This window comes from Staurois parvus, unplaced genomic scaffold (genome assembly GCF_062004578.1).
Source record: "Staurois parvus isolate SC_StPar_1 unplaced genomic scaffold, SC_StPar_1.0 ptg001731l, whole genome shotgun sequence".
NCBI classification, from domain to species: domain Eukaryota; kingdom Metazoa; phylum Chordata; class Amphibia; order Anura; family Ranidae; genus Staurois; species Staurois parvus.
The window spans coordinates 1-60,713 of record NW_028319527.1 but is presented as its reverse complement, the minus strand read 5'-3'; the positions used below and the strand labels follow the sequence as shown (position 1 = coordinate 60,713).

Sequence of the window (60,713 nt, the reverse complement as noted above, 5' to 3'; positions counted from 1 at the left end):
CTCCGCCGTCATTCTTGCTTTTAGGCAAGGATGGCTGGCTGTATAGCAAGAAGTTTTCCTGTCCCTTTAATAAATAAGGACAAGCTAGGCGAATGAATACATGAACATGACACCAGGGGCGTATTTACCACAAGGAAAACAAGGCACTTGCCTAGGGCGGCAGTTTTCAGGGGGGGCTGCACCCCCAGAAGAAGGGAAGAAAGAAGGGACGCATGCTATGGGAACCGGGTGGGATCCGAGAGAGGATGCAAGCTGCTTGATGGTGTATGTAGAGCTTGACTCTCATTCCTGGGGATGTCCGGAGCTGTAAAGATGAGTGCCTTTTTCTCTATCGCTGGGAGGGGGGGGGGGGTAGTGGAACGTTCTCCTGGGTGGGGGGCAGGGGTGTTGTTGGTCAGTGTCAGAAATGTCAGGCTCTCTCTGCGGAAGGGGGGGGTGGTGTTGGCCGGTGTCCATGGGGGCAGACGATTTTTGTGTTGCCTAGGGCAGCACATAACCTAAATACATTACTACATGACACCACCACATTGTGATTTATGTATGGCTGGCTTAACCACTTCCTGTCCGGGCGCTGTATATAAACGGCAAGACGGTGGCAGTGCAGGGGCAGGTTGCCATTCAAAAACGGCGCCCGTCATTTTGGATTGTGCGCCGGACACAGAGGAACACCGATCACTGTACGGGACCTCTGTGTGAGGTCCCGATCATGTGATCACTGATTGGCCAATCAGTGATCACATGCAGAGTAGTAAGCAAGATGTCACTTCTGACATCATTGCTTACCACATGTGAAATCTGTGAATGATCACAGAGATCAAAATGGTACAGGGCTATTCATAACAGACTTGTACCATGTGACAAGCTGTGACCAATCACAGCTCACACAGTATTTCTCAATGGCTGCAAGAATGCAGCCAGAGAGAAGGAGAGATGATTGCTTTTACAGCCTTTATGGGTGTAAAAGCAATCAGTGTAAAAAAAAAATCTTCATCACCCCCCACAAGTAGTACAGTGTCACTATGGCGACACTGTACTGCTAGGGTGACAGTATGTTAAAAAAAAGCATAAATAATAATATATAAAAAAAATAAAAATTTTAAAAAATGTAAAAAATTTTAATTTTTGGTTATAAACTAATTTTTTTTTTTTCTACTAAAAAGATAACTGAATAAATTTTGGCCAAGATTTATGAAGAAAGATTATTTATTTGCAAAATTTTATAAAAAAAACACTTTTTTTCAAAATTTGTGGACTTTTTCATTTATATAGCAAAAAAAAAAAAAATCCCAGCGGTGAATAAATACCACCGAAATAAAGTTTTATCTGTCTCGAAAAAATGCTAAAAAATTAATATGGGCGCAATTGTCATTCAAAGTGCGACAGCACTGAAAGCTGAAAAGTGTCCGGACATGAAGTGGTTAAAGGACTCTCTGGTTCCAATCTAGAATTGGGCTTTAATGGTGGGAGGTGGAGCAGCCTACTGCTCATGTGATTGCTGTGCTTGGTTTCTCTGCTGGCACCTGATCACTGCTCTGGGAAGAGGCTAAATAATATGTAAACCCAATATTTCATATTCCTGATCTGTGCCTGTTGTACTATATATTGTATGATAAAAGTATCCTGTTCTCTTTGTATTGATTCCTTTGTGTGAAATCTCTCATGTTCACTCTGCTTTCCTATTAAAAACTGACCACACCAGGCATGAGAGCACAGCGTGGTCAGTTTTCTGGCTGTGCCTGCTCTCCTCGAACGATTAGACTTGTCCTGACATGCCCCACTGCACAGCCATTCACAGGGAAGATCAGTTTGCTGTTCTTTCTCCTCCCCCACTTCTCTATGCAGCTGAGAACAGAAGGTATGCGTTTACTTAAAAAAAGGGGTGGGGGGAGTATTTATGATGTTTTTACATCTATACACAAATGTTTTGCCTTTCACTTCTATTTCAAATTGTATGGTGAGGGTTCATGTAAACTTGATATTCTGTTGAGCAACACAATGCAAGGACATAGCAAATGCTATTATTGACCGCAGGGGCGGACTGACAACTCATGTGGTCCCCGGGCAATAGGGGATCATGGGGCCCCTGTGTCCTTGCCCAAACTCAAAAAAGCCTATGAAAAAGGTACCAGGGGAATCTCATGGGGCCCCCCCCTGACCCCGGGCCCTCGGGCAGTGGCCGAATTTCCAAACAGTCAGTCTGCCCCTGGTTGGCCGTGAGCAGGGGCGGACTGACAACTCATGGGGTTCCCAGGCAATAGGGGATCATGGGGCCCCTGTGTCCTTGCCCAAACTCAAAAAAGCCTATGAAAAAGGTACCAGGGGCATCTCATGGGGCCCCCCTTTTTTTTTTTTGTCCGCAAACGTGCAAACTACAACGAAAAACCCGTAAGTGTTTCACAAAAAAGTGCAAGTGCAAAACACCACCAAAAAGTGCACTTAGGGGTGTGCTTTGTCCTACCCCCGAAGGGGTTGGACCACTATCCTGATCCCCCTGGATCCTGACGGAGACAAGGTTCCCATTTGGTCCTCCTGGCCAAAAGGCCTGGTGGACCACCGTTCCTTGTGTCCAGCCGAAGCCGGACACCCAGTACTTGGTCAGGGGGCTCTCCCGAAGAGAAAACCCCCAGGGATCAGGGGAGGAAGGAACCAAAAGGCCACACATCCTCCCCCTAGACTTCAGGGCAGGCCCGAGGACCCACACCCTCCATCCTGTGAGAAAAACACACACATAAGTAAAAAGTGACAAACGTGGGAGTGAAAAAAATAAATTAAATAAATAAATATATATATACAAAAATAAAAAAGTGGTCGTGCCAAATTGTGCACTGACCAGGCCCTGAGACCTGTAACAAAAATTGCCCAGAACTTAGCCAAAAGGCCCGGTCCTAGAGGCGCAGTGCAAAAAGTGTTTAAACTCAGTGACCATGTGCTCTTTTGCAACGTGGAGTCCCACACCCAAGTGCTACTCAGAGCACCCCTGAGGCGACTACTCAGGGGGCACTGTGTTTGCGGACTCTCTGCCTTCCCAGCCCCTGGCCAGAGAAGGTAGATCCGTCCAAATCAGGAGGTACTGGGTCCTTCAGATGTTCCAAAGGGGAATTACTCCCAGGCCCCAGCTTAACTTGTGGGCTCCCGGTTTCTGTTCCCCCCGTAATAGCCATCCAGACCCCCATCATACCAGTGAGGGTACTATAAAACAGACATCCCCGCAAAGCTAGAATGGCAGGGAGCACCCCCACTGGACACTGATAAGAACAGATACTACACTTGATCTTAGCCAAAAGGCCGAGAAGCGAGATCTCATGGGGCCCCCTTTTTTTAAGTCCGCAAACGTGCAGCTATAACGAAAAAACCCGTAAGTGTTCACAAAAAAGTGCAAGTGCAAAACACCACACAAAAAGTGCACTTAAGGGTGTGCTTTTGTCCTACCCCCGAAGGGGTTGAACCGTTACCCTGATCCCCCGGGGCACGAAGCTCCTGACAGGGACAAGGTTCCCATTTGGTCCTCCTGGCCAAAAGGCCTGGTGGACCACCGTTCCTTATGTCCAGCCGAAGCCGGACATCCAGTACTAGGTCAGGGGGTTCTCCCGAAGAGAAAACCCCCTAGGGACAGGGGAGGAAGGAACCGTATGGCCACACATCCTCCCCCTAGACGTCAGGGTAGGCCCGAGGACCCACACCCTCCATCCTGTGAGAAAAAACACACACAAAAGTAAAAGGTGACAAACGTGGGGTGAGGAAAAATAAATAAATAAATAATTAAATAAATCTATAAAAATAATAAAAAGTGTCGTGCCCAAATTGTGCACTGACCAGACCCTGAGGCCTGTAGCAAAAAAATTGCCCAGAACTTGACCAAAAGGCCCGGTCCTAGAGGCGCAGTGCAAAAAGTGTTTAAACTCGGTGACCATGTGCTCATTCACAACATGGGGTCCCACACCCAAGTGTTACTCAGTGCACCCCTGAGGCGACTACTCAGGGGGCACCTAGTTTGCGGACTCTCTGCCTTCCCAGCCCCAGGCCAGACCAAGGTAGACCGTCCAAATCAGGAGGCAACTGGGTCCTTCAGACGTTCCAAAGGAGAATTACTCCCGAGGCCCCAGAACGAATCATGGCGCTCCCCGGTTTCTGTCCTCCCCGTAATAGCCATCCAGACCCCCATCATTCCAGTGAGGGTACTGTACAACAACCATCCCCGTAAACTAGAATGGTCGGTAGCACTTTTATTGCAGAAGCATCAAAAACAACATGTTACGTGTAATCGGGGTACATCTCACCCTGTACTGCGACGCAGCGCACCACATAGCAATACAGTTCCAAACATACGATAAATACATTCAGGCAAATAAATACATTCGCTCAGCGGTATGATGCCTGACGTGATGTGCACAGAGGATGAATCCCCCGGATCACCACGTCATGCATGACGCCGCTTACCCCAAAAACTGTAGCATCCTAATACGATATACATTTCCTAGTCACTATGTCATGCACGAAAACGATAACTGAAAAAAAAAACACTATCAACAATAGGCATCGGGTGTGTGGGGGGGGGGGAAGGGGAGGGAAGGGGGGAAACACAGGCCCGAAGCTTTATTGAAGGGACATAGACACGCAAGGGGGAGTAGGGGGAAGGGGGAAATCTTCAGACGTCCTCTTCCTCCTTAAAGTCCAACAAGGAATAGTCTCTGAGCAGACTGAGGATCAGTCTGCGGCAGTCCTCAATGGACATCCTCTCCCGCTGGTGGATGAGGCGCTTTCTGGCGCACCATAAAGCGTCCTTAAAACAGCACAGCACCCGCCAGGCGCCGTCAATGTCCTCCAAAGAAAAAGTTCCACAGAACAGTCCATTCAACACCCCAAAGTGAGTGATGGCTGTCTGTGGCACAAAGTCCTTGAGTTCAGGTTCCAGGGCCCCCAACAGGGCCTGAGCAAATGAGCACTCCCAGAAAACGTGGTAAGACGTTTCCTCATGGATGATGCAGAAGGGGCAGTGTCTGTATCTGCTCAGGTTCCTGGCATGCATAAATGTCCTGAGAGGCAGTCCCCCCTGGATAGCCATCCATGCCAGGTCTTTGTGCCTGTTGGTGAGGATGTTGGAAGAAACATTCCTCCAGACCACCTTGCAGGTGTCTGAAGGCAGGCCTGGAACCGACTCCAAAATGTCGCTGGCTCGGATGAGCTTGTAGATCGTCTTTGGCTTCCACAAGTCCGGCTTGACTCCCTGCAGCCCTTGCTCCCTGATGAACTTGAAGGTATCCAAGTAGAACCAAGGAGTGTCCCAGTTGTAGGGGATGGAACTATCCCAAGTGTCCCACCCCAGGGACCTCCAGAGAGGCAACAGGAAGAAGCGAGACATTGCGTTCCCGCCAGAGTCCGTAGTCCGTCTTGGCAAAGTTCTGCGGACGCAGTTGCAAGCGAAGAACACCCTCAGCTGGGTGGCGATGTCGGGCACGCCCTTACCGCCCTTGAGGGGTTCCTTGAACATGACTGCCCGCTTCACTCTGTCCATCTTGGAGCCCCAGATGAAGTGAAACACCGCCCTGGTGATGGCCTTACAGGTGTTGACCCGAGGGGGCCAGGCCTGGGCGAGGTACTGCAACACAGGGAGAATCTCGCTGCGGAGTACCAGTGTCTTCCCTTCGATGGTGAGGTCTCTGAGGCTCCAGAGTCCAAACTTTTGGCGCATCTTGGCCAGTCTCTCCTCCCAAGACTTCAGGGCTGCGCCCTCGGCACCAAACCAAACTCCCAAAATCTTCATGAAGTCTGTCTTGATGCCAAAGGGCATGGATGCAGAAGAAGGCAGGAACCACTTTCCGAAGAGCATGACTTCCGACTTCCCGCAGTTGACCTTTGCCCCCGAAGCTTGGCCGAAGTCCTCGCAGGTCTGGACGAGCAGGTCGATGGAGCGCTGGTTGGCACAGAACACCGTCACGTCGTCCATGTAGAGCGAGCACTTCACTTCCCGTCTGTCTGGTCCCGGTGCGGTGATTCCCCCGATCTCTGGATTCCGTCTGATGCATTCGGCGAAGAGCTCTATACAGCAAACAAAAAGCAGAGGTGAGAGAGGACAGCCTTGTCTGACCCCGGAGAGAACCGGGAAGGGGTCAGTCTTCCAGCCGTTCACCTGCACGGAACTACAGATGTCATTATACATGATGTCAACATATGAACAAAACATTTCCCCGAGACCAAACCTGCGCAGGGCTCTGCACATAAACCCATGGGAGACACGGTCAAAGGCCTTCTCCTGATCAAGACTGACCAGGGCCGCGTGCACACGGCGGTCCTTGATGTATTGGACCGTGTCCCGGACAAGCGCTAGGCTGTCCGCAATCCTACGGCCAGGAATGCCACAAGTCTGATCCGGGTTGATGATCTGTCCGATGACAGCCTTCAGTCTGTTCGCCATGACCTTGGCGAGGATCTTGTAGTCCACGTTCAGAAGAGAGATGGGACGCCAATTTTTCAAGTCACATCTCTCCCCCTTACGCTTGTACAGGATCGTGATCATCCCCTCCCTCAACGAAGGAGGCATCTTGCCCTCCACCACCATCTCCTCATACAGCTCGAGCAGGTCCGGGCCCACGAGATCCCACAGCGCTACATAGAGCTCCGCTGGGAGACCGTCGCAGCCCGGGGTCCTGCCTTGCCTAAAGGATTTAGCGGCAGAGTGCAGCTCCTCCAACGTCAAGGGGGCGTTGGTGGCCGACAAACCTGCAGGATCAATAGTGTTAGAGATACCTGACAAGAACCTGTCGGCCGCTTCCGAGTTTGTTTCTTTAGGGGAGTAGAGGTCGGAGTAGTAGTCGCTGACCACTTCCATCACGGCCTCCTTCCCCTTCTGGAGTGTTCCAGTCTTGTCACGCAGCTCCGACAGGGGTGTGTGTCCTGAGTGGAGTTTCCTGAAAAAGAAAGAGTTACACTTCTCACCTTTCTCGAGATGGTCGGTAGCACTACTGATCCCGGGCCCTTGGGCAACGCCCAAGTTTCCAAATGGTCAGTCCGCTCCTGCCCATGTGACCCCCGTTCACACCACTGGACAGCATCGGGGAGAAATGTCGACATACTGTTTTTTTTGTGGAGTAGCACACAAAAACACATTACAACACACATCAACGTGTCACAATGTCATGCAGAGAACAGAATTATAGAAGTAAAAAAAAGAAATCAAGTTAATGAGTTATAGCAACACGCGGATGTGTGCAACAGAACGCCACTGCACATAGGTAATACACGCAATAACGGGCGCTGCGCGATGGTAATGAGCCCTAAAATGTGGGCACTTGTCTTCCTTCTCTGTAGGATGCAGAGATATCAGAGGAAAGTGATATATCACTTTCACTGGGTGATTAACACAGGACATTGCACAACGCTCAAGACTTTCAAGGATTTTTCAGAATCCATCTCCATTTCCTGTAAGCCATTCACAACTGCTACCGCGCTCAGATAAGAGCGGAGAGGGTGGAGCCAGCCATGGGGCGTCAAAATACGGACAACATTCTTATCACCCAAGAAAACATGGTTAGTGCACACGTGACATCGATACATTTATTGGAAGTAATCACATGAGCAAAAGAAACATTGTTACTAAGTATGGGGGGTGTTGTTATAGATGCTCATGGGGGCCGCCGTATGGGCCGCTTTTATACGCAGGTTCTTCTATCTATAATATGGGAGAACAGTGACTGATGTGACCTTTATATACACAATGATGCTGCTTGTAATAGTTTCATCCAAGTCCGAATGGACAATATGGGATTTTTATCAGCTGGGGTTTTTCCAATGGTGATTTTTGTTGTTGATGTACCTCATTAATTAAAGTGGACCTGTCATCAGATATATTCTATATCAAGGTTTGAAATTTCCACTCGCCTGCTCGCCAATGGCGGGTGGAAATTATGGTGGGGGTGAGTGTGTCCCCCAGGGTCGTCTTGCTGAGCAGGCTCAGAGCTCAGGACGGATCTGTCATTGGCATTGGGAGCCGTCAGACTGCTCAACAGCTGAGTGCAGTGAAAGCAAAGGAAGGAGTGTGTGCTGTGCTCTCTGCCTCTCCCTAGAGTGCAGTACCCGGCTCTGTGAGTGAACAACGAAGTACTGCAACTTTTTATGGGGGGGAGTATGTGTGTGTGTACATGTGTGTGTGTTTGTGTATGTATGTACAATTGTACATGTGTCTGCGTGTATGTACATGTATGTGTGTGTGTACATGTCTGTGTGTATGTACATGTGTTTGTGTGTATGTGTTTGTGTATATGTACGTACATGTGTTTGTGTGTACATGTGTCTGTGTGTATGTATATGTGTCTGTGTGTGTGGATTTCTGTGTATGTACATGTATCTGTGTTTATGCGTGTCTGTACGTGCCTGTGTGTGTATACATATGTCTGTATGTGTGTGTACATGTGTCTCTGTGCATGCGTGTACATGTTTCTGTGTGTGTGTATGTACGTTTGTGTGTGTGTACAGGTATCTGTGTGTGTTTGTTGGTGGTGAGTAACTCTAAGGCCTGGCTAGTAGCTCAGGACTTGAAATTTTAAGCCCTGCCCAGGGGCGGACTGACAACTCATGGGGCCCCCGGGCAATAGGGGATCATGGGGCCCCTGTGTGCTTGCTCAAACTTAAAAAAGCCTATGAAAAAGGTACCAGGGGCATCTCATGGGGCCCCCTACTGACCCCGGGCCCTCGAGCAGTGCCCGAGTTTCCAAATGGTCAGTCCACCCCTGGCCCTGCCATATATATATGGGCAGCACAGTGGCTAAATGGTTAGCACTTCCACCCGGCAGTAATAGGGTCGTTGGTTCAAATCTCAACCACACATACATACACATATTAGGGACAATTTAGACAGGAGCCAATTCATCTACCAGCATGTCTTTGGAGTGTTGGAGGAAACCGGAGTACCCAGATGAAACCCACACAGGCACAGGGAGAACATGCAAACTCCAGGCAGGTGGTGCCGTGGTTGGGATAATAATTAATAATTCTGTATATTATTAGCAGAAAGAAAATCATTCAATACATTTCAGCACACTCTGCTTAAGATGTAAGTGTTCATCTGGGGGCAGAAAAGGGGGGCAGCAAAATATTTGAAGAAAATCTATCCTCCCCCCCCCCCCAAAAAAAAATAAAAGAATGAAAAAAAAAACCCATTGAATTATTGTTTCCAACTTTTTTGGCCTCGCAGCTCTTCTGAACGCCAGGGGAAAAGCAGCATAAAAAACGCACCAAAAGCCCATTATTCAAATGCGTTTAGACGCGTTCCGGCATGTCAGGTGTTTTGGCATTCAGTTGTTTTATTGGCCGGAATATTATTTTTTTCTGCCCATTGAAATGAATGAATGCTCAAGTGCTATACACACCTAACATTTAGGCACATTTACATGCGTTTAGGCGTGTTGGGCGTTTTTTGCCCAAAAGCTCCTCCCCTGATGTATTTTTTCTGCCTCTAAACACCTGTAAATGCCTGTGTGCATGGATACATAGGCTAACATAGAGGGGCGTTTAGAGGCAGACAAAAAAAACACCACCAATTGCTCCTAAAAGCAGCATTTTTTATACCTGGCATGCATAAGGACTTAAGTAAACGCTCAGGTTCCCGGGGACCAGCACCACCCCCTGTAGTGCTCAGCACAGAAATATGCGATTACATTCTGTAGTTCTCTCCAGAAGCACTCTGAAAATCCTTCTGAATCTGCCTGCAATGGGACTATATAAACCTTGAACTTACATTGAACCAAGAGGACTTATTAATATGAGCATAGTTCTGCGGTGTGCAACCTTCCACTCACTCTCCGTGTCAGTGAATGAAGCGGGACGAGGACGAGTTCAGGATGAGGGCAGGGCTGGAATCAAGGAACACGCCAGCCGCAATTTCACAGTCTCAGCTTTCAGGCCAATAAGAACAGGGAGATTCTGGATGCCATGATCACTAATATTGAAGATTAGAATTATCTCCGCTTAGCAACAAAGTTCAAAGAGTCCATTTAAATACACAATTTTCTTGTCTGGTGTAACTATATTTCTATCAGAACTAGTGCCAAAAACAACACCATAAAATATATGGCCCATTAAATGAAAAATAAAGAAACAAAACCAGCTTTTGCTGTAATATTCTCTGTCAATCCAGAGATTTCCCCTGTCATACTTTTTTCTGCCACTAGATGCCCTCAGTCTGATGGCCAGTATCCTTCAACCTACCTCCTGTGAGTCCAGGTCATCCCCGGCCTGTGATTGGACAGTAAAAAGAGAAGCAGCACAATGATGAGCTCATCTCGCTGTCACTCTTCTCTCTCCTTCTATCAGCATGCATATACATTGGTTGGCGCTTTGTGCTGCTTCTCCCTCTCCCAGTTTGAGCTCTGCTGTACAAGGACTTCAAGAGGCTGATGCCAGGTCAGATCCAGGTACTTATACTGCTTTGTCGTTAGAAGATATTTAACCAATTCCATACCGGGCAATTTTACCCCTTCCTGCCCAGGCCAGTTTTCAGGTTTCAGCGCTCTCACACTTGGAATGGCTATTGCGCGGTCATACAACATTGTACCCAAACTAAAATTTTATCATTTTCTTCACACAACTAGAGCTTTCTTTTGGTGGTATTTAATCACCGCCGGGGGTTTTATTTTTTGCTAAATTAACAAAAAAAGACCAAAAATTTTGAAAAAAAAACATGTTTTTCTTTGTTTCTGTTATAAAAGTTTACAAATAAATAATTGTTCTTCATAAATTTAGGCCGAGATGTATTCTGCTACATGTCTTTGGTGAAAATAACCCAAATTAGGATGTATTATTTAGTCTGTAGGAAAGTTATAGAGTTCACAAACTATGGTATAGATCTGAATATTGATCAATCCTGAAGTACTGACAGCCAATCTAATTTCTTGAGGTCCAAGAATGTCAGAACAGTACAGATATCCCCCAAATGTCAGAACAGTACAGATATCCCCCAAATGTCAGAACAGTACAGATATCCCCCAAATGTCAGAACAGTACAGATATCCCCCAAATGTCAGAACAGTACAGATATCCCCCAAATGTCAGGACAGGACAGATATCCCCCAAATGTCAGAACGGTACAGATATCCCCAAATGTCAGGACAGGACAGATATCCCCCAAATGTCAGAACGGTACAGATATCCCCAAATGTCAGGACAGGACAGATATCCCCCAAATGTCAGGACGGTACAGATATCCCCCAAATGTCAGAACAGTACAGATATCCCCCCAATGTCAGGACGGTACAGATATCCCCCAAATGTCAGAACGGTACAGATATCCCCCAAATGTCAGGACGGTACAGATATCCCCCAAATGTCAGGACGGTACAGATATCCCCCAAATGTCAGAACGGTACAGATATCCCCCAAATGTCAGGACGGTACAGATATCCCCCAAATGTCAGGACAGTACAGATATCCCCCAAATGTCAGAACAGTACAGATATCCCCCAAATGTCAAGACAGTACAGATATCCCCCAAATGTCAGGACAGTACAGATATCCCCCAAATGTCAGGACAGTACAGATATCCCCCAAATGTCAGGACAGTACAGATATCCCCCAAATGTCAGAACAGTACAGATATCCCCCAAATGTCAGGACAGTACAGATATCCCCCAAATGTCAGGACAGTACAGATATCCACCAAATGTCAGAACAGTACAGATATCCCCCAAATGACCCCTTTTTGCAGAGTAGACAGTCCGACGTACTTCATAAGAGGCATGGCGAGTTTTTTGAAGTTGTATTTTTTTGTCATAATTTTTCGGAAAATTAAAAAATTAAAAAAAAATTTTTCACTATTTTTTTTTTATATACTGTCACCAGTGCAGTACAGCGTCATCATATAACTGGCATGGCGGTGAACAGGGACACTGACTGGTGAGAGTATGAAAAAAAATATATATTTTTTTTTAATTACCGTATTTTCCGGCGTATAAGACGACCCCCCTACTTTTCCTGTTAAAATGTAGTGTTTGGGCTATACTCGCCGTATAAGACTACCCCTCTTCCAATGCACACCAGTGGGAAGAATCGTGCCCCATCATTAGTATCAGTGGGAGGAATAGTGCCCAGTCATTGGTGTCAGTGGCAGGAATAGCACCCCATCATTGGTGTCAGTGGGAGGAATAGCACCCCATCATTGGTGTCAGTGGGAGGAATAGCGTCCCATCATTGGTGTCAGTGGGAGGAATAGCACCCCATCATTGGTGTCAGTGGGAGGAATAGCACCCCATCATTGGTGTCAGTGGGAGGAATAGCACCCCATCATTGGTGTCAGTGGGAGGAATAGCACCCCATCATTGGCGTCAGTGGGAGGAATAGTGCCCCATCATTGGTGTCAGTGTGAGGAATCGTGCCCCATCATTGGTGTCAGTGGGAGGAATAGTGTCCCATCAGTGGTGTCAGTGGGGGGTGGAATAGTGCCCCATCATTGGTGTCAGTGGGGAAGGGAATAGTGACCCATCGTTGGTGTCAGTGGGGGGGAGGAAAAGTGCCACATCGTCGGTGTCAGTGGGAGGAATAATGCCCCATCATTGGTATCAGTGACACCAATGATGGGGCACTATTCCTCCCACTGACACTTGCTGACCCCTGTTCAGTATGGTGCTGCTGCAGCAAGCATATACGGTTGCAGCAGCACCTGTGCACGGCACACTTACCTTCACTTGATTTTCGCGGGGCCGCTCGGCTCCACCTCCTCCCCGGTGATTGGCCGCCTGTGTGCCTTTCCTGAGCTACAGTTCTGGCGGCCAATCACCGGGGAGGAGGCGGAGCCGAGCAGCCGCACGAATATCCAGTGGCCGAACTGAAGGAAGGAGCAGCTGCGCTTCCTGGACCGGATCGTCGTGGGACCGGAGCCAGGTAAGAAACAGAAGCCCCTGCCCACCCCTGTACTTAGTTTCACTTCTGTTGGAAGGGGGGGGGGCGGCGGCGGCACCGCACTGCCCCCCTAAAAAGTGTCAGCATGCCGTATACCGGCGTATAAGACGACCCCCGACTTTTGAGAAGATTTTCAAGGGTCAAAAAGTCGTCTTATACGCCGGAAAATACGGTATTTATTTATTTATTTTTATTATTTTTAATTTTTTATTACATTTTTTTTTATTTTAAGATTTCTTTTTCATATTTCACTATGACCAAAGTAGTACAATGTTACCATAGTAACATTGTACTACTTTGGGGAAGTGATCAATATTTTTTTTTTTTACACAATTTTTCAAAGAATTACTTTGCTATAAGCAAGCATTTACCTGAATGACATCGATTCATTCAGGGTTTTTTTTTTTTTTTTTGTGCTTTGCTGTGATTTGGCCACAGCTAATCACATGACATGTGCATGTGATTAGCTGTGACCATTCACAGCTAGACACTGGTATACAATGGATTGCATGAATGAAGCCATGCATTGTATACAACTGTCATGTGACCTGCTGTGATTGGTCACAGCAGGTCACATGGTACCGGCAACGGGGGCCGATACTCAGATCTGTCATCAGCCGTGTCCGAGGTAAACGGCCGGTGACAGATCGCGCTGCTGCGCGGCTCTACAACCGCGCGAACTGCGCATGTGCGGGAGGACGCCAAATGGCGTACACCCCGGAAAGCTAAATCATTTTTGCGGCCGCCAAACAACTATAGGCTGGGCGGCAAATGGTTAAAGCGGTTGCGAACATTAAATGTGATAGACACTTGCCGGCAGTTTTTAACCATGCAGGCACTATAACTGATTTTCTTTGTTTCAGAAATGATCTTTCTGACCTTTTTTTTACAAGGTTAAAGTCCTGTCATGTGACCATGCATCTCTTCTTCCTGATAGTGGGGGGCGGGGTTACAGGACACTGTGAGAACACGCATTGTGCCTGTATTCCATAGTCTGTTCAGCCGGATGTAAGATGCAGGATGTGCTTGCATAGGGGCGTGTTCAATTGGCAGGCTGTGATTGGAGGGGGGGTGTGCCAGGTGAAGGCTGTAATTGGTCAGGGGGGCGTGGTGGCTGAATAGATTACCCAATAAAGGCATGCTGTGTGCCTGCACAGTGTCCTGTACCTCCAGCCAAAGGATGAAAACTGACCACATAGCACAGATCTTTTGAACAAGAAGAAAGGAGACTGGCAGGATCAACCAAGTACTTCAGATGGAAAAAGTACCTGAAAATGAGAAAGACTATGATTTATAAATAGACACACACATAGAAAAAAAAAAAATATTTATGGTATCATATACTTCAATGCAGGGGCGGACTGACCATTTGGAAACTCGGGCACTGCCCGGGGGGCCCGAGATAAGTAGGGGGCCCCATGAGATGCCCCTGGTACCTTTTTCATAGGCTTTTTTGAGTTTGGGCAAGGACACAGGGGCCACATGATCCCCTATTGCCCGGGGGCCCCATGAGTTGTCAGTCCGCCCCAGCTTCAATGATGTATTAAAGTGTTGCTAAACCCCAACAGTACAATCAGCCTGTATATGCAGTAAAGCATGCTTGTTATACCCACTGTGGAACCTAAGGGGTTAATCTTTTTGTGTAAAAAGGCTGTTTGATCCTGTCTTCTCTGATCTTCCCCTTCTTCAACAGTCCTTGTCCATCTGCTGATAGTACAGAGCCCTAGGAGACACTCTGCACATGCCCAGTTTGGTGTGTATTGCTAGAGAGTCTTTCTTATTGGAGGGAGGGTGCATGTGATCAACACAGGGCCAATCAGCACTGTTCTTGCAGAGGGTCAGGGGTCATGCAGCCTTACAGGATGGTCAGTGGAGAATTATAACTCCTCCTACAAGCTTTAACCAGTGCTCTGCTGGACACTGATAGAAGTCACAAGACTATTCTAACAGCTGATGAGAAATGGTATTTAGCCGTTTATATTTACTAAAGTAATTGCATTTCCATGTTGTTTGTACTGTGGGAGACCAGATATAGTTAATGCAGGGTCCGGGGAGACTAGATATATTAAATGCAGGGTCCGGGGAGACCAGATATAGTGAATGCAGGGTCCGGAGAGACCGGATATAGTGAATGCAGGGTCCGGGGAGACCAGATATAGTGAATGCAGGGTCCGGGGAGACCGGATATAGAGAATGCAGGGTCTGGGGAGACCAAATATAGTGAATGCATGGTCCTGGGAGACTGGATATAGTGAATGCAGGGTCCGGGGAGACCAGATATAGTGAATGCAGGGTCCGGGGAGACCGGATATAGAGAATGCAGGGCCCGGGGAGACTAGATATATTAAATGCAGGGTCCGGGGAGACCAGATATAGTGAATGCAGGGTCCGGGGAGACCGGATATAGTGAATGCAGGGTCCGGGGAGACCAGATATAGTGAATGCAGGGTCCGGGGAGACCGGATATAGAGAATGCAGGGTCTGGGGAGACCAAATATAGTGAATGCATGGTCCTGGGAGACTGGATATAGTGAATGCAGGGTCCGGGGAGACCAGATATAGTGAATGCAGGGTCCGGGGAGACCAGATATAGTGAATGCAGGGTCCGGGGAGACCAAAATATAGTGAATGCATGGTCCGGGGAGACTAGATATAGTGAATGCAGGGTCCGGGGAGATCAGATATAGAGAATGCAGTGTCCGGGGAGACCGGATATAGTGAATGCAGGGTCCAGGGAGAGCAGATATATTGAATGCAGAGTCCAGGGAGACCAGATATAGTGAATTCAGGGTCCGGGAAGACCAAATATAGTGAATACAGGGTCCGGGGAGACCAGATATAGTGAATGCAGGGACCGGGGAGACCAGATATAGTGAATGCAGGGTCTGCGGAGACCAGATATAGTGAATGCAGGGTCTGGGGAGACCAGATATAGTGAATGCAAGGTCCGGGGAGACCGGATATAGTGAATGCAGGGTCCGGGGAGACCGGATATAGTGAATGCAGGGTCCAGGGAGACCGGATATAGTGAATGCAGGGTCCGGGGAGACCGGATATAGTGAATGCAGGGTCCAGGGAGACCGGATATAGTGAATGCAGGGTCCGGGGAGACCGGATATAGTGAATGCAGGGTCCAGGGAGACCGGATATAGTAAATGCAGGGTCCGGGGAGACCGGATATAGTGAATGCAGGGTCCAGGGAGACCGGATATAGTGAATGCAGGGTCCGGGGAGAGCAGATATAGTGAATGCAGGGTCCAGGGAGACCGGATATAGTGAATGCAGGGTCCGGGGAGAGCGGATATAGTGAATGCAGGGTCCAGGGAGACCGGATATAGTGAATGCAGGGTCCGGGGAGAGCAGATATAGTGAATGCAGGGTCCAGGGAGACCGGATATAGTGAATGCAGGGTCCAGGGAGACCGGATATAGTGAATGCAGGGTCCAGGGAGACCGGATATAGTGAATGCAGGGTCCAGGGAGACCGGATATAGTGAATGCAGGGTCCGGGGAGAGCAGATATAGTGAATGCAGGGTCCAGGGAGACCGGATATAGTGAATGCAGGGTCCGGGGAGACCGGATATAGTGAATGCAGGGTCCAGGGAGACCAGATATAGTGAATGCAGGGTCCGGGGAGAGCAGATATAGTGAATGCAGGGTCCAGGGAGACCGGATATAGTGAATGCAGGGTCCAGGGAGACCGGATATAGTGAATGCAGGATGCGGGGAGAGCGGATATAGTGAATGCAGGGTCCGGGGTTTAGTAACACTTTAATGATTACAAGCTTTATTACTCTGGGGGGTTATTTACTAAAACTGGAGAGTGCAAAATCTGGTGCAGCTCTGCATAGAAACCAATCAGCTTCCAGATGTTATTGCCAAAGCTTAATTGAACAAACTGAATTTAGAAGCTGATTGGCTGCCATGCACAGCTGCACCAGATTCTAGTTTCAGTAAACCTAGCCCTGTGTCTTTCATATCTGCCCAGAGCTCATCTTTATTATGGATTCTCAGTAGCCGAGCATTTTCATTTGTGCCGTCATAGCAAGCTGGGGAACTCTGGGGGTCATTCTGATGCCTCCTTATCAGTGGCTTTTCCTGATGAGGAGTCAGTCCGGTGGAGGTTTCATGATTGCGGCTTTTTTTTTTTTATCAGGTTGTATTTCTTATTTTTTTGCTATTTCTGCTTACACATTCTGAATTGTAGATGAGTCACTGTTATCAAAAGAGAATTGTTGATTTCCGATTCATTTCCTTCCAGTCGTTAGACAAAACACCACCCGTTGTTAAGTTTCATTGCTTCTCAAAGTTCACTTTCATTTTCTAGATGAAAAATTCCATGAGGAGCACCAAGGTCAGGCGTGGAATTCTACAAGATAGAAGGTCAAATATTTGAAGGAGAACTCCAGCCAATGCTGCTCTGGGCCATTTGTCCCTTATTTTGGACACATGGAAATAACGGTGGAAATAAACCACCAAATGTACACACCAGGGGCGGACTGACAACTCATGGGGCCCCCGGGCAATAGGGGATCATGGGGCCCCTGTGTCCTTGCCCAAACTAAAAAAAGACTATGAAAAAGGTACCAGGGGCATATCATGGGGCCCCCTACTGACCCCGGGCCCTCAAGCAGTGCCCAAGTTTCCAAATGGTCAGTCTGATACACACATGAAACTCTCTCAGGCTATCAGTGCTTTGGACAGAATACTGTTTTATTGTAACCGCTTTCCTATAGTAGAACTACTGCTACAGGGTGGCAGGGCTGCGCAAAATCACATATATATACCATTGGTGGCTAGGCATGTCAATCACCGGGTCTCAGCCAGAGATTCCCCGCCGGCATCCGGCGATCACCGTGCAAAGCTGATGGGAGAGACCTGAGTGTAAACAGCACAGGTCTCTCTCCTGCCAGCAAGGACATGCTGCTTTGTATTTCTCTGCACAGCAGCATGTCTCCCTAGTAAAACACACACAGCACACAGTTAACCCTTTGATCACCCCTCATGTTAACCCCTTCCTGTCCAGTGTCATTAGTACAGTGTCAGTGCTTTTTATTAGCACTGATCACTGTATTGATGTCACTGGGGATGTCAGTGACAGTTAATCAGTTCACACCCCAGTGTCAGAATGCCCGCCACAGTCCCGCTATAAGTCGCTGATCACCTCATTACCAGTATAAAAAAAATTAAAAATCCCAGTATCTATACCACCATTTCTAGACGCTATACCTTAACGTAAACCAATTAATTTACACATATTGGGATTTTTTTTTTAGCAAAGACATGTCGCAGAATACATTTTGGCCTAAATTTACGAAGAAATTAGATTTGTTTAAATTTTTACCGGATATGTTTTACAGGAAAAAGAAAAAATATTGTTTTTTTTTTCAAAATTGTCATTTTTTTTTTTTTTTCCTAAAAAATAAAAATCGCAGAGGTGATCAAATACCACCAAAAGAAAGCTCTATTTGTGGGAAAAAAGGACGCAAAATTCACTTATGTACAGCGTTGCATGACTGCGCAATTGTCAGATAAAGTAATGCATATTGCAAAAAATGGACTGGTCAGGAACGGGGGGGGGGGGGGGGAATCCTCTGGAGGGCAAGTGGTTAATATTCTCAAAATATGTCCACAACATCAGCCAGATTCTTGAATGAAAATATTCCCCCACTATGCACAATAGAGGGAAGGGAGGTGCTGAATGAGTCCTACGGTTAGTCATTTACTGGGGAACTGGGGAAAACGAGACTTGTATAGATGCCACATTTTATATACCGTTTCTACAAGCCCTTTCGTGAGTATGAGAAATACAAGTGCCGGCTACATTATTATATATTATATAGCTCCCACCTGTCCCTGATTTTGAGGGACTGTCCCTCATTTGGAACAAAGTCCCTCTGTCCCTCCTTCCCCCTCATTTGTCCCTCATTTTGATCTGATCCTTATAATTGTATATAAATTACACATTTTATCTATCAAAAACTGTTTTACAGTGCTAAACCTTTCATCCAATTTCTAAATTGTTTCATTTGTAAATGTCACAAGCAGGGGCGGACTGACAACTCATGGGGCCCCCGGGCAATAGGGGATTATGGGGCCCCTGTGTCCTTGCCCAAACTCAAAAAAGCCTATGAAAAAGGTACCATCTCATGGGGCCCCCTACTGATCCCGGGCTCTCGGGCAGTGCCCGAGTTTTCAAATGGTCAGTCCGCCCCTGGTCACAAGCCAATATATAGAAATAATAGTGGTAAAGATAAAGCACTTATGGGTTCAACCAGTCATTTTTTATATAATTCTCCTTTAACCACTTCCAGTCCAGACACTTTCACCCACTTCCATTCCGGACACCCCCCCCCCCTTCCTGCCCCCAGGCCAATTTTCAGCTTTCAGCACTATCACACTTTGAATGACAATTGCGCGGTCATGCAACACTGTACCCATATGAATTTTTTTGCATTTGTTTGAGACGGATAAAACTTTATTTTGGTGGTATTTATTCACCACTGGGATTTAAATTTTTTTGTTACATATATGAAAAAGTCCAAAAATTTGGAAAAAAATGTTTTTCTTACAAAATTTTGCAAATAAATAATCTTTCTTCATAAATCTTGGCCAAAATTTATTCATTTATCTTTTTGGTAAAAAAAAAAAATAACCCAAATTAATTTATAACCAAAAATTATAATTTTTCCAAAAATTATTTTTACATTTTTATTTTATTTTATTTTTTTATATTATTATTATTTTTTTTTAACATACTGTCACCCCAGCAGTACAGTGTCACCATAGTGACACTGTACTACTTTTGGGGGGTGATGAAGATTTTTTCTTTTTTTTTTTACACTGATTGCGTTTACACCCATAAAGGCTGTAAAAGCAATCATTTCTCCTTCTCTCAGGCTGCATTCTTGCAGCCATTGAGAAATACTGTGAGCTGTGATTGGTCACAGCTTGTCACATGGTACAAGGCTGTTGTGAATAGCCTTGTACCATGTGATCTCTGTGATCATTCACAGATTTCACACGTAGTAAGCAATGATGTCAGGATCACAGTGATCACATGATTGGGACCTCACACAGAGGTCTCATACAGCGATTTATGGACGGTTTATGAACGGCAACCCGCCCTCGCACTGCCACCGTCCAGCCGTTTATATATATATGGGCCGGACAGGAAGTGGTTAAGGAGGGCGTGGCAGAGGGATGTGTCCCATACATGGCTTTTTTTCAGCAGGAACATGGGAGAATGCAGTTCCGGCACCTCCTGTTGTGAACTGTTGCTGGGGGTGGGTTGAATGGGGGGGGTCAGTCGTTGCTGTGAGGGATCTACTGTTGAGGGAGGGGTCTATTGATGCTGGCTGTTGGGAGTCTATTGTGCTGGTGTGGATCTATTGTTGCTGGTGGGGAACATAGTTGCTGGGGGGGTCTATTTTTGCTGGGGGTCTGTTGCTGCTAACTACTGTCTTTCTTGTTATCACTAACACATTCCGTGCACCAAAAAATGGTAACTCTGCACTTCTCTGCTAACAGCCATGAACCTGTTCGTAGGAGTCTGTGCTCTCCACGGAATTGGTGACCAGGCGGATGCCCAAACTCTTTCTCACAACACTGTAGAGACGCTACAAGTAGACACCTTGACACCTCAGTTACCAGGATACCTTTGATTTTTACCATAGCCTATCTGCTATCTTCATTGAATTACCATTACTCTCTATCATATATGGGCCCCACCATTGCTAGCAGAAGACAACGGCTACTATCACGTCAGGAACTTTCAACATCTCAGGACTCAAGTTGCTAATTCTAGTAAAAGGGACCTCTTTGCATCTAAGCCATACTGTGTGTATATATAAAGGGTAAGATTTTAAGCAATATCTCAATGAACACAAGAACAATTTCCAACATTTTGACAAAAGTTAGTTTTATAGAACTTTTTTGTTAGCTTGTTACATGAAAGGAAGGTTAATAAATTTTCATTTTTACCTACATTAGTTGATGCAAAAATTAATACACCTCACAACAAAAACTTCTCCATCTAGTATTTTGTAGGACCTCCATGATTTGTCAGGACAGCACCAAGTCTTCAAGGCATCAGTGGCGTCCCTAGGCAGGTGCGGGGGGTGCACGCCACAGCAGATGACACCTATCGCACAGGGTGACACCAGACCCGCTCCACGAAAAGGTAAGTATTAAAGCAAGCCGACGATCCCCGCAGGATGGATCGGATCTGCGGATTGAGCATAATGGATCGGAGTCCAATCCATTATGCTCCCCAATCCACAGATCCGATCCATCTTGCGGGGATCATCGGCTTGCTTTAAAACTTTAAAAGGTTGCAAGCCAATAATCCCCACAGGATGGATCGGTTTCCCCCGGGTTGGGGAGCATAATGGATTGGACTCTGATCCATTATGCTCAATCCACATATCCGATCCATCCTGCGGGGATCGTTGGAGGGGTGACACCAAATGTCACCGCACCGGATGACACCAACCCTAGGGATGCCCCTGCAAGGCATGGAATGAACAAGTTGACGATATATTGCAACATCGATCTTTTTCCATTCTTCCAGAACAATCTCTTTTAGAGCCTGGATGCTGGATGGAGAGTGATGCTCAACTTGTCTCTACAGAATTCCCCATAGGTGTTCGATTGGGTTCAGATCAGGAGACATACTTGGCCACTGAATCACTTTCACGCGGTTCTTCTTCAGAAATGCAACAGTGTCCTGTGCATTTATTCACAGACTGTCACTGGGTTGAGGGCTTAGCCGGGTGTTTATTATTCAACATTTTCTTTTTATTTTGTGCTTTGTTTTTATATATATATATATTTTTATTTTTTTTTTTAAGATAATTATCATTATTATTTTTATTTATGCCTTGATATATATCACTCCGATTGTCCATTTGCACATATGTTGAAGTTTCACTTACTGATTTGTTCATATCTGGTATTGCCCAGCAGGGCATCTAGTCTGTTTGGATATTTTCTTTCACTTTTGTTTGGTTATTCTCTAGGCACGCACTTATATCACCTTAGTTATGGGCTCTGTCGGGTATTTACATTTTTGCTTTATGGTTTGGTTTAGTGAGTAGCGCAGCACTATTTATCTATTCATATATTTATATCATTCTTTGTGACGCCGGTGGCCCAGAGGGAGCTGATAAGTCAACAAGCCTCTATTTCCCTTTCCGGCTGCTGGTGTTGCAGTTGCATAGTGACAATGCACCATTTGTGACAGTATAAGCTGTTAACTGTAGCTGTTTGGTTATTTTACATTTTATCAGTGTTTTGCTTTTATGCATTATAGAGGTAGTAAAGCTTTAAAAAAAAAAAAAAAAAGTTTTGGGTCATTGCATGGGTGCCCCCATAGCACACAGCTTGCTTTTGTGGCACCCACAGGAAGGAGGAGCAGACAGTGCCGACAGGGAACCGCCAAAGGGACAGCTCTGTACACAATCATTGCACAGAGCAGGGAAGTATAACAACTTCATATATATATATATATATATATATATATATATATATATATATATATATATATAAATATATATATATATGTTTATATATATTTTTTACATTCTTTATTTAAGAAAGGGAATATATATTTTTTATTTTAATTAAAAAAACAACTTTTGCCTTAACCTCCCTAGCGGTCTGATTATGTCAATATTTCTGTGCTCAAAGCGGTACATTTTTTTGCATGGAAATATGTTGTTTTTTTATTGTAGGCCTGTAATTCTTAGGAATAACTCACTGAAATCTGTCCGAACAAGAGTCTAGTAAACATCCTGGGTAGGATAAAATTTGAAACCCGAAATTATAAATTATAATATAATAAATAATCATAATAATATAAAAAAAAATATAATAATAATAAATGTAATTAAATAAACCAAAAACACTGAAATATGAAATAGAGCGCAAAATCGTTTTCAGTGTATTTCCCATGGAATCATTATCACTCAATTCTGTAAGTGGTTCTGATTTACTATCGCTGTTCTCTAGCCGGTCTAAAACCGCTTTTGACCTAAAGGGACGCTTTTTGGACGCCATGGACGTTTCTCAGTTTCCAGGCAGAAAGAACAGACAAAATGCAGGCAGGGCGCCGGACAAAGCACTCGGGACAAAATGTATGTGAAATGGGTTGATACAGGAATGTTATACTATGTGATTTTAGTGTATTTAGTGAATGTCACATTTTTACATTTTTTAATTTCCCGTCAGTTCCGTCCCCCGTACGTCCCGACGTCGCAGGGAACGGAACCCGGAAGACGGATGCCGGCATCGGCCGGAGGAGATGGCCGGGGACGCTGCAGGGGGGACATCGGGGGAGCGCAGGACAAGATAAGTGCAGGAGGGATCCCTGAGCAATGCTGCAGGGTAGTCCCAAATGTAGCTCGGGGTTACTGCTTCTGGTACTGAAAGTTAACCCCGATCTACACTCAGGATTACCTCCAAGGGGGTTAAGAATCACTTTAAGGCGCTAAAGAGACTGGTTCCTGCACAGGCAGGTACATATACACATACATTCTGGTGAATGGTCCAAAGGGCCAGATGAAAATTTACAACAGTGAGCTGCAAAGTTTATTGTAATTGTAGTGTTTGTCAGAATGCCAACTATGACTATGTGGATCCTCTAGCTGTATTGTAAAAGATGTCCAATGGGAAGAGTTGGTTTACCCAAAAAGTGTTGGGACCCCCTCATGAGGTTTTGGGGTTGGCTGCGTGCTGACCCCAGGTCGCGGCCCCCAGTTTCACCTTGCTCAAAAAAGTACCATGGACCAGGAGTCAGAGGTCAGCGGAAACAGTCCAGAGGTCAGGGCTGGCAGCAGACACAGATAGCAAGGAGCAAGCCAGAGTTCAGGACAAGCAGCAGACACAGATAGTCGGTAGCAAGCCAGAAGCTAGGACAGGCAGCAGACAGAGATACCAAGGAACAAGCCAGAGGCCACAACAGGTAACAGACACAGATATCCAGGAGCCAGCGGTCAGGATGGGCAGCAGACACAGATACCCAGGAACAAGCCAGAGGTCAGGATGGGCAGCAGACACAGATAGCCAAGAACAAGCCAGAGATCAGGATGGGCAGCCAACACAGATAACCAGGAACAAGCCAGAGGTCAGGATGAGCAGCAGACACAGATAACCAGGAACAAGCCAGAGGTCAGAATGAGCAGCAGACACAGATAACCAGGAACAAGCCAGAGGTCAGAATGGGCAGCAGACACAGATACCCAGGAACAAGCCAGAGGTCAGGATGGGCAGCAGACACAGATACCCAGGAACAAGCAAGAGGTCAGGATGGGTAGTAGACACAGATAGCCAGGAACAAGCCAGAGGCCAGGACAGGCAGCAGACACTGATAACCAGTTACAAGCCAGAGGCCAGGATGGGCAGCAGACACTGATAACCAGGAACAAGTCAGAAGTTGGTACACAGGAGTTAAAAGAAGATGCAGTGCATAACCAGGAACTCACCTGAAGTAGGTACATGGGAATCAACCGAGGATACAAGTTGGAGAGCAGGAAGGTAGACCAGGGGCTCCATAGCAGCGAGTCAGAAGCTTCACCAAATGAATATAGGGTAGGCAAGGGGAAGGAGCCACTGTGATTGGCAACTGTATGACAGGGGAGGAGAACGCTGCCAACATTGCCTGCAACCATTCAGGGAAAGTGCTCTGCTCTAATTAGCTGCACACTGTCAGGAGTCATGCAACGCTCTGAATGGACATAGCCAAGACACTCCAGGTATCTCCCAGAATTGTGTGGCCCTGTTCCTTAAAAGCAAGAAGGTAAGTTGCACATCATTTTATGTACAAGAGATATGCTGGTGCATCAACAACAACAATATATTGTCCAAAGTATTGGTCGGCCGGCCTTTCCAAGCACATGAACTTTAATGGCATCCCAGTCTTAGTCCGTAGGGTTCAATATTGAGTTGGCCCCGCCCTTTGCTGCTATAACGGCTTCAACTCTTCTGGGAAGGCCGTCCACAAGGTTTAGGAGGGTGTCTATGGGAAGGTTGGACCATTCTTCCAGAAGCACATTTGTTAGGTCAGGCACTGATGTCGGGGGAGGAGGCCTGGCTCGCAGTCTCCGCTCTAATTCATCCCAAAGGTGGGGTTGAGGTCAGGACTCTGTGCAGGCCAGTCAAGTTCCCCCACCCCAAACTGGCTCCTCCATGTCTTTATGGACCTTGCTTTGTGCACTGGTGCACAGTCATGTTGGGACAGGAAGGGGCCATCCCCAAACTCTTACCACAATGTTTGGAGCATGAAATTGTCCAAAATGTCTTGGTATGCTGACACCTTAAGAGTTCCCTTCACTGGAACTAGGGGGCCAAGCCCAAACCCTGAAAAACAAGCCCACACCATAATCCCCCCTCCACCAAACTTTACACTTGGCATAATGCAGTCAGGCAAGTACCATTCTCCTGGCAACCGCCAAACCCAGACATGTCCATCAGATTACCAGACAATGAATCGTGATTGGTCACTCCAGAGAACATGTCTTCACTGCTCTAGAGTTCAGTGGCGTCGTGCTTTACACCACGGCATCCGACGCATTGCACTTGGTGATGTAAGGCTTGGATGCAGCTGCTCGGCCATGGAAACCCATTCCATGAAGCTCTCTATGCACTGTTGTTGTGCTCATCTGAAGGCCACACCAAGTTTGGAGGTTTTTAGCTATTGACTCTGCAGACAGTTGGTGACTTCTGCGCAATGTGCGCTTCAGCATGCGCTGACCCCGCTCTGTCATGTGACGTGGCCTACCACTTGGTGGCTGAGTTTCTGTTGTTCCCAGTGGCTTCCACTTTGTTATAATCCCACTAACAGTTGAGCGTGGAATATTTAGTAGCCAGGAAATGTCACGGATGGACTTATTGCACAGGTGGCAACCTATCACGGGACCACGCTTGGAGTCACTGAGCTCCTGAGAGCGACCCATTCTTTCACCAATGTTTGTAGAAGCAGTCTGCACGCCTAGGTGCTTGATTGTATACACCTGTGTCCATGGAGGGGATTGGAACACCTGAATCACATGATTTGGAAGGGTGTCCTAATACTTTTGGCAATATAGTGTATATAGTAAACATTTTTCACAACTATGTGGCTCTATCCATCCCCTTCCAGCAATGAACAGCCTAACATTATACACTATGATGCCCTGTGGCTGCCACTGGAAAATCCAACCAAATCGTATATATATTTAGATATATGCCTTTTCCTGAATTAATTTCTGCCATTCATCAGTCCCTCCTCTCACATACTGTATGTTGTTGTACAGATTTTGTACGTTTTAACACGCAGGATAACATTGGGTAGTATTCACATGATGATTTCAGTCTCAATGACACCCCATCATGCATAAACCGCCAAAACAAGAATGCCTGGACTTCAGTGCACCAACACGCATGTAATAAGATCACATAGCATGCAGTGTACTTGAAAAAATGCAGCAGGTAATTTTTTTGGCCCATGAGCATGTGTTGGGGGCCCATTGAAAATCAATGCTCCAAGGAGCAGGGCCCTCCTAACTCTCTTGTATTGTTGCTGTATTGTCTCCCGCTATATTGTCCCGTATAATAATAATATATAAATCCTGTATAATAATAATATATAAATCCTGTATAATAATAATAATATATAAATCCTGTATTATAATAATAATATATAAATCCTGTATAATAATAATAATATATAAATCCTGTATAATAATAATATATAAATCCTGTATAATAATAATAATAATATATAAATCCTGTATATAATAATAATATATAAATCCTGTATTATAATAATAATAATAATAATATATAAATCCTGTATAATAATAATAATAATATATAAATCCTGTATAATAATAATAATAATAATATATAAATCCTGTATAATAATAACTAGAAAAGCTACAATTTCTGGGGAAATTGTGTGAAGTTTTCTTGCCTCCACCAGTAGTCTACAACTCACACTCTAGCTTTTGTCACTCTGCTGGCTGTTCACATACCTGGGTTCCTATGGCAACTCACTCTACAGCAAGGACAGAGAAGAGCGGTTAAAAACAAACTGCTCCAACTTCCTCACTTCACTGGCGGTTGCCATCTTCACACGGTTTTTAGTTTAAAAATTATGAATCCTACACCGAAAAGCTTTATATTGTGAGAATCACAAGACCCAGACCTACATTTTGATGCAAAGTATGTCTTTGAAATATTAAAAATGAAGGCACAGTCGCAGTTTAGAAATTGCCCTTCAAATTTGAGGTGGCTAGAGTGGAGTGGAGAGTGGAATGTCAATGGGCGGCGTGAGTTGCAAACAAATGGTCATATTGTGAAAACTATGAGGACTATGGCTTAGCTATGGACATTTTTAGTGGCCGCAGGGATAGCTGAACGTTTTGATATAAGATTTGTGTAGGTGGGCTTGAAAATGAGGGAGTGATGGCAGTTTAGATATCATGTCCTGATTTTTCAGCTCACACTCTAGCTTTTGTCAGCTCCTACTCTAGTTTTGAACATTCCGCCATTCATTTCTATGGGACCAATTTCACCACAAAAACGCCGATATTTCGTGAAGCATTTGGTGAAACATTCCACAAAGTAATAGCGCACCAATCGGGAACAATCCGCACGCTTCGGTATATTACTGTCTATGTAGTGTAAAAACTGTGGGAGGAGTTAGGGTGGTAAATTTGGCTATAATAATAAGAATATATATGTGAGATAACAGGAAGTGGTCGCCATGCAAGAACACTTAATAATAATATAAATCCTGTATAATAATAATAATAATAATAATAATATATAAATCCTGTATAATAATAATAATAAAAAATAAATCCTGTATAATAATAATATATAAATCCTGTATAATAATAATAATAATAATAATAATAAAAAATAAATCCTGTATAATAATAATATATAAATCCTGTATAATAATAATAATAATAATAATAATAAAAAATAAATCCTGTATAATAATAATATATAAATCCTGTATAATAATAATAATATATAAATCCTGTATAATAATAATAATATATAAGTCCTGTTAAATAATAATATATAAATCCTGTATAATAATAATATATAAATCCTGTATAATAAAAATAATATATAAGTCCTGTTAAATAATAAATAAATCCTGTATAATAATAATATATAAGTCCTGTATAATAATAATAATAATATATAAGTCCTGTTAAATAATAATATATAAATCCTGTATAATAATAATATATAAATCCTGTATAATAATAATATATAAATCCTGTTAAATAATAATAATATATAAATCCTGTATAATAATAATATATAAATCCTGTATAATAATAATAATAATATATAAATCCTGTATAATAATAATATATAAATCCTGTTAAATAATAATATATAAATCCTGTATAATAATAATAATAATATATAAGTCCTGTTAAATAATAATATATAAATCCTGTATAATAATAATATATAAATCCTGTATAATAATAATATATAAATCCTGTTAAATAATAATAATATATAAATCCTGTATAATAATAATATATAAATCCTGTTAAATAATAATAATGCTCAAAAACAAACAAGCACATACTGTGTTCATGTAAACTGTTTGGAAGATCTTAGTTGTCATGATTCTGGTATCATGTGGTCAAGCATAACCCTAAAAACATGTCTGGATCTCCCAGCTTTCAGACGCTGTTGGACGCACGCAAACATTAACTAAAACAATTGCTGCAACTGTCTGCAGCTTTGCTTTGCAAATGAAGTTGCAGAACTCTGAAAAACAAAAAAAGAGTAGAATGGCGAGGAGGGAGAAACGGGAAGTTACAGAATATTCTGGTGAGAAAATACGTGGAATTCACTCTGCACATCAAGCAGCTGTCTGTCAGCAGAGCACATGCCAACTTCCCCTCTCCCACTGCAAGCCGGCCCAAAATATCCTCATCGTTTTCGCTTCCCTACCTGCGCTTACCTCTGCCGCGACCGCATTGAAACCCCAACTCGCAGCGCCGTCATGGCAGCAGTTTTTGGAAGTGAACTGTGTTCTGTTTTTCTTCCAGCTGAGCTAAATTTGCTGTGAAAGTGTAAAGGGGAAGACTTAGGTATGACCGTATCCTCTTTCTGTAGTCTCGAAATGACGGCCCATTGACCGCAGGTCCTACTTACCTTGGCATAGGTGGGATGAGAGTATTTTGAGCCGCGCTATTTTATGTTGTCGGAGGGAAGTGAGAAGATGAATTCTGTAAAGGTGAACAAGGGGGCTTCTAGTCACATAGACAGTTATAGTAGCAGCCAACGCATGAGTCCAGGCGCAAATATTACAGTCAGAGTAGATAGCGGGTGAGTGTAGCTTCACTTTCAGCATCCCCCCTACTCTTAAGACTAGTATTAGGTGCCCCCAGGACCTAAAGCATGAAACTATATACTCCGGCTGTAGAATGTTGATAGTGGATCCAAGGAAGAATAGAGCAGGTGATGTACCATACAGAGATGGAAGAAACAAGGCACTATGGAGGAGTCAGGACTAGAGGCTAGCAGAAGGTGTAATCTGTGAACACAGCACAAGTCAGAACAGCCGAGAGACAGTAGAGGTATCTGCTAATATTGCAAAGGTCAGGGCAGGCAGTAGAAAAATTAAAAACCAAAGCAAAGGTCAGGAGAGGCATCCGACAGTAGAGGTATCCAGTAATATAACAAAGGTCTGGGCTGGCAGCAGATAGTAGGGGTATATAGCAACGTAGCAAAGGGCAGGCCGTAGAGGTATCTGGTAATGTAGCAAAGGTTAGGGCAGGCAGCAAATAGTAGGGGTATATAGCAATTTAGCAAAGGGCAGGCAGTAGAGGTATCTGGTAATGTAGCAAAGGTTAGGGCGGGCAGCAGGCAGTACAGGAATGCAAGAACATAGCAAAAGTCAGGGCAGGCAGCTGACAGTAGAGGTATCCAGTAACAAAGCAAAGGTCAAGGCAGACAGTAGAATCATGAATGTATCAAAGGTAATGGCAGGAAGCCCCCAGTAGAGTTATCCAGTAATGTAGCAAAGATGAAAGAAGGCAGCAGATGGTAGGGATAGCCAGTAACTTAACAAAGGTCAGGGCTGGCAGCAGATAGTAGGGGTATATAGCAACTTAGCAAAGGGCAGGCAGTAGAAGTATCTGGTAATGTAGCAAAGGTTAGGGCAGGCAGCAAATAGTAGGGGTATATAGCAACTTCGCAAAGGGCAGGCAGTAGAAGTGTCTGATAATGTAGCAAAGGTTAGGTCGGGCAGCAGGCAGTAGAGGAATACAAGAACATAGCAAAGGTCAGGACAGGTAGCTGACAGTAGAGGTATCCAGTAACAAAGCAAAGGTCAAGGCAGACAGCATATTCATGAATGTATCAAAGGTAAGGGCAGGCAGCCCCCAGTAGAGTTATCCAGTAATGTAGCAAAGGTGAAAGAAGGCAGCAGATGGTAGGGATAGCCAGTAACTTAACAAAGGTCAGGGAAGGCAGCAGATGGTAGGGATAGCCAGTAACTTAACAAAGGTCAGGGAAGGCAGCATGCAGTACAGAAATCCAAGAACATAGCAAAGGTCAGGTCAGGCAACCATCAGCAGAGATAGACAGTAGCATAGCAAAGGTTCGGACAAGTAGCAGGCAGTAAAGGAATCAAAGAATATGGCAAAGGATGAGTCCTCATGCACACTGGATGTTTTTACAGAGGCTGTTTTTGGCTTTTGACGTTTTTTTCTACAGCCAGTAAACCCCCCAGCATGTTATCCTATGTGTCCATACACACATAGACTGGAATCAACGTTTTTTGGCTGAAAACAAACCCAGGACTAGTGGTTTTCTAGAGAAAACTCTAACGCTGAAAAATGCAGCAAAATGTGGTAAAAGTGGCGTTTTGGACATTTTGTTGACAAAAAAAAATTTTCTGGTAAAAAAAAATGCAAACGTGGAAAAACACGGGAAAATCCCGCAAAACGCAGCTAAACGCTAATGCAAAAAAGCTGAAAAAACTCACGGTTTTAACTTGACTTTACACAGCTAACTTTACCAGTGTTATCAAAACGTCCCGTGTGCGTGAGGACTAAAGCAGGCAGTCGACAGTAGAGGAATCCAATAACGTAGCATAGGTCAGGGCAGGCAGCAGGCAGTGAGGACAATTCACCATAGGGTTGAAAATTTTCAGTATTGATTGAAGATAATTCTTCAGGATTGATGGACTGTTATGAATAGATGATGTCAGGGGTGGGCAACTGTGGCCCTCCAGCTGTTGCAGAACTACAAGTCCCATGAGGCACTGCAAAACTGACAGTTACAAGCATGACTCCCAAAGGTAGAGGCATGATGGGACTTGTAGTTCACCAACAGCTGGAGGGCCACAGTTGCCATGTCATGCCACCCCCATGTCATGCAAGTCGTTCATATCTCTGGTAATAGCTTTTGAGGGGCCAGCATCATTACATAATTCTACTGCACTATTGTTGCTAATGACATTATTCATCCATTAATCCAGCACCTTGTCCACTACCCAATGGTTTTTGATCCCTATGGTCCTATACCCGTGTTTTGGTGTGAGTGGTGAGCATGCCTGTGTGCCCGGCGGGTGTTTTTATGTTATGGCAACGTTGTCATCTGGCTTTTAAACTGTGTAGGGTGAAGGGGTAATTGTATCATTATATATTTTTATATTTTTCAACTAAATATATTTCTTAAACCTCAGATTATGAAGTGTTCCTGCATGGCGACCCCTTCCTGTTATCTCACATATATATTCTTATTATTATAGCCAAATTTACCACCCTAACTCCTCCCACAGTTTTTACACTACATAGACAGTAATATACCGAAACGTGCGGATTGTTCCCGATTGGTGTGCTATTACTTTGTGGAACGTTTCGCCGAATGGTTCACGAAATATCGCCGTTTTTGTGGTGAAATTGGTCCCATATGAATGAATGGCGCAATGTTCAAAACTAGAGTGGCAGCTGAGAAAAGCTAGAGTGTGAGCTGAAAAATCAGGACATGATTTCTAAACTGCCATCACTCCCTCATTTTCAAGCCCACCTACACAAATCTTATATCAAAACGTTGATCCTGATAGTTTTCACAATAGGACCATTTGTTTGCAACTCACGCCGCCCATTGACATTCATTGAAACTCCACTCTAGCCACCTCAAATTTGACGGTCAATTTCTAAACTGCAACTGTGCCTTCATTTTTAATATTTCAGAGACATACTATGTATCAAAATGTAGGTCTGGGTCTTGTGAGTCTCACAATATAAAGCTCTTCACTGTAGGAAATTAATAGTTTTAAAACTACAACCGTTTGAAGATGGCAACCTCCAGTGAAGTGAGCAAGTTGGAGCAGTTTGTTTTTAACTGCTCTTCTCTGCCCTTGCTGTAGAGTGAGTTGCCATAGGAACCCAGGTGTGTGAGCAGGCATCAGAGTGACAAGCCACTCCACCCAGTTACTCCGCCCACTCCAGTTATAGACTACTGGTGGAAGCAAGAACACTTCACACAATTTCCCCAGAAATTGTAGCTTTTCTAGTTATTATTATTATTATAATACAGAATTTATATATTATTATTATACAGGATTTATATTATTATTATTATTATACAGGATTTATATATTATTATAATACCGAATTTATATATTATTATTATACAGGATTTATATATTATTATTATTATTATACAGGATTTATATATTATTATTATACAGGATTTATATATTATTATTATACAGGATTTATATATTATTATTATTATACAGGATTTATATATTATTATTATACAGGATTTATATATTATTATTATACAGGATTTATATAGCGCCAACAGCTTGCTCAGCACTTTACAATATAACGGGAGACAATACAGCAACAATACAGTTCGATACAAGAGGGTTAGGAGGGCCCTGATCCTGGGAGCTTACAATCTAACAGGGAGGGGCTAGTGGTACAAAAGGTAATAACTGTGGGGTATGGACTGGCAGGAGGACTGGCAGATTGGTTCTTTGTTGGGACTTTTTTTGTGGATTCTTTACTCACATAATCAGCTTGTTATGGAGATATCCAAGATCGTAGCAAAGGTCAGGACAGGAATCAGACAGTAGAAGTATCTGGAAACATAGCAAAGGTTAGGGCAGGCCGCAAGTAATAAGAGATATCTGGTAACAGAGAAAAGGTCACAACAGCAGTGGATAGTAAAGGTATCTGACAACATGGCAAGGGTCAGGGCATGTCAGACAGAGAAGTATTTAGTAATGTATCAAAGGTCAGGGCAGGCAGCAGGTAGTAGAGAGATCCAATAACATAACAATGGATGACAGTCAGTAGGAAATGCTATCACAAGCACAGAGTCCCCAGCTGATGGACTTAACATAAGGCAGTTTCTTTGTCACGGACCAATCCCAGAGGAGCTGGGGGCTATGTAACAAGGAAGCTGGGGGGGGGGGGGGGATAATGTCTTTTTCCTTTTTTTGTGGTTAGCAGCACATTGCCTATAATTTTGGTGTGTGTTTTGACTGATTACTACAGATGAGTGAGGTTATTTCAGCAAAATTATTTTTGCAGTAAAATTACCAATTTTGCCATACCTAAACTTCACAAAAAGTAGCCTGAAATTTCACCAATTAGACTGCTTAGGCAGAATCTGCTTTGAAAAAAAAAATCACATTGGTTTGTTTTTAAACAAAGCTCTGACACGATGATAGCCATGAACATGAGCAATTTTCAGCCAACTGCGCTACTTTCCATTCACCAGGAATTGCACGTAAGTCAGCAAGTAGTTGTGAAAATCTGAGAATCCACCGCCATCAAGTTTGATCAACCACCAGGATTTGGTTGATTGTGAAATGGGGAAATAAGCTGACAGTTAATTACTGAATAAGAAATCAAAACGGCAGCATTTTTGTTGAAAGCAGTTTTCCGTCAGTGATTTTGATCCCATCTCCCTGGAGCTGATTGAAACCATCATTTTATGTCTTCAGTGACTTCATGATTTTTACATGAAATGTAATCCAAAGTTCAATCGCTCTATTAAATTGCCACAAGTATGGCTCGACCCCGTACTGCAAGGGTACCACTCCACACGGCATGGTCATGTACTTACATTATTCCTCACTACTATGACTCTTCTTTATTGTTTAATGTCCTGGATTGTGGTTAGAACCTTGGCATCCCCACATACAATGAAGGACCACTAGTCCTGCATTGTATGGGATGACATTAGAGAGTTGTGATCAATTTGGCAGCAAAGAGGAGTAGCTTTAGGGAACTGGTCTTATAGCATGGAGGAAGACTGCAAGAGCAAGGATCACAGTCACTTATCATCATATTCTTCATTCCCTAGGCAAAATGAGGAGTTAACCTGTGCTGTGCATCAGGGGCGTAGATAAGGGGGGGTCAGGGGGTCTCAAGCCCCCCCCCCTCCGCAGAGAAAAGTTGCCAACCATCGCTGCAGCTCTCAAAATTTCCACTCTCAGGTAAAATGGGGGTCGCAAGCAGTGCTGGGACTAAAGATGTTTGGGAGGGGTGGAGGTGGGGGCGGTGAGAAGCAGCGATCTCCTGTATGGCTTTCAATAAAGAAGCTGAAAGCCATAGGAGGGAGAGGAGGAGAAGCTGCTTCCAGCCCTCTTCAGATTACCCCACAGATTATCGATCGGATTCAGGTCTGGGCTCTGGCTGGGCCATTCCAAAACTTTAATCTTCTTCTGGTGAAGCCATTCCTTTGTTGATTTGGATGTATGCTTTGGGTCGTTGTCATGCTGAAGATAAAGTTCCTCTTCATGTACAGCTTTCTAGCAGAAGCCTGAAGGTTTTGTGCCAATTTTGTTTGGTATTTGAAACTGTTCATAATTCCCTCTACATTGACAAGGCCCCAGCTCCAGCTAAAGAAAAACAGCCCCAACGCATGATGCTACCACCACCATGCTTCACAGTGGGTATGGTGTTCTTTTGGTGATGTGCAGTGTTGTCTTTGTGCCAATATCATTTGGAGTTATTGCCCAAAAGTTCAACCTTGGTTTTATAAGACCACAACGTATTTTCCCACATGCTTTTGGGAGACTTCAGATGTGTTTTAGCAAAATTTAGCCCGGCTTGGATGTCTTTCTTCGTAAGAAAAGGCTTCCATCTTGCCACTCTAGCCCATAGCCCAGACATATGAAGAATACGGGAGATTGTTGTCACATGTACCACACAGCAGGGGCGGACTGGCAACTCATGGGGCCCCGGGCAATAGTGGTTCATGGGGCCCCTGTGTCCTTGCCCAAACTCAAAAAAGCCTATGAAAAAGGTACCAGAGGCATCTCATGGGGCCCCCTACTGACCCCGGGCCCTCAGGCAGTGCCCGAGTTTCCAAATGGTCAGTCCGCCCCTGCCACACAGCCAGTACTTGCCAGATATTCCTGCAGTTCCTTTAATGTTGTAGGCCTCTTGGCAGCCTCCCAGACCAGTTTTCTTCTCGTCTTTTCATCAATTTTGGAGGGACGTCCAGTTCTTGGTGATGTCACTGTTGCACCATATTTTCTCCACTTGATGATGACTGTCTTCACTGTGTTCCATGGTATATCTAATGCCTTGGAAATTCTTTTGTACCCTTCTCCAGACTGATACCTTTTAACAATGAGATCCCTATGATGCTTTGGAAGCTCTCTGCGGACCATGGCTTTTGCTGTAGGATGCGAATAAGAAAATGTCAGGAAAGACCTACTAGAACAGCTGAACTTTATTTGGGATTCATCAGAGGCATTTTAAATGATGACAGGTGTGTACTGACTCCTATTTAACATGATTTTGAATGTGATAGCTTAAGTCTGAACATAGCTACATCCCCAGTTATTAAGTGGTGTGCACACTTATGCAACCACATTATTTTAGTTTTTTTTATGTTTACTTCTCCCCCCTAAAAGATTTCAGTTGTTTTTTGTAATTGAGTTGTACAGTTTATAGGTCATATTAAAAGGTGGAAAAGGTTCTGAAATTATTTATCTCATTTTTTTATATCACAGAAACTTGACATTTTAACAGGGGTGTGTAGATTTTTTATAGCCACTGTACATAGCAATGTCTTCCCATTACTTCAATGGAAATTCACAGAAAGGAGAAGTACATAGAAAAGAAATTATTTACAGAAACTGGAATGAGGAGGTTGGGTGCTGGCCGAGGGGGAGAATGATCAACCAGATTGAAGATTTATTAAACATTTGATTGGATATATCAAAATAATTTTATTGATAATTTACATCACCAAATCCCTGGCCCTGTATGAGATTTGAACATGTTGGGAAGCCGTGTTTGTTTGTTTGTTTGTTTGTTTGTTTTGCTTCATTTGGCTTTTTGTTCTTTCCTTGTTTCTTTTTTTTTTTAGTTCTTCACTTGTCGTTTCACATCACACTAGTGGACTCCTGGAACTTGGTGCACCAAACCAACCTTGTTCTTACTGACCATGAGATCCAGCCAGCCCTTTAGGCTGCCCATTGGACACCCCACCCTCACCCCAGGCTTAAAGTAGTTCTAAAGGCTTTTTACTTTTATGCATAACCTGTGTAGCGCTACCCCCTTAGGGATTGCTGATGAATTTGGGTCCCTCTATAGCCCTGCACAGCCAGTCATTTAGCATTTTTCACACAAGACAGAAATCAGTCCTTGAGCGTTTGTTTCGTTATTTTATTGAAGGGATTAGAACATGGATGGGGTAAGGAGTGTATATGATACCCAAGGGAACCGATATCTCTGTCTCTGTTGGAGAGCTAGCCAGCAGTTCCTGGTTGTTCCACCCCAGACCCTAGATGATCTTCTCTTCACCCAGCAATCTGGTGACTTTCCTGAGCAGGGGATCGGGCTCCTGTTCCTTTAGATAAGGTGCACAGTCACTAGCAGAGGGCTAATCTGGTTTCCCACCACAGTGCTCCTTCCCCTATCTGCCCAGGGGGTGTAGGTGTACTCACTCATATCTTAACATGTACCACTTGCAGGATGGCTGCTGCTACCAGGCCTATCAGCTGGGCTGCTCCTTCCCTACCATACAGGTGGTCCTCTCTTAAGGGGCCAGTGAGTCCCGAGTTTTTCTCCTTTCTGACTCCAGCCTTGCAGGCAGGCCTCATCCCAACTAGGCTTCCTGGCAGCCTTCCTCCTCCAGCCTCACATTTTCCTGCTCCACACTCCTCTCCCACAACCACACTCCTACTACTGAGCAGGCTCTTCCACTTTTAAGGGAGTCCCAGATCCTATTCCAAGCCTTCTGTTGGGGATTGGCTGAGGTCCCTCAAGAGTGTAGCTAGCCACTCCTTAGATCCATTGACTGATCCATACAAAAGCCTCAAAGCAGGGGCAATTGCAGAAGGGCTTACCTGCAGAGTCTCTCAGCCCTGACCAGAATTTGACTCTTCTGGCTATCTCACCTGAGCTGCTAACCAGCTCCTCACAAACCATTAGGGTCCAGCTAAACTAGGAGGGTGCTACATCTGTGTAATGTCCTCCAGGTTAGCCAGATAAGCTGGTTTGTTGTTTTCTTTTTAGGCAGAGGTTGAGTAGCAGCCTGGGATGAGTCAGCCTGTAAGTGAGGCAGGAGTTCACCTCAGGACAGGCTAGGGAGGTTCTGAAGGTCAGAGCTTCTGGAGCCCTCCCTCCTTTCTAGAAAACGGAAAGCTTTCTGGAGGAGGGGAGGAGGCTCAGATATGCATTCTTTAGGGACCTTGGCCAATCCCCTGGCAGGAGGCTAGGCATGGTGACCAAAGCAACCCTTAAGTATAACAGAGCCTGGGAGGAGTCAGGGCAGTGTTGGGTGGAAGATGGGCTGAGAGGAAGACTGGAGTGAGGAGCCTGGGAGGGGGTCCTAGGGAGGGGAACCCACCTGCAGGCAGGATTCTGGAAGGGAGGATCTCCTCTGTCCTATTGTCTTCTTGGGAGGACGGCCTGGGAAGCAGGGAAGGAGTCAGCCCAGCTGTCAGGGAACACAAGGAGTAACCAGGAGCGCATTAATGGCCCAATGCCAATTGCCAAACAGCCGTGCCCGTTTTTATGTGCATATGCATGCGCGCCGGAGCGCACGGCCACCACTGGACTGGCACCAGGTGGGTTATTTAAACCACACTACACTAGGAGTCCTAACCTTGTGGTCTACCACGTCTTGTTATTTGCTATCTGTTGTATCCTGATCCTGTTGCCGACCTGACCTGTCTTGACCTCTCATGAACTCCGCCTGGACCGACTTGGCTTGCCTTTGGACTACGTCTTTGCCTGCTCCCTTGCTCTCTGATTGATTGTTGCTGACTCTTGGCCTGAACCCCGACTAGCCACCTGCCTGCTGTGTGTACCTGATTTGCCTGCTAGATCCTGACCCGGATTGTTTGACTCTGCTATTCATCCAGCCTGCGACCATCACCTGCTACCAGTCTTCTGCAGTCGCTGAGTTCCTGTTGCTCTGCTGCTAGAATCTGCTGGCCACTACTCCTGCTGACCTGCATCCTCAGCCAACCTGCATCCACAGCCTACCTGCATCCTCAGACAGCCTGCATCCGCAGCATACCTGCATCCTCAGCCAACCTACATTCGCAACATACCTGCATCTGCAACATACCTGCATCCTCAGCCAACCTGCATCCTCAGCCAACCTGCATCCACAGCCTACCTGCATCCTCAGACAGCCTGCATCCGCAGCATACCTGCATCCTCAGCCAACCTACATTCGCAACATACCTGCATCCGCAACATACCTGCATCCTCAGCCAACCTGCATCCTCAGCCAACTTGCATCCACAGCCTACCTGCATCCTCAGCCAACCTACTTCCGCAGCCTACCTGCATCCTCAGCCAACCTGCATCCGCAGCCTACCTGCATCCTCAGCCAACCTGCATCTGCAGCCTATCTGCATCCTCAGCCAACCTGCATCCACAGCATACCTGCATCCTCAGCCAACCTGCATCCACAGCATACCTGCATTCTCAGCCAACCTGCATCCGCAGCCTACCTGCATCCTCAGCCAACCTGCATCCACAGCATACCTGCATCCTCAGCCAACCTGCATCCACAGCATACCTGCATTCTCAGCCAACCTGCATCCGCAGCCTACCTGCATCCTCAGCCAACCTACATCCGCAGCATTCCTGCATCCTCAGCCAACCTACATCCGCAGCATTCCTGCATCCTCAGCCAACTTGCATCCACAGCCTACCTGCATCCGCAGCATACCTTCATCCTCAGCCAACCTGCATCCGCAGCCTACCTGCATCCGCAGCATACCTGCATCCTCAGCCAACCTGCATCTGCAGCCAACCTGCATCCGCAGCCTACCTGCATCCTCAGCATACCTGCATCCTCAGCCAACCTGCATCCGCAGCCAACCTGCATCCTCAGCCAACCGGCATCCACAGCCTACCTGCATCCTCAGCCAACCTACATCCGCAGCATACCTGCATCCTCAGCCAATATGCATCCACAGCCTACCTGCATCCGCAGCATACCTGCATCCTCAGCCAACCTGCATCCTCAGCCTACCTGCGTCCTCAGCCTACCTGCGTCCTCAGCCAACCTGCATCCTCAGCCAACCTGCATCCTCAGCCTACCTGCGTCCTCAGACAACCTGCATCCTCAGCCAACCTGCATCCTCAGCCAACCTGCGTCCTCAGCCAACCTGCATCTGGGTCGTATGGACTACCACCTGTAAGCTGACATCGCAGACCTGCCACCCCTGGGTCTTGTGCCTCCTGTCTGCTCTACCAGGGGCACCGAGCAAGAGGTGTAAGAGGACCCCTTCATCTCCACGTCAGGCTCCACCACCAGGTTCGTGACACCAACATAAGGCCTGAAGGCAGCCACCAACCCTCCAAGCAAACAGGGAAAGATAGAGTGAGTACTCCTACATCCCCTGGGCCAGATAAGAGGAGAGGGCAATCTGGTACAATACCCAACTAGTCTTCATTCTGGGACTGTTCTCAATCTACAGTTCTTGGGCCTTTTGCCCAGGGAATACCCTCAGGCAGCTGAGTGAAGAGGAGGATTCACCTGGGGTCTGAGGAGGTACACCAAAGTGCTTTGAATGCTCTTAGAGGAGAGTGTATTTCTGTCTACATTTTTGTACATAGTTCCTCTAAGTTTTCCTCACGTTTACAGTTCCTCGGGCATCCTGTATACACGTAGACCCTATTCAAAGTTGTTAACCCCTTAATAAAACAACAAAACCAAGCTCAAAGGCTATTTACTGACTCCAGTGTGCAAAGTGTGGAAGAAAATGCGTGTTGCCTAGCTGTGCAGAGCTTTAGGGAGACCCAAAACTCAGCGGCTCCTAAGGGGGTAGTGCTACATCTGCATTAAAGTAAAAAACCTTATGAGTGCAACTCCCTTTTCCGAACCCTCCCCCCCCCCCCCTCCCCTTACACTTACCTGAGCCCAATCTCAATCCAGCAATGCTCACAAGAGCAGAGGCTCTCTCTGCTCTCTCCTTTCTCATAGGCTCAGGGACAGCAGCAGGTTGGCTATTGATGCTGTCAATCATAGCCAGTGAGGAGGGAGTGTTAGGCACAAACCTGCCGCAGCGTAAAAATCCCGGCATTTTTTAGGTTAAGGGAATACCTCATACGGTCAAGGGCATGCAAACGCCAATGCACAAAAGCATCAGCATTTACCTAAGTATGACCATGTACAGCCATTCATTCTTAAGGCCAGCAGTATGCGCCATCTGCAGCTCCTCTGGTGCAGAAAAATGCCAGGATTGTTATGCTAATTCAGACTCGCACCTCAAAACATCCATGTGAATGATGGCTCAGCGAAGAAATTTGTATCTGACGCTCCGTATGACACATCCAAGAGCAGATTGTTCATTTATCACAATCAGAGAGGCAGCAACCTTGGACCTGACCCGGGTCCATACACACCATACTGTCATCACAGAGTCACCTCCTTCAAGAAGAACCGTCTCTTCAGTAAATTATATAGTTACCAGATCCAATTCCATCAGTGAATGCTCCTTATGCAGGAAGATAAAAAAGATATGATTACTGATCAGAATATTTATAATGAAAACTCTTTTTTTTACATTTGATGGTAGAATCCTTATGATGAACTCCTTTAATTCTGGATGTCACTTTCCAGCCCCAGAAAAAAACATCACTAGGTGCAACGCCAAGGTGGTCGGATCTCTGTCAGTGAACGCTTTTCTTGGCAGGGATAAAATCCAGAACACGTCACAAAAGTCTCGAGTACTGAGTATGTCCTGACCCAACTACACCACTAACAAAATAAATATATATGAAACATTGTTGAAGGCTGACATCAGAATAGGACATTAGTCACAACACTAAAAACCACAGGCTGCATCCTCCGATTCTCCAGAATACATTGTGTCATCTCAAGGACTAATAATATACAGGAAGACGGAAGAATATTATTAGTAGTAAGTAGGATAATGTTATGTGAGCCCAACATTCCGATATGATTTACCTACAATTCTACATGACTCCAGATACAAGGAATATGTAACAGGATATATTATACAGGAGTGACATCACCACTCTCCGGATATAAGATATATTATACCGGAGTGACATCACCGCTCTCCAGATATAAGATATATTATACCGGAGTGACATCACCGCTCTCCAGATAGAAGATATATTATACAGGAGTGACATCACCACTCTCCGGATATAAGATATATTATACCGGAGTGACATCACCGCTCTCCAGATATAAGATATATTATACCGGAGTGACATCACCGCTCTCCAGATATAAGATATATTATACAGGAGTGACATCACCGCTCTCCAGATATAAGATATATTATACAGGAGTGACATCACCGCCCTCCAGATATAAGATATATTATACAGGAGTGACATCACCGCTCTCCAGATATAAGATATATTATAGAGGAGTGACATCACCGCTCCCCAGATATAAGATATATTATACAGGAGTGACATCACCGCTCTAGATATAAGATATACAGGAGTGACATCACCGCTCTCCAGATATAAGATATATTATACAGGAGTGACATCACAGCTCCCCAGATATAAGATATATTATACAGGAGTGACATCACCGCTACCCAGATATAAGATATATTATACAGGAGTGACATCACCGCTCTCCAGATATAAGATATACAGAAGTGACATCACCACTCTCCAGATATAAGATATATTACACAGGAGTGACATCACCACTCTCAAGATATATTATACAGAAGTGACATCACTGCTGTCCAGATATAAGATATATTATACAGGAGTGACATCACCGCTCTCCAGATATAAGATATATTATACAGGAGTGACATCACCGCTCTCCAGATATAAGATATATTATACAGGAGTGACATCACCGCTCTCCAGATATAAGATATATTATACAGGAATGACATCACAGCTCTCCAGATATAAGATATAATATACAGGAGTGACATCACCGCTCTCCAGATATAAGTTATATTATACAGGAGTGACATCACCGCTCTCCAGATATAAGATATAATATACAGGAGTGACATCACCGCTCTCCAGATATAAGTTATATTATACAGGAGTGACATCACTGCTCTCCAGATATAAGATATATTATACAGGAGTGACATCACCGCTCTCCAGATATAAGTTATATTATACAGGAGTGACATCACCGCTCTCCAGATATAAGTTATATTATACAGGAGTGACATCACTGCTCTCCAGATATACTCCACTGTAAGCCTAGTCTATCCACCCTGTGTAAGGAAAGATGTCTGCACTTACCTTTTCTGAAGTCCAGCAGCCGGCTTCAGTGTAGAGGAGAGATCGCCAACAATTGCTGCAGAGGCTGTACGATGACGTCCCCCATAGACTTATTATGGGCATCAATTGTCAGCTGTCCCTCCTCTCCACTGAAGCCGTGCCGGGAGCGGATCATGTGACCGGACCAGGGTGACTTCAGAATAGGTAAGTATACGCACATTTCCTTGTAGCGGTTGGATAGAATAGGCCTAGGATTGGGGTGGGAGTAGAATTAAGCTTAGTTCGGTTTTGACTTTCTTCCACCTTATTGTGTGTACAAAAATGTAATAAAAATACAACACATTAATGTCTAGTAAAATATTTTTTTTATTCTGAAGTATTATACACAGGCAGCATGTTATTATCTTTGTATTAAATATAATTTTGGCTTTATTTAAAGCTGCACTCCAGTCACACATTAGGATGTCGCATTCACTCTGACCCGGGACCCGGCCTCCCTGTGGAGAGTCTCTCCATCTTATTCCTTGTAACTTCTCCATCTGCACAGTCTGAGCAAATTCTATCCAGTGTGTTCCCTGGGTCTAGCCTCGTCCCTTCTGAACCCAACACATCCACTGGGCCCAGAGCCAGAATAGCTCCGAGTCATATAACAAGAGGGTGCAGACCACTAGCTGAATTGCAGAAAACTTCAAGGTAATCCAGACTTGCAGTCACATTGGCAGGTCACCGGATGGTTTTATCATCTCCCAGACTTTCCTCAATAATGTTGATGGCGTTGTCACAGAGGTCAGTTGGTCCACCTGGTGCTCCCTCCGTAAGCTTTGTAAGGTAAGATGTATCCGGTATCGGACTGGTTAATCCACCGGTTCTGTGTCTCTCTGAGACCCAGCTTCTGCGCTCGCTCTGACAATAACTTCTCCACTCTGTCCTGATCCTTAAAAGGATTTCGCCCGTATTCCTGCCGCAGCCACGATCGGTACTGCAAGAGGAACAAAACCACAGATCAAGGCATTGAAGGGGAGCACACGCTACATGAAAGCCTACATACAGAGGAACATAGTAAGATAGTAAGAAAGTGACCTAGTAAGATAATAACATAGTAAGATAGAAAGATAGTAACATAGTAAGATAGAAAAATAGTAGGATTATAACATTGTAAGATAGTAACATACTACGATAGGAAGACATTCTCTTAGATTGTAAGCTCCCAGGATCAGGGCCCTCCTATCCCTCTTGTATTGAACTGTATTGTCTCCCGTTATATTGTAAAGCGCTGAGCAAACTGTTATATAAATCCTGTATAATAATAATATATAAATCCTGTATAATAATAATATATAAATCCTGTATAATAATAATATATAAATCCAGTATAATAATAATAATAATATATAAATCCTGTATAATAATAATATAAAAATCCTGTATAATAAAAAAAAAAAATAATAATAATAATATATAAATCCTGTATAATAATAATATATAAATCCTGTATAATAATAATACATAAATCCTGTATAATAATAATAATAATATATAAATCCTGTATAATAATAATATATAAATCCTGTATAATAATAATAATTAAAACAAAAACACTGTAAGATTATTATTATTATAACAGTTTGCTCAGCGCTTTACAATATAACGGGAGACAATACAGCAACAATACAGTTCAATACAAGAGGGATAGGAGGGCCCTGATCCTTGGAGCTTACAATCTAAGAGATTGTAATCAGAAATCAGAGATTTCATCAGAAAGACATCGTCAGGGGCCACAACACCCTGCCTCAGTACTCCTCAGAAGATCCCTCAGTCCTGATGCAAGCAGTGGGAGGAGTTATGCAAATATCAAAACGCCTTGAAGGGTGGGTGTCCACCTGGAGGAGTGGGTGTTCCTAGACAGGCTGTATTTGCATGGTAACGCCCACATGTGATGCTCAGCCTCCATGATTGAAAGAACTGAAATCAAATGAATGAAAGGGGCGGGGCCAGTCAGGCTGGAGAGGAAGAAGCTAGATAATGCTGGACGTCCTCCAGCCAGGAAATAAGGTGAGCTTGTCTGCAGCTTCTAATGTACATTGTAAGTTATTCCTGTAAAAGAACCATTGTTGCTATGTCTACTCTCTAGGTGTACATAGGGGGCAGACATTGGCTGTACATATTCAGCTGCCGCTTCCTCCTCTGCAGCAGTGATTGCGGCGCTCTGTCCCTCTCTCAGCAGAAATCAGTCCATTTGATCAGATTGATTGTAAACCGCAGACACTTATCACAGCAAAAATCACATTGAAAAATGACTTTCAGGAAACCATTGCTGCAATAAAATGTGAACTTGTTGAAACAGGTGATCTGCACATCTACAGAGCGTGAGCAGGCGAGAATCTGCAATAATCTTGATTTCTGTTTTTGGTGTACTTGACCCCCCCCCCCCCTCCCCCTTCAAATAGAATATCATGGAGGTTTTCTTTCCTGTCTCAGAGCTCAGCCATCGGTGAACCGCAGGCGTGTCTCTGGTCTGTGCGCTGAGCACCTCTCACGCGATGGAGATAGACGGACAGGAAGGGGAACCAAAAGGATCCCAACTTCCCCTGCAGATGTGTCACCTACACCTGACCCTTCAAATCTTTTTATTTGCCAGAAAAAAAAATCTCTGCATTTCAAAAAGATCCCATTCCTCCAATGTGCCAAATTTATGGAGCAAGAGGACCTGTCACCCCCAAACACAGGACACACAGGGGACGGGTTTAAAGCCCAGCTCCGGGGAAATCCTGGGTTTGTTTTTTCTTTTTTTATTAAAAAGTTACAACCTTTTTATTTATTTATTTTAATGTTATTTTATTTATTTTTTGCTTTTTTATTGTTGTCATTGGAGAGATTTCCCTTCACTTCCTGTGTGGTCATCTGGAAAGGAAGGGAGGGGAAATATCTTCAATGGGTACTCAGACAGTGATCCAAACCTGACAAAGGTTCTAACCTGTTCCCACTCCATTCAAAATGAAAAAAAAAATTCCGACTGGAGTTGGGCTTTAACCCCTCGCCTACCGGGCACTTTCACCCCCTTCCTGTCCAGGCCAATTTTCAGCTTTCAGCGCTGTTGCACTTTGAATGACAATTGCGCGGGAATGCAACACTGTACCCATATGAACTTTTTAATATTTTTTTCACACAAGTAGAACTTTCTTTTGGTGGTATTTACTCACCGCTGTTTTATTTTTTGCACTATAAACAAAAAAAGAGCAAAAACATTTAAAAAAAGTTTTTTTTTCTATTATAAAATTTTGCAAACACGTAATTTTTCTCCTTCACTGATGTGCATTGATGAGGCTGCAGTGATAGGCAGTTCTGATGGGCACTGATAGGCAGCACTAATGGGCACTGATAGGCAGCACTGATAGGTGGCACTGATGAGCTGGCACTGGCGATGCTGCACTGATAGGCGGCACTGATGGGCGGCACTGAAGGGCACTAATAGGCAGCACTGATAGGTGGCACTGATGAGCTGGCACTGGCGATGCTGCACTGATAGGCGGCACTGATAGGCAGCACTGATATGTGGTACTGATGATGCTGCACTGATAAATGGCTCTGATGGGCAATGATAGGCGACACTGATGGGTGGCACTGACTGACTGCACTGCTGGGCACTGATTGGCAACACTGCTGGGCAGCACTGATGGGGGGCACTGCTGGGCACAGGTGGGTGGCACTGCTGAGCACAGGTGGGTAGCACTGCTAGGCACTGATGGGCGAAGGTGGGTGGCACTGATGGGCAAAGGTGGGTGGCACTGATGGGTACAGGTGGGCGGCACTGATGGGTACTGATGATCAGTGCTGATATGTTCTCTGAAATTGCCAGTTATCGGCAGTACTTTCCCCACGCTGTGACAGTTTGAGGAAAGTGCAGCCGATAACCGGCAACTGAATTTACCCGGTGTCATTGGACACGGCTGATCATGTGGTAAAAGGCTGCTGTGATTGGCCTTTTACCACATCACGTGATCAGCTATGTCCGTAGTACACAATGATCACAGAGATCGCCGCTCCTTGGGGGCACGCAGGAGGGACGTTCTGGGAGGACATCATATGACACCCTCCCAGAACTGGATAACCGCACTGTAGCCTTCATTTGGCTAAAGCGCTTGGCAAGCGGTTAAAAATAAATTCTGCTTAAAGGGATCCTATAATCACAAGGCCTTCATCTGCTTTTCTCTCCAGAAGGATGGCACCATCTTTGTTCAGGCATCATCCAGGGTCATTTACTTCCTGGACTGAGATGCCGGCTCAGAGATGACACAATTATGTATCTCCTGGTGCCTGTGCAGTTCTTGGCTGTGTTCACAAATGTCTGACACAGATCAGCCGTATGCTACAGCCTCTCTCATTGTGACTTCCTACAAAGTTACAATGCACAGTCTGATCACTGTGGGAGGGGAGACTGAGGAAATGCTTCCACCTGCCTGCAGCAGACTGATGACATCATCTCAGCCTAGGCAAAGTCATTGATTGGAGGTCAAGGACAGCTTTTTAATGATAAAAGGTGGATCTTTTGTGAGAAATGATCCTATTGCTGTATATTGTGACAGGTCGGGGATTTTTTCCTGAAGACTTGAAAAGTTTCTTACATGTTCACGTTAACCACTTCTGCGCTGCCCTATAGCAGAAATATCGCTACAGGGTGGCACGGGTGCGTAAAATCACGTATATATAAGTCAGTTCCCCCCAGTGTCAGACTGCCCGCCGAAAAAAAAAATCCCAGTATCTATCCCGCCATTTGTAGACGCTATACGTTTCATGTAAACCAATTAATTTACACGTGTTGGGATTTTTTTTAGCAAAGATGTCGCAGAATACATTTTGCCTACATTTATGACGAAATTAGATTTTTTTTTTTTTTACTGGAAAATGTTTAATAGCAAAGAGTCAAAAATATTGTTTTTTTTTTCAAAATTGTCGATATATTGTTGTTTATAGCTCAAAAAATAAAAACGCACAGGCGATCAAATACCAAAGAAAGCTCTATTTGTGGGAGAAAAAAGGAGGTAAATTTCATTTGGGTGTAGCGTTGCATGACCGCGCAATTGTTAGTTAAAGTAACGCAGCGCCATATCACAACAAATTGCCTGGTCAGGAAGGGGGGAGTCCTCTGGAGGGCGAGCGGTTAACCCGCCAGCCTGTAAATTCTGGTAAATTCTGGCTGTGGTTTGTGGTTGTTCATTTTACTATTTATGAACAGCTGTGAATTGGGGGAAATCTTGCTCCTGCTCAGCATGCTGGGATTTGTAGTTCTTTGTTGGCATCTGTCCAGCCAACCCCACCGCAGTATCAGTGCAGGGAAATCCCACGCTCTGTTGTGCAATGTGGGGGAAGGGAGTCAGCTTTTCACCATCCATGTGATTTTTTTATATGATTCTTAATGCAATATGCAGATCATGAGTGGATCTGAGAACGTCTGCCCCGGTCACACCGCCGGTCAGGGGAACTGCTGAATCAGAAGACCGTGACCTTACTGAGCAAACAGAAACATTCCCTGACCTTCGTCGAAGAGATACACAAAAATAATAAATATGAAACACAAACAGAATGTTTACAATGATCACTGCGCGATAAATGAGTCATCAGAGCCGCTAAACCCGGGACGGCGAGATGTCATGTGATACGGGATGTTATAAATGCAGAATGTAAAATAAAAAGTGTATTCTGTATTAAACATAATAATAATGACAGTAAAAATATAATGTGACTGGCTGAGTGTTCTCTGTACAGCACTGTGGTATATGTCAGAGCTATATAAATGTATAATAATAGTGTGTGACTGTGGGGGGACTAGAGTGTAAGCTCCTCTGGTGCAGAGACTGATGTGACTGGCTCAGTGTTCTCTGTACAGCACTGCGGTATATGTCAGAGCTATAAAAAAGTTTAATAATAGTGTGTAATAGAAGGGGGACATTAGAGTGTAAGCTCCTCTGGTTCAGAGACGGATGTGATTGGCTCAGTGTTCTCTGTACAGCACTGCGGTATATGTCAGAGCTATATAAATGTGCTAATAGTGTGTGACTAGGGGCAGGGGGAATGTCAGAGTGTAAGCTCCTCTGGTGCAGAGGTTGATGTGACTAGTTCAGTGTTCTCTGTACAGCACTGTGATATATGTCAGAGCTATATAAATGTATAATAATAGTGTGTGATTGTGGGGGGGACATTAGAGTGTAAGCTCCTCTGGTGCAGAGACTGATGTTACTGGCTCAGTGTTCTGTGTACAGCACTGTGGTATATGTCAGAGCCAGGGCTGTGGATAAGGGGGTACCACTGGTCCTCCTTTATGGGGCCCAGACCAGCAGGGGGGCCAAGGCATCAGGGTGACTCAGATGTGTGTAGGGAGGGTGATCAGCGCAGCAGGGGTAGGGGGGTGGGGGCAATTACTGGAACTGATCTCTTGTATGGCTTTCTCTGCAGCACCCTCCCAGTGCATCATACATTTCCCCATGCTACCCAAGCCCCCCTGTGTGCCCCCCCACCCCACCCCACAGTGCTGCCAGCTTCCCCCCTCTCCTTCCCACCGGCAGATGCAAGAACACAATAGGATCAATAAAATGGAGAACGTGGGAAGGGTGCGTAAATGTTTCACATTTACCAGCCCCTTCCTTTCCTGAATGAACACAGTGGTGATCGGTAGCAATCACTCACTGTGTTCATTTATAACTGAAGCCTAGTAAACTGTGTTTATTTGGAGGCCCTGTTACATTGGCTGTATGGTTTCTAACAGCAGCCCTGGTCAGAGCTATATAAATCTATAATAAGAGTGTGTAACTGGGGGCGGGGCATTAGAGCGTAAGCTCCTCTGGTGCAGAGGCTGATGTGACTGGCTCAGTGTTCTCTGTACAGCACTACAGTATATGTCAGAGCTATATAAATGTATAATAATAGTGTATGACTGTGGGGGGACATTAGAGTGTAAGCTCCTCTGGTGCAGAGAATGATGTGACTGGCTCAGTGTTCTCTGTACAGCACTGCGGTATATGTCAGAGCTATATAAATGTATAATAATAGTGTATGACTGTGGGGGGGACATTAGAGTGTAAGCTCCTCTGGTGCAGAGACTGATGTGACTGGCTCAGTGTTCTCTGTACAGCACTGCGGTATATGTCAGAGCTATATAACTGTATAATAATAGTATGTAACTGGGGGCGGGGGGGCATTAGAGTGTAAGCTCCTCTGGTGCAGAGACTGATGTGACTGGCTCAGTGTTCTCAGTACAGCACTGCGGTATATGTCAGAGCTATATAAATGTATAATAGTAATATTATTACTTGGACGTTGTGGGGGTTACATTGTTTCGCTCTGGCTTCATGTCATGTGACCAGTTTGGATATGGGTTGCGCTCAGCTCTTCCTCACCTCCTTCACCAGTGTCATCTCATACTCCTGCAGCTGCTGCTGGAAGCCGAGGTTGGGGTCTGCGTACGATCGGACCGCCTTCACAGCATTCAGACAATCTTCCCAGCCAAAGGTTGTCACTGTCATCAGATAGGCAACCACCACAGTCGTACTCCGAGACACCCCGGCCAGGCTGTGACAAGAAAACCCAAGAAAAGCTCTCAGTGCTTAGTCCAGAGTCTGAAGGATCCTCAAAATACATTCTGCTGTACTTTCCCTTTAAAACATTTTATATTACTATTATTGCCTTTTTTTTTACTTATTGTGAAAAAATACATTAAATAACAAAATACACCCAAAAATATAAAAAAACACAAAAAAACCCTCAAAAGCGATATGTGTTTACTTCTAAAACCAAAACATTTTATTTTGGACCGAGTAGGGAAGGGTTAATACTCTTTTTTTTTTTTTTTTTTTTATTGTTTTTTGCGGTATGTGTCCCATTGGGAAAATTTCCCTTCATTTCCTGTCCTGTAGACAAAAGAGGAAGTGAGAGAAAATCCCTATGAAAAGAGAGAATTTACCTGGTAAACAGTTCTTGCTCGATCAGGTGTCCCCATTGGAAGATTTCCCTTCTATTTCTGTCCTGGTGACAACTCAAAATTCTTAATTTTCTCTTACTTTCAGTCCAGGTGACAGTGGTCATCAGAACAAAAATGTGGACTGTAATAAAAAAAACTGGCAGGGGTTCTAATGCCTCACCACCCCATCCAAAAGAAAAACTTTGGGCTCTAGATACACTTTATTTTCAGCATGTGTAAATTCAATCACTAAACTCTTATGTAAATGTTATCATGCCTTCTACGTTTTTAAAATCATCTTTCATTAAACTTATAGCTGGTAATCCCGCCATCAAGGTCCTTCTTCAGGCAGTTCCTGTTATAGGGTGACAACGCTCTGTGCATGTCTCCCAATTGTGCTCCTGCGTTGTCACCCTGTCACATGGGCTAGTGATGGAGACTACAAGTGCCTGTTTCAGCACACATTACACAGACATGGTCCACTGTTGTCACCATCAGGAAACCCGCCTTGGGAGATGTCAAGCAGTCATTGCTGGGGTGCATGGGGACAGGAAGTAGCTGCAAAAAGGTCGCAGGTGATGCAAATGACATATAGGAAACAAAATGCTAATTGGTCAGGGTTTACATCTGATTTAAAGCTGAACTCCTGGAAAAGAAAATATTGTCTAAATCCATGCCTATTCTTCCTTGAAATTTGGTGTGCTTCCATTTCTTCCAGATCTGTGCAGTAATCCAGTGTGAGATTTCCTATAATAAAGACCAATCACTGCTGCTCTCTCACCTTGTGCAGGGTGACTGGTCTTGTCTCCGCCCCCTCCTGTAATAAAGACCGCTCACTGCTGCTCTCTCTCCTTGTGCAGGGTGACTGGTCTTGCCTCCGCCCCCTCCTGTAATAAAGACCGCTCACTGCTGCTCTCTCTCCTTGTGCAGGGTGACTGGTCTTGCCTCCGCCCCTTCCTGTAATAAAGACCGCTCACTGCTGCTCTCTCTGCTTGTGCAGGGTGACTGGTCTTGTCTCCGCCCCCTCCTGTAATAAAGACCGCTCACTGCTGCTCTCTCTGCTTGTGCAGGGTGACTGGTCTTGCCTCCGCCCCCTCCTGTAGTAAAGACCGCTCACTGCTGCTCTCTCTGCTTGTGCAGGGTGACTGGTCTTGCCTCCGCCCCCTCCTGTAATAAAGACCGCTCACTGCTGCTCTCTCTGCTTGTGCAGGGTGACTGGTCTTGTCTCCGCCCCCTACTGTAATAAAGACCGCTCACTGCTGCTCTCTCTGCTTGTGCAGGGTGACTGGTCTTGTCTCCGCCCCCTACTGTAATAAAAACCACTCACTGCTGCTCTCTCTGCTTGTGCAGGGTGACTGGTCTTGCCTCCGCCCCCTCCTGTAATAAAGACCGCTCCCTGCTGCTCTCTATCCTTGTGCAAGGTGACTGGTCTTGTCTCTGCCCCCTCTTGTAATAAAGACCGCTCACTGCTGCTCTCTCTGCTTGTGCAGGGTGACTGGTCTTGTCTCCGCCCCCTCTTGTAATAAAGACCGCTCACTGCTGCTCTCTCTGCTTGTGCAGGGTGACTGGTCTTGTCTCCGCCCCCTCCTGTAATAAAGACCGCTCACTGCTGCTCTCTCTGCTTGTGCAGGATGACTGGTCTTGTCTCCGCCCCCTCCTGTAATAAAGACCGCTCACTGCTGCTCTCTCTGCTTGTGCAGGATGACTGGTCTTGTCTCCGCCCCCTCCTGTAATAAAGACCGCTCACTGCTGCTCTCTCTGCTTGTGCAGGGTGACTGGTCTTGTCTCCACCCCCTCCTGTAGTTTTCTGCAGGCAGCCTGTAATGGGTGGAGCCTCCTGGGCCTCTATCACAGCTCTGCTCTCTGATTTGCTTTTACAAGATAATATCTGGGTTTGCAAAGACATTTTGGCGCAAAAATAAGATATAATTTATGGCTATTGAGGAATTTGTTTAAAGAGAAATTTTTGTGCTCTGAATTCAGCTTTCATTTTGCTATCCCCATTGACTCCAATGGATGTTACTGGCGTGGCACAAACTGGTTTGCTCATCTGTAATTAGGAGTGCAATACTGTAATGCCGGGGTGTAGGATGAGACCACCAATGCACCTTGGGAGGCCAGCAATCTGCCAGTCCCAGGGGTTCATGTAAGTGAGAAAATAAAGTAGGAGCCCAGCAATTCTACCACCTTGGGGGGAGGGGGGGGGCATCAGGGAGGTGAAGTTCCACTGAAAAAAAAAAAAGTAAAAACTTCTGAATAAAAGTTTCTCTCAGTTATTGAGGGGAAACACCGGGCCCTATTGTTGTTGATGGAGGGCCCTGACTCATCTTTTCCTCTTGTGCATTTTATGACAAATAACCGAGCCGACCTTTCTGCACTCATCTCTCTCACATCTATGAAAATCGCATTTTCCACAATGGCGTGGGAACTCTTACGTACACATCTGTCATTCACAACACGGCCAGCAAATATCTGTCATTTAGGATAATAACATAAAAAGATGAGGTAATAGAACTAAAAAACAAAAGGTACAGAAGGGCTACAAGTATCGATATTTATATACAGCATATAGATGGAAATATATAGAAATCCCAGCACACATCTTACAAATGTGGCCACCACATCGCATGGGATCGCAGTATCATGCAGTTTGCTGCGGAAAATTCTGAAACAGTAGTGCTTGTGTTACTTTTCTGCAGTCCAGTGCATTTTGCAGCATATTCAAATGAATGGGATGTCACAAAGTCTGCGCAGGAGCAGATGGAGCTGGGAACAGGAACAGGAAATGGCCCTCAAGAATTAAATGTGTGCTGCAACCTCTGGGCAGCATAGTGGCTAAATGGTTAGCACTTCCGCCTGGCAGTACTCGGGTCGCTGGTTCATATCCCAACCACAGCACCACCTGCCTGGAGTTTGCATGTTCTGCCTGTGCCTGTGTGGGTTTTCTCCAGGTACTCTGGTTTCCTCCCACACTGCAAAGATATGTTGGTAGGCAGGGGTGGACTGACAACTCATGGGGCCCCCGGGAAATAGGGGATCATGGGGCCCCTGTGTCCTTGCCCAAACTCAAAAAAGCCTATGAAAAAGGTACCAGGGGCATCTCATGGGGCCCCCCACTGACCCTGGGCCCTCAGGCAGTGCCTGAGTTTCCAAATGGTCAGTCTGCCCCTGCTGGTAGGTGTATTGGCTCCTGTCCAAATTGTCCCTAGTATGTGTATGTATGAATGTGAGTTAGGGACCTTAGATTGTACGCCCCTTGAGGGTTAGGGACTGATGTGAATGTACAATATATATGTAAAGTGCTGAGTAAATTGATGGCGCTATATACAGTAAGTACCTGAAATAAATAAATCCCACCCACAGCACTACCTGCCTGGAGTCTGCATGTTCTCCCTGTGCCTGCATGGGTTTCCTCTGGGAACCTTAGTTTCCTCCCACACTCCAAAGCAGGGGTGGACTAAGCACTTGGGCACTGCCCAGGGTCAGTAATGAAATGCCCCTGGCACCTTTTCATAGGCTTTTTTGAGTGTGGGCAAGGACACAGGGGCCCCATGAGTTGTCAGTCCGCCCCTGCTCCAAAGACATGCTGGTAGGTGAATTGGATCCTGTCTAAGTTGTCCCTAGTATGTGTATGTATGAATGTGAGTTAGGGACCTTAGATTGTACACCCCTTGAGGGTTAGGGACTGATGTGAATGTACAATATATATGTAAAGTGCTGTGTAAATTGATTGCACTATATAAGTACCTGAAATACATAAATCTCTGCTTTGGAATTCTGTAGATTGAGGTTATAAATATGGACTATCCTCCAGTAACATTGCACATAAGAGTGCTGTGTGTGTAATATATATATATATGTACAAATCATGTGATTCAGGTGTTCCAATCCCCTCCATATCATGTGATTCAGGTGTTCCAATCCCCTCCATGGACACAGGTGTATACAATCATCCCCTAGGCATGCAGACTGCTTCTACAAACAATTGTGAAAGAATGCGTCGCATGACAGGGTGGGGTCAGCACATGCTGAAGCGCACAGTGCGCAGAAGTCACCAAATGTCTGCAGAGTCAATAGCTAAAGACCTCCAAACTTGGTGTGGCCTTCAGATGAGCCCAACAACAGTGCGTAGAGAGCTTCATGGAATGGGTTTCCATGGCCGAGCAGCTGCAACCAAGCCTTACATCACCAAGTGCAATGCAAAGCGTCGGATGCCGTGGTGTAAAGCACGCCGCCACTGGACTCTAGAGCAGAGGAGACGTGTTCTCTGGAGTGACCAATCACACTTCTCTGTCTGTTCGGCAGATCTGTGGTGCCTGAATTTCTCTCTGTCCCTCCAGCCAGCAGTTCAGCTATACAGGTATCGGCTTAAGTGCACACCAGGGGCGGACTGACCATTTGGAAACTCAGGCACTGCCTGAGGGCCCGGGGTCAGTAGGGGGCCCCATGAGATGCCCCTGGTACCTTTTTCATAGGCTTTTTTGAGTTTGGGCAAGGACACAGGGGCCCAATGATCCCCTATTGCTCGGGGGCCCCATGAGTTGTCAGTCCGCCCCTGGTGCACACAGAGCCCCTCTTCGCTGTATAGCTGAACTGCTGGCAGGAGAGCAGAGGGGGATGCTGCGGGCACCACAGAGCTGCGGATCTCCCCCTCCACTGCAAAATGAACTGCTTGCCGTAGGTGCAAGGGGGAAATGCAGGGTCCACAGCGACGAAGCTCTAGTGCCCGGTCTCAACTGCCACCTTTGCGACCCTGGTAGTTCTGCCAATGACCACACATGTGAACAAGCCCTTAGATAAGTAAAAATTCACTTTGCAAAGTGAGATTTCACTCCTTTAGTAAATCAACCCCACTGTCCATTCAGGGCAAAGTGACATTGATAGCCCAACCCCCCCCCCGGATAGGTATACTCACCTGTCCACGCTCCATCACCACCTCCTGGTGGACCAGAGCAGGCTGGCCGAGTATGGGGGGTACGTGTCACCGCTGTGATCATGTGATAGTTCTTGAGCAGCCAATCCGTGGCCACACATGTATGGAAATGATCTAGATTATATCACATTTTTACAAATGTGGAGAATTCCTTTAACAAGCTGAGCTGTGAACACCATTGAGGGGCCTATTTATAAAAAATCAGCAAAAATAATTGCTGTGACAATTGCTTTTCTCCCAATTTGCTGCTTCAGCGAATTTCCTGCGACTTCTATGAGTTTCTCATGGAAAGAATCGATGTTGCAATGCAGCATGAAATAAAGAAATGCACAAAAATATTTTAAAGGGAAAAGACACTGAGAAAGTTCTCCCGCCTCCTCCGCTGGATTCCTTCGGGCCCCCCCCCCCCCCCCCCCCGCTTTAGAACCGCATTGTTTGCCAATATTTATAATGAAAGAAAAAGTCTTAAAATTAAAATTCCAAATCTGCCTATAAAGTTGAGTTTTTTTTCTTCTTTGGCCAAAATTTAGAAATGGACGAGAACAGCTTTATAAATAGGTGGAGCTGTCAGAGGACAAAAAATTAAAGTGTTTGTAAAGCCAAAACTTTTTTTTGTTTTTGTTTTTTTATTAGCTGAGGAATAGATAGATCCGGGTTCAGCATCCTTCTCCACACTTGTTCTGCCCCTCTTTTATGTAAGTTTTATGTCTTGTATTGAACTGCATTATGTTATCATCTTTCTGTAGTATGCTGACATCTAGTGGCAGTTTGGGGCCGCTACAACTTGTTTACTAATGGGATTTTGGTATCTTCCTTTGTCCTCCCCTCATGTTTAGTGCTAGGTTATTTACTCCTAGCTAGATCCGCTGCACTTCTTGTATGTTATCTCAGTCTGTGTTAATTCTACACAGGGACAGGGCATAGAAAAGTCATTGTCATCTTACACTTCAAAAGACTGGAAAAAAAAACAAAAAAACTAGGGCAGCACAGTGGCTAAGTGGTTAGCACTTTTGCCTAGCAGCACTAGGGTCATCAGTTCAAATCCCAACCATGGCACTAGCTGCCTGGAGTCTGCACATTCTCCCTGTGCCTGTGTGGATTTCTTCTGAGTACGCTGGTTTCCTCCCACACTCTAAAGAGATGCTGGTAGGTTAGTTGGCTCCTGTCTAAATTAGTGTACGTGTGAATATGAGTTAGGAACCTTAGATTGTAAGCTCCTTGAGGGCAGGAGCTTACATCTTTCTGTAGTATGCTGACATCTAGTGGACGTTTTGGGGCCACTACAGCTTGTTTACTAATGGGATTTTGGTATCTTCCTTTGTCCTCCCCTCATGTTTAGTGCTAGGTTATTTACTCCTAGCTAGATCCGCTGCACTTCTTATATGCTATCTCAGTCTGTGTTAATTCTACACAGGGACAGGGCATAGAAAAGTCATTGTCATCTTACACTTCAAAAGACTAGAAAAAAAAACAAAAAACTAGGGCAGCACAGAGGCTAAGTGGTTAGCACTTTTGCCTAGCAGCACTAGGGTCATCAATTCAAATCCCAACCATGGCACTAGCTGGCTGGAGTCTGCACGTTCTCCCTGTGCCTGTGTGGATTTCTTCTGAGTACGCTGGTTTCCTCCCACACTCCAAAGAGATGCTGGTAGGTTACTTGGCTCCTGTCTAAATTAGTGTACGTGTGAATGTGAGTTAGGGACCTTAGATTTAAGCTCCTTGAGGGCAGGGACTGATGTGAATGTACAATATATGTAAAGCTCTACATAAATTGAAGGTGTTATATATAAGTTCCTGTAATAAATTAATAATTAAAAAAAATGTACTGCATTTAGCTCAAGTAATGGTGTGTTGGATTTGACTTTTGTCAATAATGTCTTTTATTGAAGAGTTAAGCTGCCTGTGGATGGTTGCAAATCAGTAGGTGAACATACTGCCTGGACCGACTGAGGTCTAAGGAAGCATAAAGTGCCATTTGAAACAGAACGTGACTACATGCACACAGATGTTTTCAGGCATTGGGCTCCATGCACACGGGGCGTTTTAATAACGCTGGTAACATTAGCTGTGTAAAGTCACATTAAAAACCTGAGTTTTTCACCGATTTTTAGCATTTGTTTTTGTTAGCATTTAGTGGCATTTTGCCGCCTTTTTTCACGTTTGCATTTGTTTGGTGAAAAAAAATGTTTTGGTCAAATAAGTTCAAAAAAGCTGGTTTGCTGCAATTTACCACGTTTTGCCGCGTTAGAGCATTTTACAGCTAAAATACTAAGAAACCCACTAGTTCTGGGTTTTTTTCCAGCCAGAAAACATTGATTCCAGTCTATGTATGTATGGGCACGTAGGATAACATGCTGGGGGGTATACTGGCTGTAGAAAAAAACGTCAAAAGCCAAAAACAGCCGCTGTAAAAATGTCCCGTGTGCATGAGGACTTAAAAATAACTGATGTAAAAACACGACTCTGTGCTTCTGTCAGGCTAGGTTCACACCTGTGCGGGTGGTGCCACTGCGGATCCGTACGAAAATCCATGCAGCCGCACCCCCCACACAGAGGAATGCGGACCTGCGGGGCGGTGCCATTACTTCTAATGGCATGCTGCCAGCACTGGAAACACAACCGTACTGGGAAGCTCAGCTGCGTTTTCGGAAGAAGTGCAGGGACTTCTCCCTTGCGTGTCACTGGGCACAGGAGTCTATTCAAATGAATGGGCTCTTGTGCCCACTCAAAACGTGACCCGCATGGCCGCATAGATGTGATCTGGGGCCAAAATGCTGTTGTTTCTGTGCATTCCTGTTTACCCACGCATGCGTGTTGATGCATTTTCCAAATGCGAAACGCTTTCTCATGTGCACGCCATTTTGGCTTTATATACACTTTGATTTCCACCTTTTTCATATAAATGCCCCAAAATGATAAAAATTCTGATGATAATGATTTTCTGTTTGAAGTTCACTGAAGTTTACTTAAAATGTCCTCAAAATATAATCCAGGAAGTCAGTGAATTCAGAGACCCCCCCAGCAGAACCCCCCCGTCATGTCTGACCGCAGTGGGAACGTCAGGTGACACACCGTCTGCGCACAACTGACGCACACACAGTGGATTTCAGAGGCTCTCCTGGCCAATATCACTCTTATCATCACTGCGATTTGTGTCCCTGTACAGGGGGTGGGGGACTACTACTCACATCCTCATCAGTAGTGCCAGCTAGAGTACAGTAAATATTTGTGGCAATGTGTAATCGCTAACTCTTGGATGGGGCTGCATTATATCAATGCGTTTTTCTGCATCTAGTCTGGTTTTTGTCCAATACTGGAGAACACCAAGAGAGACGACCTAACATTCCGTCCCCGATATAGAGGGACAAATTCATTATGTATCCCTCACATCATCCTCCGCACCAGAGGAATGTAGTATGTAAACCACCTGTGTTACTCAGAATAAAGACAAATCTAAAGATCAGGAAGCTGCAATCACCTGGCTAGAAACCTGAATACATTGCAGACATAAAAAAAGAAAATGGTGTTGCGCTTCCATACACAGTACCTAAATGCACTTAAATGGCATAATTATTGCATAAATGGGCGGCACAGTGGCTTAGTGGTTAGCACTTCTGCCTTGCAGTAATTGGGTCATGGGTTCGATTCCCAACCATGGCACCTCCTGCATGGAGTTTGCATGTTCTCCCTGTGTTCGCGTGGGTTTCCTCCCACACTCCAAAGACATGCTGGTAGGTTAATTGGCTCCTGCCTAAATTGTCCTGGTGTCATCCCTGGCCATGTGGGATCTCCTGGGAAAGACCTGGCAACCTACCCTGTAAAATAATTGCTAAGAGTATTCATGGAACAGTCACTTACAAGTGACAGTCCATGCAATGCCAAGGGTCAGATATAACTGAATAGATAGTGCATAAATATAAATCTCAAATAAATTCTAACAAAAGAAATATACACATCAAGAAAGGACAATATCATGTGGAAATATGCAAAAAATATATATATAAATATGTAAACAAGAAATAAACATCGCACACTCATGAACATGGTGAGACAATATACATGCATCCCTTATATCAGGGGGATACGATTTCCCGCACTGCTCCTGTGTGAACCCAGGCTTGTCATAGTGACCTCAGCTTGGGTTCACACTGATGCGGTGCGGGAAACTGAATGCGATTCAGACAGGAATCGCCCCGCATTCCTGTTCAAATCACATGTGATTCTTTGCAGTGTGATTGGAGCCGTTCATTTTCTATAGGCTCAGATCATACCGCAAAGGTATCGGTACTCGTGATCAACAGTAAAAAAAGGTATCAGTGCAAACCTAATATTAATATGTGCGGGGGGGGGGGGGGGGGAGTAGATTGTAAGCTCCTCTGGTGCAGACATAAAAAGAAATGGTGTTGCGCTTCCATACACAGTACCTAAATACACTTAAATGGCAAAATTAATTGCATAAATATAAATCTCAAATAAATTCTAACAAAAGAAATATACACATCAAGAAAGGACAATATCATGTGAAAATATGCAAAAAATATATATAAATATGTAAACAAGAAATAAACATCGCACATTGACGAAAATGGTGAGACAATATACATGCATCCCTTAAATTGGGGGGAAAAAAAGTGACATAAATCACAAATAAAGTGAAAAGTAAATGGTGTAAAATATGCCTGAAAAAGTGCCGTGACCAGAAGACTCACAACTGTGTGAATATTACAGTGAGACTATCAGGATAAAAACCTGACTCACAACAAAACTTTCAGACCACACAAAGCCTTCCACATGAATGTGTTACAAAATGTGATAAGTCACCAAAATAAACAATATATAACTTGTGATCAAATCCCTAATTGGGATTTATTTGTATAAACACAAACAGATAAAGTGTCACAACGATATATCACAATGTGCTGCAAAATAAATAAAAAACATAAAAACAAACCCTACTAGCCACGTAATACCACGAATAAAAAACAAAAAAAATGTAAAAAATAATTCACAATATTTGTGGTATTACATGGCTAGTATTCATGCCAGTGGTGGGTCTTCTGGGCATGGCACTTTTTCAGGCATATTTTATGCCATTTACTTATCACTTTATTTGTGATTTATGTTACCTTTTTCCCCCTGATTTAAGGAACGCTTGTATATTGTCTCACCATTTTTATCAGTGTGCGATGTTTATTTCTCATTTACACATCAAGAAAGGACAATA

The 60,713-nt window shown here is 44.8% G+C and overlaps 1 protein-coding gene and 1 pseudogene across 1 annotated transcript; both read right to left on the bottom strand.

Annotated features, from left to right (window-relative positions):
- Positions 1 to 3,181: 3,181 nt before the first annotated feature.
- On the bottom strand, positions 3,182 to 3,297 carry LOC149434582 (U2 spliceosomal RNA; annotated as a pseudogene).
- A 39,656-nt stretch (positions 3,298 to 42,953) lies between these two features.
- LOC149434581 (dual specificity protein phosphatase 22-A-like) lies at positions 42,954 to 50,190 on the bottom strand. The gene is made up of 2 exons (XM_089663611.1): positions 49,997 to 50,190; positions 42,954 to 43,584 (listed from the first exon to the last, which is right to left on the bottom strand). The coding sequence occupies exons 1-2, from the start codon at positions 50,120 to 50,122 to the stop codon at positions 43,393 to 43,395; spliced, it is 318 nt and encodes a 105-aa protein (XP_089519737.1). The 5' UTR covers positions 50,123 to 50,190; the 3' UTR covers positions 42,954 to 43,392.
- Between the last annotated feature and the right edge of the window lie 10,523 nt (positions 50,191 to 60,713).

Coding starts and splice junctions, on each gene's coding strand:
- LOC149434581 (XM_089663611.1), bottom strand. CDS start 50,122: ATGACAGTGACAACCTTTGGCTGGGAAGATTGTCTGAATGCTGTGAAG. Junction 43,585..49,996: donor AGATGACACTGGTGAAGGAG/GTGAGGAAGAGC, acceptor TTCCTCTTGCAG/TACCGATCGTGGCTGCGGCA.